The sequence below is a fragment of the Marmota monax genome, unplaced genomic scaffold, assembly GCF_021218885.2.
Source record: "Marmota monax isolate L192 unplaced genomic scaffold, Marmota_monax_Labrador192_F-V1.1 WCK01_AAM20220418_F8-fsc00029, whole genome shotgun sequence".
Taxonomy (NCBI): Eukaryota; Metazoa; Chordata; class Mammalia; order Rodentia; family Sciuridae; genus Marmota; species Marmota monax.
This window is the reverse complement of record NW_026693024.1, coordinates 9,269,790-9,341,878: the sequence shown is the minus strand read 5'-3', so window position 1 is coordinate 9,341,878 and position 72,089 is coordinate 9,269,790. Positions and strand designations below refer to the sequence as shown.

Genomic DNA, 72,089 nt, shown 5'->3' with positions numbered 1-72,089 from the left:
TTTCTTATATTTGATAAAGGGGCTAAAAGCATGCAACGGAGGAAGGATAGCATCTTCAACAAATGGTGCTGGGAAAATTGGAAATCCATATGCAACAAAATGAAACTGAATCCCTTTCTCTCGCCATGCACAAAAGTTAATTCAAAATGGATCAAGGAGCTAGATATCAAATCAGAGACACTGCATCTGATAGAAGAAAAAGTTGGCTACGATCTACATACTGTGGGGTCGGGCTCCAAATTCCTTAATAGGAGGCCCATAGCCCAAGAGTTAATAACAAGAATAAACAAATGGGACTTAACTTAAACTAAAAAGTTTTTTCTCAGCAAGAGAAACAATAAGAGAGGTAAAGAGAGAGCCTACATCCTGGGAACAAATTTTTACCCCTTACACTTCAGATAGAGCCCTAATATCCAGAATATACTAAGAACTCAAAAAATTAAACAATAAGATAACAAATAACCCAATCAACAAATGGGCCAAGGACCTGAACAGACACTTCTCAGAGGAGGACATACAATCAATCAACAAGTACATGAAAAAATGCTCACCATCTCTAGCAGTCAGAGAAATGCAAATCAAAACCACCCTATGATACCATCTCACTCCAGTAAGATTGGCAGCCATTATGAAGTCAAACAACAATAAGTGTTGGCGAGGATGTGGGGAAAAGGGTACACTTGTACACTGCTGGTGGGACTGCAAATTGGTGCAGCCAATTTGGAAAGCAGTATGGAGATTCCTGGGAAAGCTGGGAATGGATCCACCATTTGACCCAGCTATCGCCCTTCTCGGACTATTCCCTAAGGATCTTAAAAGAGCGTACTATAGGGATACTGCCACATCAATGATCATAGCGGCACAATTCACAACAGCTAGACTGTGGAACCAACCTAGATGCCCTTCAATAGATGAATGGATAAAAAAATGTGGCATCTATACACAATGGAGTATTACACAGCACTAAAAAATGACAAATCATAGAATTTGCAGGGAAATGGATGGCATGAGAGCAGATCATGCTAAGCGAAGCTAGCCAATCCTTAAAAAACAAATGCCAAATGTCTTCTTTGATATAAAGAGAGCAACTAAGAACAGAACAGGTAGGAAGAGCATGAGGAAAAGATTAACATTAAACAAAGGCGAGTGGGGGGAGAGAAAGGGAGAGAGAAGGGAAACATATGGAAATGGTAGGAGACCCTCAATGTTACACAAAATTACATATAAGAGGTTTTGAGGGGAAAGGGGGGGAAACAAGGGAGAGAATTGAACAGCAGCAGATGAGGTAGAGAGGGAAGATGGGAGGGGAGGGGAGGGGGGTTAGTAGGGGATAGGAAAGGTAGCAGAATACAACAGTCACTAATATACCATTATGTAAAAATGTGAGTGTGTAACCGATGTGATTCTGCAATTTGTATTTGGGGTAAAAATGGGAGTTCATAACCCCATTGAGTCAAATGTATGAAAGATGATATATCATGAGCTTTGTAATGTTTTGAACAACCAAAAAAAAAGAAAGAAAAGAGACAGGGTCTTGCTGAGTTGCTTAGGGCCTTGCTATGTTGCTGAAGCTGGCTTTGAACTCACAATCCTCCTGCCTCAGCCTCCCAAGCTTCTAGGATACAGGCATGCAGTACCATGCCCAGCATGAATCTTATACTTTAATATAAATTTGGTCTGTCGATGAGTTATACATTTTCATAGTTGAAACATTCCATCAATACTCTTGTTCTTTAAATGATAGTGTTGTAAAAATTAAATTCTATTCCAATTTGTTTAAATAAATTATTATACATTCAAACAAGAAGGAAAACATGACATATCCTTACCATGTGTGCCAATTATCAGTTTATGGCCATTATTCCATATTCATCCTTCAGAACTTGCTCTCTAATAATGCATTGAGTAAATTTATTAGTAAAGAATGCTATGGAAACACTGAAGATACAGAGGCTTCTTTTCTTGGTTCTGATCAGCTGTATTCTGATTTTTCTTGCTCATGTTCTCTTATAACTCTTCAAAAGGTGTCTATAAGAGTAGAGAATACTCATAATATACTCCAACTGGGTGTCTAGAACTTGCAATCTTTTATCAGCCTCTTTGCAATAACCTAGCCCAAGTTGCTACCTTACCATGGGACCTCCCAATGTGAACACCAGATTTGAAAGGCTTCATGCTCATAGTGGTAATCCTATTCCTTCAGTATACACACCCCCACAACTTCATCTCACCAGCATGCCTGAGATTAGTTTCTTACTTGCCTGAAAACTGAACCAGCTCTGGCCTGAGCAACCCAGTGAATTTTTCTGCCATCCAGTAGGCTGTAATGATACTTTCTCCAATAAAATCTAACTCCAGCTTTGGGGAAGTCTCCCTGCTTCCAACTTTGTAATTCCTTGGGTATTGTCTCTCAGCCCTCGATATCCTTTAGGGATCCCTTGACATCTGTACAACTACTAACCTATTGGTGCTTAATAGTTTCTTATAGTATGCTTTCCCAGCTTAACTTACTGTGTGGTTTCCTCTCCTGATTGGACCCTGACTGGTGTACCAAGTGACTGGTGTCCAGCTCCTTTGTGTGTGTGTGTGTGTGTGTGTGTGTGTGTGTGTGTGTGTATGCACATGTGTGGTGCTAGGGATGGAACCCAGGGCCTTACAAGTGCTAGGCAGGCACATTACCTCTGAGCTATATCCCCAGTCCCTTGCTATATTTTTTGAGTTTTATTTAATTGGTAGAAGCTTTTAGCCTAATCTTACTTTTTTAACTTCCTGCCCTACAAATGGACAAACTGATAAGAAAGCACTGGTGCTCTTTCCTTAGGCACTGCAGGAGATATAAACTATTACACTTTCCTTGTTCTCTTTAGTCATTTTCAAACCAGAGTGGGAGGCCTACCTAGGTCTGCCAAACAGCCTTGTTATGTGAGCAATAAGCCTTTTCATACCCTCTTGGTGTGGTGTCATTAATCTTGACATCTGAATCAAATTTTGTGTGAGGAGGAACATTTGTCATTTCAAACTAGCTACAACAGCCTCATAAAGTACTTGTTAATTTTTTTTTATAATTTTTTTCTCTAATATACATATCATATAATTTATATTGATCAATCTTCAAGTAAACCAACTTTTTAAATCATATATGCTGCTACAACTCTTAAAGGATTATGTTTTAATTCAAATATTATATTTTCTGTTCTAGGTGTTCAATTTAGTTCTTTGTCATTATTTCTATTTCTTTCCTAAAATGTGGTATACTTTCATTTTGAGCCTTTTCCTTCACTGTGGACATGGTCTCCTTCACTACCAATGTACAATTCTCTACTCACTTAAGCTGTCATTCAATAATGGAGGAGAAATAAATATTAAATAAAATGGTAGAGTTTATTATCAGAAGCCCTTCAATAAAGGACATTATCAACTATTTATGAGCAGAAAGGAAATTATCCCAGGGGGGTGGGGGCAGCTCTGAAAAAATTATTAGGAAGAAAAACAATTATAATATATGAGAGAAAAAGTTAATAACTGAGGAATATGAAGGAATATTAACTTGTCACTTAGAATGAATTAAATAGAATTAAAATACCTTTTGAAAATAGCATATAATTTCAAAGGACAATGACAAAACTAACATATTCTGAGATACCTACATGATTGAGAACTAGGGGAAAAATACTAACTTTAGGCTTTGTTAAGAATGCATGTTAACACACCTATAATCCCAGTGGCTCAGGAGGCCAAAGCAGGAGGATCCTGTGCTTTAAGCCAGCCTTAGCAAAAGTGAGGTGTTAAGCAACTCAGTGAGACCCTGTCTCTAAATAAAATTCAAAATAGGGATGAAGATGTAATTCAGTGGTCAAGTGCCCCTGAGTTCAATCCCTGGTATCCTGCCCCAGCCAAAAAAAAAAAAAAAAAAAGAATGCATGTTAAGATGACTAGGTTATAAATGGAAAAACAGATAAAGAACACATAATTTCCAGAGAAGCTGAAAAGGAAAAATGGACAAGAATAAACAAATAAATTAATCCAAAAGGAGGTAAGGAGCTGGAGATAACATTTGAAAAGAAGACAACCAATCTAAATGAATTAATAATACAATAAATGTAAATGGACTTCAACATCCAGATCAAGGACAAAGATGGTCAGATAGAATAAAACTCAAAATATAAAAATAAAAGACACACACCTAAAACTTAGGGACATAGAAAACCAGAAAGCATAATAATAGAAAAAAGTTATATCAAGAAAATTGACATAACTATATTAACATCAAACAAAACAGACTGCAGAGCCAAACACATCACCCGAGATAAAGAGGTTGTTACATATTAGTTAGAAGTTCTATTGACCAGAAAGATACAACAAGTCTAAATTTATATGAATCCTAACAATGTAGCCTCCAAATAGTTAAATTGTCAAATCCACAACCACAGTGAAAGAATTTCAAACTATCTCTTGAATAACAAAGATACAGAAGTCATGAATCACTCAACTAATAAGCTTATGCTAATAGATATATGAAATTGCACCCTGGGTCTGGAAAAGACAGTCTCCACAGCCATACATGGGGCTCTGTGCTCTGGAACACTGTGAGCCAGGCCACACAGCTGGCTGCCACAAACTGCAAAGAACTTGATTCATACAGAAACCTTTCTGAAGACAATAAATTATCTTAACATGTAATATGAAAGATAACAAAGGCAGCAACACATGATGAGAAATTGACAATGAAATTATAAAACTAAGATTTGATAATAACAAATGTACTGCAAAATAAAAACTAATGCAATGTTGTCAGTAAAACAGTAATCAGTGTGAATTTATGATGTTAAATACTGTATTATGAAATGACCACAGAATAAATCCAAAGAATGTAGAAAGTGGGTGATTGATGATATAGAAAAAAGTATACTGTAGAGAAGATGAACTACAAAAGGTAAGTTCTTTGAGAAGAGGTCATTTACCACTGACAAGCATAATCATGATAAAAGAGATTTTAAATATCATATTGAGAATTAAAAAGGGGACATAACTTGAAATATTGCATAGATTGAACACATAATAAAATAATATCATGAATAATTTTATGCCAGTAAATGTAAACACATAAAAGGGTAAAATTCTTTAAAATACAGTCTACCAAATCAAATACAAGAGGAAAGAAACTACTAATAGTCATTACCATTAAAGAAATTATCCCACAGGAAAACCAACCAAACAAACAAACAAAAACACCAGGCCCAGATGGCTTTACATGGGTTTCAACCAACTAGTTAGGAAAAGTCACACTCTATGAAAATAAAAAGGAGGACTCTCCTCCAATTGGTTTATGAGTCTAACACAACCTTGATAGTGACACTACACACACACACTAAAACACATGAAAATATTAGGCAATTTTACTCATGAATATTTATATCAAATTCATGAACTAAATATTCAATCACATTCAACAGTAATACATGACAATACTAGGTTCCTAGGACTACCATGAGCACCACAAACAAGGCATCTTGACAGAATTTACTCTCATAGTTCAAGGGAGTCAGAAGTCTGAGATCACGATATTGGCAGGGCATATTCCCTCATAAAGCTAAAAGAGACCATTCTTTTTTGGCTCTTTCTGGTGGCCCAAGGCAACTTGAAATTACAGGTTGATTTATAGTTTGTTTAGAAGGGAGAAATAAATTGTCCTTAGAGATAAATTTAAGAAAATATAAGAATGCCTGTATGGATGGAGCTTTAAAGTTTAACTGAGAGATTAAAGACTCCAAAGTAAATAGATATTTCATGTTTGTTATAGTTTGAATATGGCTTGTCCCCCAAAGCCCATGTGTTAGAAGCTTAGTCCCCAGCTTTGCATTAGTGTTAAATAGTGGAACCTTTAAGAGGTGGGACCTCGTAGGAAGTCCTTAGATCATAGAGGCTTTGCCTCCTAAGGGATTGTGAGAGCCTGGCACCTTCCTATTTTCTCTTTGCTCCCTGGCTCATATGGTGAGCAGTTTAGCTCCCAGACACACTCTCACCTTGATGTGCCCCAAACCAATGGACCCCAAACCAATGATGCCAACCAATCACAGACTGAAACCTTCAAATCTGTGAATAAAAATAAACCTTCCTTCCTTGTAAGTTGATTATCTCTGGTATTTGTTATAGTAACAGTAAGCTGACTACAATAACTTAATAACATAAAGATGCATATTCTCCCAAACATTATTCTATTGAGAGTCCAATCCAAATCCCAACAAGATTTATTGCTGCTGATTTTACTTTTGAAATTTCTAGTTGAATTTTCAGTTTATTTAGAACGACAAATCCCACAAATATTCACCAGGTTGAGGAGTCCCAAGCTAATATATTTGATGACTTTTAAAGCTATATAATTAAAAATTATGGTATAAATATGAGGATAGTAAAAAGAGTCATGGAACAGAATAGAAAGTTCAGAAACAAATCTGTGTAAAAATAGTTTTAAATTACCTATAACAGATCTGAGACTTCAGACCAGTGGAGCAAGAATCAGCTATTGAAAAAGGTGCTGGACATTTTAAGTTATTCCTATGTTACTCAGTTTCCTACATTATCCAAGCACCATGCGTGATACATGATTTTAGTCCACATTTTAGGCCAGCCTCAGAAATTTAGCAGGTCCCTCATCAAGTTAGCAAGACCATGTCTAAAAATAATACATAAAAAGGGATGGGAATGTATTTCGGTGGTAAAATGCCACTGGGTTCAATCATCAGTACCAAAAAGAAAAGAAAAAAAAAGGAAAACCATATTCCTACATTATATCACACACATACCAATAAGAAAAGTTACCAGCTGATTGAAGATGAATGTGAAAGACAAAACTATAAAACTTTAAAAAGATAATATAAGGATATATCTTTATGATGTAGGATTGGAAGTATTTCTTAAACAAGACACAAAAAGTATAGCCTAAAAAGAAAATATTGATAAATTAAGGTACATTAAATTTGAAGATATCTGATATCATAGATTGAAAACTTGAGCTAGAAGAAGATATTTGGTATACCTATAGCTGAAAAAGAGCTTATATCAAGAACATATAAATGTATTAAGGAGAAAAGACAACCCAAATTAAAATAACTTGGATAGGTACTTCTTCATAGAAGAGAAACAAACAGTATGTATATTGGTTCCCCTTATTATTAATGAGAGAAATAAAAATTGTCCATGATACAATATTGTTTTATGCTAAAGTATTAGGAGAAAACATTAAAATTCAGACAACACCCTGTTAGAAAGATGGATGGTAACCAGAACTCCCAGATACCACAGATGATTATATAATTTGATCCAACCACTTTGGAAAACAGTTTAACATTACCATACAAATCTGACTATAAACCTATGCTGTGATTCAGCAATTCCACTAGAAGTTTATACCTGGGGAAACTCCTAGACTTACATACCAGAACATGTATATACATGATGGTGACAACATTGCTCAGCCCTGCAAAACCTTAAATGAGTGCCGCTATCAATCATATTAACAGTACAAAGGAAAAATAATTTGTTATAATTCATACGATGGACTATTATGCAGTGAAAATAAATTGCATCTATTTATATCAACACAGACAAATCTGAAAAATGTAGAGAAAATTTATATTATTTGTTGGCATGATGCAAATAACCATAAATAGGTAAACCTAAATCATATATTATTTGTGCTTGTAGGAAAATTATAAAGAAAAGCAAGGGAACTGTGAACACAAAACCATAATCCTATTACCATAATCCTATTACCTACTACATACAAGTATGTAGTTGGGAATAGAATGAAATCTATTCAAAGAGAGACACAACAGGAATAATATAAGGCAATATTTTAATTCTTGACTTGGGTCATGAATTTGTGATGGCTTTTTTATTATTATTCTTTACGTGGGATATGAAATTTTATGTATTCTTTTGTATGCATAATAAAATTCACAATAAAAATTAAGCAAAAAGGGGTCCCAAACAGAAAACACATTTTGAATAAGGAAGCAACAGTGTATAGATACGTATATGAAAACTCTGGCATTTTCTAATACCTACATTGATTCTTTTCCTATTTATAGTAATGCTACTTTCCCTTCCCTTCTTAATTCAAACCCATATAACACAATACCTGTTTATTATTCATCCATTAAAAGTCTGAATTACTTTATCGAACCAGGCATTAAAACTTGTATAAAATTGTACCACTGAAAATTTGGGGAAGAGGGAAGGAACAGAAAACTAAAGGAATAATACAGTTTAGTGAGGATCAAACAGAACCTAGAAACAGTTCTGCCTACGTGCGGGGACTTGTTATACAATAGAGGCACACTGCAAAGCTCTTTAAAAAATATTCACTAAATGATGCCTGACCAACACATAATAAGAATGGATAATTTTACTCTGAATAACCTATGTGTCTTCCCGCACACCAGGGAGAACCCCATCCTTGCATTCAGGTGGCTGCCTTTCAATGCCTCCTGGGCAGGTCACCTGGCTATTCTGTAATTCACTTCATTCATTACTAAAATGGGGATGATATGATGACAGTACTTGCCTTGCAGGCTTGGTAAGATTTAGTACAGTCAGCACTCTGTATCTAAGTTTCCTCATGTGCATATTCAACCAACTGTGGATGGAAAAAAAATGTATCTGCATTAAACATGTACAGATTTTTCTTGTCATTATTACCTAAACAATACAGTGTAACAACTATTCACATAGCATTTACATTGTATGAGGCATTATAAGTAACCTAGAGAGGATTTAAAGTACACTTTGAGATGTGCAGAGGTTACATGCAAATGCTACATCATTCTAGATAAGGAACATGAGATGAGCATCAATGGATTTTCCTATCTCCAGTGGCAGATTTGGGGGGTGTCTTAGAACCTATACACTGGAGATACTGAAGGATGACCATAATCCATTTAAAGTGTTTAAGCAAGTGCTCACCCTTGAGTGAATTCTCATTATATGGCTAGCTTCTAAACTTATTTACCCACAAGGTTCCCAAGTTAAGGACTTAATATGATACAGGGGGGAAAGTTGTTTTTTTTTTTTTAATCATCATTTGCTACTTTTCCCTCAAGTGATAGAATTTTGACTTTGAACAGCTTGAGAGTAGCAATCATGCTTATTCAACTTCATAAATTCAGTACCTACTACAAAACTTGCTAGTAATGAATGCTTAATGAATAGTGTGTTGCACTGATTTGAATTAAGAAGGGAAGAGACGGCAGTATTACTATATGAAGGGAAAGAGTCCACATGGGTGTTAGAAAATGCCACAGACCTTCTCACTGTGTGGGAAAAAACAAAGCAGTGTTTTAAAGGCCAAATTTAATGGATTCCCAAGGTTATGCTACTGGGAAATTATGCTACTGTGAAACAGGAATTAGAAGCAGCCATTTCAAAATGTAAAATACCATGGAAGATAAAGTCATAAAACATAGTATACATTAAGTGAATAGTCCAATTAGCCAAACACCAGGGAGAACTTAAATCAGAATGTAACTTTATATGAGCAGAACAAGGAGCAACCATTAATACTTAGAAGCAAAAGCAACCAAAAAAAAAAAAAAAAAGTACTGCAGTTATGAGGTAATACATGATCTCATTCAAACCTAATCACCAAAGAAATAGCTATAGTCTAATACATCCACATAATTCCTTTGTGAGACACTTAAATATCTATATCCATAATTTAAATAATCCAAATCAGTAAAAAAACAACAAAAAAGAAATAAAAAAAACTACTGTCCATCTTCAAAGAATAAGATCTATATCAAAATAGCAAGTGTTAAAAGCAGAATAAACTTCAGGATTGCTTAGTTCTATAATATTGTTTGATAGGCATTTGATTTCAAGGTTCATCAAAATGAAATGTCATGGAGGAATATATGAGTTAACTAGTGTCATCACTGCTATATTGCTGAAGAATATTCACTAACCTTGAAATCCACATACTGAACACTGGTTCAGGTGACATTAAAAATTCCCTAATTTGTCACGTTTTAGGAATGTGATATAAATCTATGTAAAATTTATGGCAATTTTTCAAAACAGTTTGTCTTTTTTAAAAACTATACAGCCAAGTGGTTTAAATGTCAGGAGAATTTTGATGGATATTTCTCTATCCTGTAAAAAAGAATATTTTCAATTCCATGACCAAGAAGAGAATCTAAAAAGCTCTGTTCACTTTACTTTTTCATTATCATTCTGTAAACGATCTACTGTAGTATATCAAAACCAGATCTTCCAAGCTATTACATTTCACCATCTGGTTAACCTTATCAGTAAAGCACAAGAAAATAAATACCACACATTAGAATTTCATCCATTCTGCCCAGTTATTCTGACCATAGAGTTGCCTAAAACTGAGATAAATTATTATGGAGACCAGAACTGGGCTACATTAACTGTGCATGATTAGATTCAACTGAAAGACCATAACAAGCTCTAACATGTAACACTGGGGACAGTGGTATAAGCACACACTAGAAAATGCTGGTCCCTCAGCATTTTCAACACACATAAGCATGTTGAAAATACATCAAGGTAGAAATACATTTAGACTTTAAGAGATTTTAAAATTAAGCATGCATCTCAATGTCATATAAGCTTTTTATATTCTTCTCTGGTGCTTCTGGATCAAATCAGAAATGATACCAAACTTATTATGACACTAGAATTGTTACAAAACTAACACCTCTACAAATAAAAATAAGAACTCATGACAATTATGCAACTGAATTTAGAGTTAGGTCAAGAGTACAAAGCACTCCCCAAAGTATAGTCCTAGGATACCCACACTTTAGCCTGAAGAATTTATAAAATAATCACAGAAGATTTCACTGGTATTACTTGAAGATAGCATGCAACATGCTATATCCTTGTCATCTGTGTCTGAATTAAGTCCAGGCAGCAGGTGGCTTTACAAATGAAATCATAGCACAAGAAAATTATTTGTGAATGAAAATATTCTGGAGATAATGAACAAAGAAAGTGCTAATATGCTAAGTAAATATTCACATTTATTAGAGAATGTAATAAGGTTATATTTTTTCTGGTGGTTTAAAACCACCTTCTCCTTTCTCTCTACACATAAAAAAATTAGTTTGGTGTTGCACTCACTGAGTATCCCATGTCAGTATCCCTCCCTATGTTTTTCCCTGCATTCCCAGAGAATGCCAAGAATATCCAAAATGCATTACCATGCAAATGTCTTGGGTGCCTTTACTATACATTTATATTGCAAGGTAATCAATAAATTATTATTTCAATATTTATTGGAATCTCAGAATAAGAAAGAAGATAGATTACACAAATTCATCTTCTGTGATTAATGGATGTTCCAGCAGAAGGCATACACTGATGGAGGAGGTCAGTATGCAGACTATATTACTGAATATTTCAACCCAGGCTGTAAATATAGTATCTGTTTCTCTTAGGGACTGTCACACTGAGTGCAGTATAAAAGGCAATAAATTTCAACAGATTAATTAACTCTTTGGTTACTGGGGCTGTGTGTCACCTATCCTGGCACCTAATAAAAATTCCTTTAATGCCAAGACATAAAGAAGGGCCTCTTTGGAAATGAGTTATTAACAGCATTTCGTGAATAGATGGAGAAATTGTAGCAGAGCCATTTAAGTGTCATAAAGTGCAGAAAAGGCTGCTGGAGGCCTCTGAGGGACGCCAGGCAATACCATAACAATCAAATCTGAGATGGAAGAGGGATTGAGCTGTCCACTCAGAATTTTTATATTGTCAAAGAGCAGCGAGGAAATAATGTGATCAAGAAGTGAATTAACCTTGTGTGTGAAAGAAAGGGGATGATCTGATGGAAAAGGCAGTAAAGTAAAAATCACTCCATAATGCCTACATTGCAGGCAAACCATGAGGGGCCCCTAATGTCTGCAGGCTGTCAGAGAACAGATCCGGACCTCTAAGTACCATAAACCCATTACCTGCATTAGCCTATAATTGGAATACATTTATTCATGCTTTTTTAGTTCTTCAGGGTCTCCACGTTGTATACCCACAGAGTATTAATTCCTATAAATGCTCTATCTTTGCAGACACCTGAAAACTGCAAGTCAGTCTTGGGCGGGAATTAACATTCACTGAGAGGGAAAGAAAGTGCTGCATGAATAGTACAAGATTGCTATCAATTTTCCATTTCATATTATGTTGTTTAATTCAGTACCTTAGTGGCCCCACCCAAATAGTCTCCGGATGCTTTCTGATGAATGTCTAGCTATCACACTTTTTTGTTTTTATTATTTTCAAAAAAAAGTGTTCCAACAAGCAGAAAATAACAAATATTAATTACTAGGAGCTCACTTTTATTATTAATACTTGAATAACTATAAATTGAAATGTAAATTTCATTTTCTATCAAAGTTATACATCAATATATGATACCTTTTTATAAAGTTTTACACATAACGATCCAAAAAAATGTAGAAATAACAATAAGATTTAAATTAATAATTTTTATAAAGACAGCACTCTTAAGTTATTCAAGAGAATCAAACCCCACAATTACTAGCAAGGAGGTGCTTGGCACACAGGACATCCACCATAAACCAGACACTGCTCTGTATGCTTCACATAGATTAACTTAGGTCACTTGGATGACAACCCCATGATGCAGATGCTATTACTGATTGGGAGCTGGGGCACTGAGACAGTAAGTAAATTACCCAAGGCCACACAGCTATTTTCAAATCCCAGTAATTTATCTCTAGGAATCTGGGTGCTTACCTACTTTGCAAAATCACCTTACCAAAAGGTTATTAATACATCCAACATACAACCTTTATCATTCCCACACAATAAGGATTATATTTATACTCTAAAAATTAATTGACCTTAAAATTAGGCACCAATAGGCATAAATGTATATGGCTTTTTCCCAGGGATTTTCCTCCTTCCTCCTGCATTATCAATCACTGTCTTTCCTTCTGACAACGTTGCCATCAGCTCACTGTTGTGCTCAGAGTTTTCTCCCTCACCTCCATTCCTTTGATCCTATGTCCCCTTACAGCTGCTCTCTCCCTCATCCTTGGAAAGCTTCCCTGAGGAGTTAGTTGTACTCAAGGGCTGCCCAGCTCCTCATTCATCCCACTTCCTACCCGGTCATCAGCCTTTTTCACACCACCCCACAGAAAAATGCTACGCTAAATCCAAAGGTCACTTTTATGTCCTCATTTTGTTCAACCTTTGGCAAACAGAACACAGCCACTCCCTCCTTCTTGGAAATCACTCCCCCAGTGTCTTCCCTGCCAACAAGATTTTCTGCCTTTCCCCTGCCTCTAACCTTACTGGGTTTCCCTTTGACAGCTCCTCCTCCTACCCCAGAGTTTAGGTGTTGAAGCTCCGCAGAGCCTGGCTGTGGTCCTCTCTCTGCCAATTCTCATCCACTCCCCCATGACCAACTCATCTACTACATGGATTCACATACCATCGTTTTGCTGATTATGTGTACATTTTTACCTCATCTTTTCATTCCCAATATAAATATCCAACTGCTGTCTGACATCTCCACCTAGATGTCTTATGGATTTCTTGGATACAAAACAGAACTCTTGATTTCACCCCAAAATCCTAGTCTTCCCCTATACATGCACCCATGTACATGCACAATTTAGGGAGGGGAAAAAAAACACTTCTGTCCAGCTACCTGCCATCCAGTTGCTTAAGTCGGAAATCTAGGTTATCCTTGATTCTCCATTTCTTCTCATGCTCTGCATCTAGTCCATCAGCATGTCTTCAAGTCCCTGCTGTCTCCATCTCACTTGCGAAATGTTGCTTGAAAGACAGATATTTTACCAGTTCTGGCCACAAAGAATGAGGGGAAGCCAAGCTCAGTAGCACACACCCATAATCCTAGTGACCTGGGACACTGAAGCAGGAAACTGCAGACTGGAGGTCAACCTCAGTAGCTTGGTAGGACACTGTCTCAAAAAAAAAAATGAGGGAGAGATTTTATTTATATGTAAAAAGACACACAAGAAGCCTCTTTTGTTCAGGAGATGAGTGAAATTGCTAAGAATTATGTGGTTCTGTAAGAAGATATCACCGTCATGATAAGAATGGCCAAGCAGAAAGATGGTATTTGGGGCACAGTCTTGACCTGCACTGAATTTACGCTGCCTCTGTATTTATGATGTGAGACGGTAACACCTCACTGTTTCAAAATACTTTTAGTTGGGTCTTGTGTTTGGGAGACCAAAAGCCATCTAACTGACATATTTCTTTTTCATCAGCTCTCTGTATAAGAAATCACCTCAAAATTTAGTGGCTGCCAACAACAATAAACTTGGTATCTTTCACTGTTCCTGAGGATCATGAATTTAGGAGTGGCTTATCTGTATAGCCTTGTTTGGGGGTCTTTCATGAGGTTATGAATATAACGTCAACCAGAGTTGAAGGCTTAATTGGACAGGTGGTTTTCCTCCCCAAATAATTCACTTACATTGTTCATTTGCATTCAGAACTTGGTATTTGCTTTGGTGAAAGCCTCAGTTCCTTTCCATAAGATTCTTCCCAGGCTTCTAATAGTCCCAAAAAACAAGAGTAAGTCATCTGAGACTGAGTAAGCCAAGGGTAAGCTCTTCTTTGTTATGACTCAACCTCAGAAATCACAAAGAATTGCTTCTGCCACCTTCTATTGATTAAAAGTGAACCATTAACTCAAATCCAGATTTTGAAGGAAGGAATTAGGCTCCAACTCAAGGGAAAAAGTTGAAGACACTTTATAACTACAACATGCACCTTTTCTTTTTGCATCCCAGTCTCAGTGATTTCCTTTCAGTTCCCAGAATTTGCTAATCTCCTATCTACCTTCAAGTTCCTTCACATGTGAATATGCCTGTCTAGAAGATTCTTCCCCTGACTTTCCTGAACACCTTTTTAAAGTGGCTTTCCCTGACCCATTAATCTTCATCATTACCCCTTGTATGTTTCATGAGGGAAGTACTAGCTGTGTCTGGGTTTTCCATTACATCCAAAATTCTTAACACAGTGTCTTATAGACAACAGGCACTCAAAAATAGTTACTGAATGAATGTATAAATAAATGAATAAAAGTATACACATATTCATCCACAAAATGTTTTCAAAGAGCTCCAAAACCATTCAGTTAAACCAATCAGAGGAAAATGTCTAAGATGATAAGGTGCTTAAGAAGTTTAATATGGAAAGTGACATTATAGCTATCTTTTAAATATTTAAAGGACTATCGTTGGGGAAAAGATTAAGTTTATGCTTTATAATTCATGGAGTTGAATTAGAATGAATGGATAAAAATCATGGGAAAACAGAGTTTAGCTGAATAAAAGAAAGAACTTCCTAATGATTAGAGTTATCTAGAAAAGTCAAACCAGACAACTTATAAGAGAAAACTTATCATTTGAAATGTTCGAACATGCTTTAAGACAACCTGTCTGCAATATTGAAGAAATTCAGATAATTGGAAACCAATTAAACTACATGACCCTAGGTTCCCATTTTACATTCTAAGATTATATAAGCTTAACAAAATGTAGATTTAGTATTTTTATGGGACTAAATATAGACCTTAAATGCCATAATAAATTACTTCTTTCTATACTATCATGCTTTTAGAAAATGTTTGTTCTTCTGATTATAAAAGTAGTGTATATGTTTTAAAATGTAAATGCTACATACTTATTTTAAATATTTTAAGTATATCTTGATATAATATAGGCACTGATCTTGGCACTAAAGAAAATTTAATTGAATGGTTCACTATAAAACATATTTGTTAATTTCTTCGGTTTCTGGAAATAATAAAGTATATAAGCTTTAGTTTCTACCTGTGCATTAAATTGGTCTTTTGAAATTGCATAAAGGAAAAATTATTTTTTAAACAGTAACATAAATGTCCTTCAATAGGTGAATAAACAAACTGTGGTATATCTATACTCTAGAATATTATATAAGAATAAAAAGAAATGTACCATCAAGTCACAAAAAGAAATGGAAGAAACTTACATGCATACTGCTAAGTAAAATATGCCAGTCTGGGAAGGCTATATACTGTACAATTCCAACTATGTAACCTTTTAGAAAACATAAAACTATGAAGGCAGTAAAAGATTGGTGGTTTCCCAGTGTTCAGGGGAAAGGAAGGATGACTAAGAGGAGCACTGAGGATTTTTAAAGCAGTGAAATTATTCTGTACAATGCTGCATTGTTGGATACATGTCATTATCGTTTGTCCAAACCCATAATGTGTCAATGCCAAGAATGATAATAATAATGTATCAATACTGGATCATCAATTATAACAAATCTAGCATGGTAAAACAAAATGTTAATGATAAGACTAACTTATTACTCTTATCAGATGGTGTATGGGAACTCTTTGTACTGTCCATTCATTTTTTGTGTAAACCACACAAACTCCATATGCAATGTATGAAATAAGATTGATACTTATGTATAAATTGTATAAATTATTTAAAATAAATATTAAGTTATTTAAATTGAAAAGAAAGAGGCAATAAGGAAATTCAAAAATAGGTTCCAAATTTGAAGGACTGTAGAATTTGTAGAAAAAACAAGTGGAGAAAATGACATAAGGCTAGAGAGGCAAATCAAATGAAAACTCCTTTTGAGTGTACTCCTGTACTAATAATAAGCACTATAATATTCACATAGGACAGCATGTTAGTCAGCTTTCTGTTGCTGTAGCAAAATTCCTGAGGTAATCAACTTAAAAAGAGTTATGGTCTATTCTAGCTCATACATTAGGGGGTTTTGATCCATGTTTAGTTGATACTGCTGCTTTTGGGCCTAAAGCAAGGCACATCGTGGTAAGAGCTTCCCACCTCATGGTGGCAAGGAAGCAAAAAAGAGACAAAAGAGGCCCAGGTCCCAATATCTGATTCAAGAGCACATTCCCACATGATGAGATTTCCAGCGAGGCCCCGCCTCTCAAGGTTCTACCTCCTCCAGCTAGCACCACTGGCTAGGGACCAAGTCTTTAATACATGGGCTTTGGGGGGACTCTTACCCAAACCATAGCAGATAGTGAAGCTACTGGCCTGGACTTTGAGGCATTCAACAAATACATGAGGAAGACACTACGATAGGGTGAAGGCACTTCAAGATGTTTCCAGACATCAGTCCTGCTCTCAGGAAACTTGCTAAGTGGTATGTTTCATTACCCCCTTGCAACCATAAAACTGGGAATTACATGATTTTATAAAATAAATATGGGATCAAAAACTAGTCATGCCTCAGAAAGACTTGCTTGTGCAACTACTCGATATGTATACGCCAAGATGGTGCACTTTATATATACATATATTTTAGTTGTAGTTGGACACAATACCTTTATTTATTTAGTTATTTCTGTGTGGTGCTAAGGATCGAACCCAGCGCCTTGCACGTGCTAGGCAAGTGCTCTACTGTTGATCCACAGCCCCAGGCCCAAGGTGGTGCTCTTAATGGTGAATACATTTTCCCCTGGGTCTGTTTTCTTTGGCACTGAAATAGTGCTATTTATATCTGAAGTGCTTCATACATTTTTATTTTTGTTCTCATTATCCACTGGTACATGAGAAATCCTTAATCATCTCCTTGGCCTACCAGCACGACCTGTTGTTGGCATGGCAATGTTCCTTTCATGGGGAACTGGATGACCAAGAAGGAGCAGTTGTAGACATGCAACAGCGGTAAGGAGTGGCAAGGCCCTGTAAAGGGCACTTGTGTGCAAGAGAGCTTCTGGGGGTTGGGAATCATAAGGGAGTATCTGGTTCATATTTACAGTGCAGGGGCCCATCACATCTTAACAAAACCATCAATCTCATCCTTCAGCTCATGGAATAATGCATTTCATTTTGGAGTCAGGGAAATAATTTTTTCTTAATCTCAGGTTACTCTAGTTCTATCCTTGAGATCCACATAAGTCTAATTCTTATTTAAATAATGGACATTTAATTATTTGAAGACAATAATTGCATACATTTTAGAAAATGATTCTTCATTAGGTTTCCAAATCCTAGAATAGCATAATTCTGTTCAGCATAAAAATTGTTTGGAAGCCTACATTTACACTTGTACAGTGGCTAAAAATCACTTTTCATTTAAAATAATCAATTTCAAAGGAACATTTGATCAGGCTGAACATGCCATGATTACATGTATGATGACCAAATAGACCAAAAACTATACATAATATAAATACATGTGAATAAAATAAAAGGTAAGAATAACAGCTTTTAAGTAAAATATATACATACAGAGATAAACTAAAAATAAGCTGTACATTTTATACAGCCTGAGTCCATTTCAGCTGAATGTAGTTTTTTTCCCCCCAACCATAAAACCTAGAAAATCTCCGCAGATACAACATGAGCTGTAAAAGGTAGACACAACATATGCATTATGCTACCATTTTAAGTTTTGAAAAAGGAAAAATTTATATACGTGTATATTTCTTATGCTGAAAGAAGTAATATTGCTGAAAATATATTAAGCTTCCAGTGATACTGGTTGACTTAGGAGGAGGAAACAAGGTGAATAAAGCCAGAAGTATGTAATCAACCTTTTTTAAAAAAATATTTTTTAATTGTAGATGGACACAATACCTTTATTTTATTTATTTATTTTTTATGTGGTGATGAAGACCAAACCCAGTGCCTCACACGTCAGATGAGTGTGCCACCACGGAGCCACAACCCCAGCCCTGTAATCAAACTTTTACCAGATGTGCTTTGCAACTTTTGTATTTTTAACTGTGTGAATACATTTTATAGTTATAAATAACATTAAAACATAAGGAGACAATAAATAAAAATATAAAAGTAATTAAAGAATTCTAAAAATGCCAGAAAACATGTCTAAAGAATTTTTAGAATTCTTTAATTACTTTTATATTTTAAAAGTAATTAAGATTGCTAATTAAGCACAAGGGAAAATGAGATAATCCAAGAGTTGGATTCAGTTCTCAAATTGCTGACTGTCTTCCAAGGTTCAGATCCAGACAAAGATTAATCTTTATATATGCAGACTCATGGAGAAAGCAGAATAATGGAGGAAGTTCAAATGTGGAAGTCACTTTTCTATATTAAATATTATTATCTTTAATTTTTCAAGCCTATACACATTTTACCCAGAATTAACTTATATATATGTAAGTTGTAGTTGGGGGTTTCAAAATAATGTTAAACTATGATATCATTGCTCATCTGAGCAATGCCATTAACTAAGATGTTCAATGTTATGCTGAGACTAATAATCAGTATAATGGATAGAACTAATAATCAGTATGATTAAATACTTTTTTAAAGGTATGGCAAGTTAACCTTCAGATTATAGAGTTTGCTTCATGAATAATTATTAAAAAAGTCATTTTATTCCATTGTTAAGGTTCAGAATGTGACTAAATAACTACAAAATGATCCAGTAAGTCACAAACCAATGAAATAACATAGCCCAGGTGTCCATGAGAAGCCAATTATGACAAGAATTTGTTTTCTGGTAAAATCCAATGATACATTTAGAAATGAATCTCTCAACTAAATATATTACATGCCAATTATATCTAATACCTACTAAATATCAAGTTATAAGCAGAAACCACCAAGAGTTGTTAAAGATACTCTATTCCAGAGTCCTCACATATAAATCATTTAGCATATAGGCAGTGCATGCCCCTATATGGCAAATACTACATTAGACAGTATGTTACTCAGCTTTCCATCACCCATGACAAATTACCTGAGAAATTACCTCTTATAATTACCTCCTTATAGTTAACTTATAAGAAGGAAACGTTTATTTGGCTCATGTTTTCATAGGTTTCAGTCCATGGACACTGGGCTCTGATGCTTTGGGCCTGTGGGAAGGCAGCACATTGGGGCGGGAGCATATGCTGGACTAGAATGCTCACCTCAGGATGGCCAGGAAGCAAATAGAGAGAGGAAGACCTGCATCCTAATATTCCCTTCAAGGGCATATCCCCAGGGACCTAATTCCTGGCAAGTAGGCCCCACCTCTTAAAGGTTTTACCACCTCCATCGCACCACAGGCTGGGGACCAAACCTTTAACACATGGGTCTCTGAGAAATTGTTATGATCTGAACCATAACAGACCATGAGGAAAAACAAAACATGGTTGATGCCTAGGAGCTCTTAGCCTCCTGAAGAAGATAGAACTACATAAACACTGCAAAATGCCATGATTGCTGCTAGAAAAGGAGAAATAAAAAAACAAAAAGAACCTGGACATAAGAATCATTGTGGTCCTAGGGAGGGAAAAGTTAATCTACTTGGCAAAGAGGGAAATAAGGAGGATAATCTTTAGAGAATGCCAACTTTTCAGCTAATAGTTTGGAAGTGTAAGACTTTTCATTTGAATTCAAATCTCTTGATTTCAATGTAGTATTCATTTTGTTATACTGTTCCATAATAACTTAATCAAAGATCATTTGTACTATAACTAAACTACACATGCTCGTGAGATTTAGTAGTATATTTAAGGAGCATCTAACAATTACCTACTCTGCAGAATAAAGAAAGAATTGTTAACCTCTAACATTGTACCCAAAGCACTTAACACTTCTACACATGCATAGTATGATATACACACGTGTGTATATATTTACACATAGTTTCACACAAAGTTATTAGATAGCTGTATCTAGTAAAAAGTATTATTTTAAAAACAAAAGTCCAATTCAGCTTATTTACAAACACTGATGCCAAAAGTTTATTAACCAAGCAATTAGACTGTGCTGCTGTAAAACTATTATCCCTGAATGATATAGAATGAAACCAAGGATAAATCTTGTCATTATAGTTGTCTTTCTCATTTAAAAAATGCATTTCATATCATGTACAACCACAAAAATGGGAATTTATACTCCATATATATATGACATATCAGAATACATTCTACTGTCATGTTTAACTAAAAAGAACAAATTTTAAAAATAAAAGAATATGTTTCAGAGTGCTTACCTTGATTAATGCAGGTGATTTTATACAAGACCAGGTTGGCTACTTAGGCTGTCAAAATATACTATCTTCCTCAAATGTACACAAAGCAATTAAAACCTCTGATGCTATTTGATAGGTAAGAAGTACAAGAGCACACCAAATGTTTGGTACTGTATAAATAACTCTTACTCTTTCAGATAACTGAACATACTGTGGCAGTCCACTGGCTCTGAAGAAAGAAAAACACTGTACTCATGTCTCAGAGCCAATGGCAATAATGCAAGATAATGTTCAGTGGATAGTGACCTCTAAACACTATCTTCTACATCATGAAATGCAAAAAATGAAATTAACCAAAATGCTACTACTTTTCTCCAAGCCATGCTGGTCCTGAGAGCTTTCTTTTATGGATGATGAATCCAATAGACTGCTAGTGCAAGAAGACACCTGAAGTAATATTTCCCTTTCTGTATTAGCCCTGTCACAGATTCTAAATGCCTAATGTGTGAAAGCTAGTCATTTTATTTCTAAGAGAAAAAATGTTTTACATTATTGCTAAATCACATCAAAATAACTATACACTATAAATAGTAAAACAAAATGTGAGTGTGTTGTGTGTGTGCACACACACACAAAACATACACAAGCTTATTTTGTGAAAGACCATCAGACTAAAGGTAGCTGAACCAGGGTTACATAATACTTACTTATGATTAAAACCAATTTAAAGAACTTCAGAGGTGGAGAAGAGATCTGTTAAGGGTTATTGGAAAAGAGACTTAAGCTATTTGCTTAAAATTCTGTCATGTTAGCAATTTATGGGCCTGATTATGTCTTCAAAATGAGCCATCACCCAGTAACAACTCCAGTAGAAAGACACTAAATTTTTATGATATGGGATAATCAGTTTGGCAACCAGACATATAATATTGACATGATTCAAAGAAGAAACAATTCACAGTAAACCACTAAGCCCATTTTTTTTGTAAAAAAATAAAAAGACAAAATTTTGGTTTTATTAATAATTTCAAAAAGCTGAGAAAACTTTATCACATTTAACTTCATTCTTGCAATTTTTTCTTCCATTCTATAAGAATAAAAAGGATGTGCATAAATATTTTAGGCAGGTATGTATGTAGAAATGCATTGTAAGACTTTTAATAAAATAAAGGAAACTAGGGTACTCAATCATTAGGAACACAAATTACTCTTATGAAAATGTGAGCTAATATTTTTATAGTTAAAATTTATCATTGTAGTTTTGCATTGCTTTTCAGGCTTTGCTTATAATATTTCAGTTTGACTTTAGCTTTTAAGAAGTAGTTATTTCCCTAAGCCTTATATCCATATATCTGAAAAGATTAAAGTAAACAGTCACACTATATACCTCTTCATAATTTATTTAATTGTATTTATTCAATCGTAGAAATATTTCCTCTAGGGTATAGACACAATAGAAATAGGATCCCTATCTTACTATCACAAATCAGTCCAATATTAGTTAAAAACAAAAAATAGAACAAAGTTTTTTCTTTCTTCATTGTTTCTTTTTCTTTGAAATGCAAAAACATAATGCATTCTGAAAGTTGTTTGATGTTAACTATATACATAATGTGTAGTAAATTTTATATATATGTGTATTTATCTATATCTTATATTTTGTATGTCTAATGAATCTATATATTATGCCATTAACCTTTTTATTGGTACAAGGGTTTAAACAATGAGGCACTTACCCACTGAACCACATCCCCAGCTCTTCATATTTATTTAGAGACAGGGCCTCACTAAGTTGCTGAGGCCGGCTTTGAGCTTGTGATTCTCCTACCTCAGCCTCCCAACTTTAATTTCTTTGCAGAGCTTCAGAATGTATTCCACACATTGATTTGAGATTTTTTACATACTTTCTAGTGTTAAATATAGAAAAATTACCTTTAACTATAATTATAATTAAACAAAAATTAGTATGACTTCCACAGACTAAAATTATAAAAAAAAATTTCATTTTGTTAATTACACAAGTCAGTTTAAAAAGATCTAAAATTGCAAACCATAATACATTTTATAGCCAAATGAAATCTTTGATACTAACTGTAAATATTAATTCAAATATGTAAATGAATTGAAACTTGTCATTTCCATAAAAGTATCTTAGGTAAAATTTGTTGACGGACACTTTTAATACTTCTCCTCTTGAAATAAGTCCAAGAATGATTTGTTGAACTCTGGGTTTGGTAAGATGAAACTGTTTTTATTTCAAAGATGCAGAATGGCCATTTAATCTCTGCTGCAGTAGTCTCTGAATTTACCAACATGGAGCCACTAGAAGTGTACAATTATTGTCCTGGCTGAGTTACTATATTAAAGATCAAAAGTCTTTCCTACTGCTGAAAGATCATTTCTATTAATTCATTTGAAAATATTTTTTAAATCACTTTTAGGAATGTAAATTTTACTTTACAAAAAATATATGTCCTTTCATTTGGTGAACAGTCAAAATTTGTGTTTGGGAAATATATGATCAAAAACAACTCTCTACAGGAACAATTTTCATCGTTCATGTGTCCAAAGATGTGGAATACAATCTCCAGGATGGTGCATCTTTATAAAATACTGAAAGAAACATCTATCATCCAGCAATTAAAAAGCCACTGAAAATAGCTTTCAGTGGGAAGGCAAATTAAAGACCTCACAACATATGCAAAAGTTAACTAAAAATGGATCATAGACCTAGATGTTGAACCTAAAATTAGAAAATTTCTAAAGGAAAATGAAAAAAAATCATTGTGACACAGAATTAAGCAAAGTTAGGTATGACACAAAATGAATTTGTTTATTAATTTTATAAATTTATTAATTTATAATTAAGACACACCAAAATTAAGAACTTCTCTACAAAATACTATAAGAATGATAAAATGAGTTTAATCATGAAAGAAAACATTTGCAAGATGCATTTCTGATAAAAAGACTCGCATCTAGAATATATAATTTCAGTATTATCTTTACTCTCAAAATATAAGAAAACAAAAAATTTCTCTCTCCATGTGAAGTGATGGAGATGCTCATTTGCTTGACTGTAGTAATCATTTCAACTATGTATATGCATACTCCATGTATGTTTTACACCTTAAACACAGACAATAAAAAAGAAAAAAATAGAAAATATTTGAAATTAAGAAAAAAATGTAAAGAAAACAAAAAATCTAATTAGAAAAATTGTCAAAACAAATATGTCATGATAGAAAATCACATGTCATAAAGCAGGTGAAAGATACTCATTAAATTAATAAGCACAAGAAAGAAATGATTAATATGATTAATCATTACAGGATTACAAAATGAAACCCTAGTGGGATTCTATTACTATTAAAATGGCTAAAATAACAATGAATGACCATTACTGTCTTCTTAGCAAGGATGTACTTTGGGGAGCAAGTAGAATTCTCATCCACTGCTGGTGGAAAAAATACAATGCTGCTGTGCAATAATACAACTACTTTGCAAAATATTTCAGCCTTATCTTTAAAAAGTAAAATGTATGATGAAATCATTCCACTTCCAGGTATTTACCCAAAAGAAAAAGAACTCAGGTCCTCCCAAAGATGTATGCATGAATGCTCAATAGTGGCTTAGGGCAAAACAGCTAAAACCTTGAAACAACCCAAATGTACATTAGCAAGTGGAATGGATAAACAAAGTGTGTAACAAATGCAAAGGAATATTATTCAACAATAAAAATGAATTCATTTTGATAAACACAACAACATGGATGACTTTCAAAATAATCTGAATAAAAAAATGTTACATGGCAAAAGAATTTTCCTATCATTAAGGTTACTAATCAGTTGATAATGTGCCGCAGTCTGGCTGGGCACAAATCACAAGCCACTGAAGCAGGAACAAACTTTATTTTTGAACTCCACCAGCACACTCCACACACGCTCCCCAGGAACTCTCCCGAACCACGCGGCTCCTCCAGGAACCACACACCGGAAATCCCTCCTCAGGCACTTCCCCAACCAATGCAAACTCTTCAGGAATCCCCGCAAGAGCGCAACCGGAACTCAACGGGAACTCCGCGAGAACTCAAAAGTCATCATCTTAAGGGCTTGCTGGCGTCACCTCTCAACCACTACTTCTGGCAAAAATGCCATGCGTCATCCCGACTCGGCTATGGCACTCAACAATAATGAATGAATCAAAATTATCCTTATAGGTCTGAGTTAATCACATGACCCTTGATATGGGTCTGAAGGTCAGAGACAGAGCAAGTCAGGGCTCTGTCTTCTCCAGAAGCAGATGGCAGCCCACCAGCTGGCAGTCAGCAAGGAAACAGGGGCCTCAGTCCAATAAGTGCAAGGAATTTGATTCTGCTAACAACCTGCATGAAGTTGAAGATAAACACTGAGCTCTAGATAAAATGACAATCCTTGCCAAACCTTGATTTCAGCTTGGTGACACCCTCAGCAGAGAACCCATTCAGTGCATACCCAGGTTTCTGACCTCAAAATTAAAAGGTGTTCAACTGCTGGTTTTCAAGAATATGTTTAGTAGCAATAGAAAACTAATATACACGTCAAATCTGTGAGGACGAAAGTATTATAGAAATGTCAATATTTACCAGGAAGTAATTTGCAGGATGGAGGAGAGTCAGGAGTAGCAGCTCTTTCTGGTCTCTCTTATGTTGTACTCCAGTGTCAGACAAGCCCACTCTGTGATCACAGTGGACCAGGACAAAAACACAAAACTATCCACTAATTGTGTCTGAATGCAGACACAAATAAAAACATTGTCTAAACCACAAAACTCTACTGTCCACAAACATCTCCCTGTCTGGGCTAATACATGTGACAGCTACTTATTGACTACTTGTAACTTTAACTTTCCTTTGTTCTTCTCTCCTTATAGGTCAAGAATTCTGAAGAGACCCAAATTTAGGATTATCTATATTCCTGACAAGACAATCCCAGAGTAAACCCCACTTCAAAACTTTCCTCCGAGTCACTAGACAAGAGACCTAATCCTGTCCTTACTAATGCTCTTACCAACGCGCATCACAATTCCCCCACAGGGCGCTTTCTCTCTCTCACTGCAATGAGTTAATTAAAGAGCATTCATTCCTCAAGCACAGGCAGTGTCCCCAGTTCTATTCCTCCCATGCTCCTGCTCCCTATCCCACTATGAATCAGCCTCCTTACATCAAAGAAAACATTAGGCATTTGGTTTTTTGGAATTGGCTAACTTCACTTTGCATTATCTTCTCTAACTCCATGCATTTACCTGCAAATGCCATGATTCTATTCTCTTTTATTGATGAGTAATATTCCATTGTGTATTTATACCACATTTTTAATCCATTCATGACGAACTCTAGATAGGGCAGAGGGGTTGGAGGGGAAGGGAGGGGGCATGGAGTTATTAGTGATGGTGGAATGTGATGATCATCATTATCCAAAGTACATGTATGAAGACACAAATTGGTGTGAATATACTATGTATACAACCAGAGATGTGAAAAATTGTGCTCTATATGTGTAATAAGAAATGCAATGCATTCCACCATTATATATAAATAAAAAAAATTAAAAACACTTCCTCAGGCTTTGCTTGCTGGCATGAGGAAGGCTGGAAGTGAACGTCTGGGGAAGTTAACAATAATAGGAAAAGCCCTTATCCCTGGAAAGAGAGTTAAAGGATAAATATCCAAGCTTCAAGGGAAGTAACTCATATTTTATACTTTCTCTCAGAGGTTCCAGCAGAATGGAGTCCCGGTTGCCCACAATGGCACCCTCCTCAACAGCACACCCCTTATTAAATTTCCTTCCTTTTACTGACTCACTTGCCTACCTCTTTACTAGTGTTTCCAGGAATCACTTCCCAAACAACCACCTTTCACAACAATAAGCTGCTGGGGAAATATAACCTAATACAGTGGTTGAGGTTGGTATCCAGATATCATCAGGCGGCAACTGTAAAGTTACTGCTGTAGGAAGAAAACTAGCTCCTCAAAGATGCCCACATTCTGAAATGCACTTGAAATATGAACTACACATTGAATTTCTAAGACTTTGTATAAAAAAGTAAGATATTAATAATTTTTATATTGATTACATGTTGAAATAATATTTCTCCTGTACTGGCTTCACAAAAATATACTATTAAAATTGTTTTGTTCTACCTTTTTAATACAGCTAACAGAATTTTTAAAATAGCCCATGTGACATGCATTATGTATGTTTCTATTGGATAGTACTAAGAAATGAATAGATCTTCATGTAAAGAAGAGAAACCCTCCATGGAAGGCAGCTCAAAAAACTCTCCTAAGAAGTTAATCAAATTACTTCTTTAAAAAAAATTGTCTCAAAAGGTAACACCCAAATCAGTTGTTAAATGAGTAAAATATTCCTTTACCTCATTACACTTGCTACTGTTTTTTCTTTGTTCTAACATTCTTTTTTATTAATTTCTTTTATTTATATATGACAGGGGAATGCACTACATTTCATATTGCATACATACACATTTTCATATCTCTGGTTGTATACACAGTGTATTCACACCAATTTGTGTCCTCATACGTGTACTTTGCATAATGATGTCCATCACATTCCACCATCATTTCTAATCCCTTGCCCCCTCCCTTCCCTTCCCACCCCTCTGCCCTAACTAGAGTTCATCTATTCTTCCCATGCTCCCCCTCCCTACCCCACTATCAATCATCCTTTTTATATCAGAGAAAACATTTAGCATCTGTTTTTGGGGGATTGGCTAACTTCATTTAGCATTATCTTCTCTAACTCCATCCATTTACCTGCAAATACCATGATTTTATTCTCTTTTAGTGCTTAGTAATATCCCATTGTGTATATATGCCACATTTTTTTAATCCATTTACCTACTGAAGGGCATCTAGTTTAATTCCACAATTTAGCTATTGTGGATTGTGCTGCTACAAATATTCATGTGGTTGTGTCCCTGTAGTATACTGTTTTTAAGTCCTTTGGGTATAGTTCGAGGAGAGGGATAGCTGGGTCAAATGGTGTTTCCATTCCCAATTTTCCAAGAAATCTCCATACTGCTTTCCTTATTGGCTATCTCAATTTGCAGTCCCACCCACCATACCTTTTCCCCCGACATCCTCGCCAATATTTATTGTTGTTTGTATTCATAATAGCTGCCATTCTGACTGGAGTGAGATGAAATTTCTTGATTTGCATTTCTCTAATTGCTAGTGATGATGAACATTTTTTCATATATTTGTTGATTAATTTTATATCATCTTCTGAGAAGTGTCTGTTCAGGTCCTTGGCCCATTTATTAATTGAGTTATTTATCTTTTTGGTGTTTAAACTTTTTGATTTCTTTATATACCCTAGAGATTAGTGCTCTATCTAATGTGAGAGGGGTAAAAATTTGCTCCCAAGATGTAGGCTCTCTATTCACCTCACAGATTATTTCTTTTGCTGAGAAGAAGCTTTTTAGTTTGAATACATCCCATTTATTGACTCTTGATTTTAATTCTTGTGCTATAGGAGTCTTATTAAGGAAGTCAGGGCCTAATCTGACATGATGGAGATTCATGCCTACTTTTTCTTCTAATAGGTACAGTGTCTCTGATTTAATTTCTAGGTTGATCCACTTTGAGTTGAGTTTTGTGCATGGAGAGAGATAGGGATTAATTTCATTTTGTTGCATATGGATTTCCAGTTTTCCCAACACTATTTGTTGAAGAAGTTATATTTTCTCCAATGTACTAGGCTATTTTATTTTATTTTCTGAGGCTATTGTAAATGGGGTAGTTTACCTTGTTTCCCTTCCTGAGGATTTGTCACTGATATACAGAAATGCATTTTGACTTATGGGTGTTGATTTTATATCCTGCTACGTTGCTGAATTCATTAACTAATGCTAGAATTTTCTGGTGGAACTTTTTTAGGTCTTCTAGGCATAGAGTCATATCATCAGCAAATAGTGCTAATTTGAGTTCTTCTTTTCCTATGTGTATCCCTTTAATTTCTTTAATCTAATTATTCTGAGGAGTGTAAAACTATGTTAAATAGAAGTTGTGAAAGAGGGCATCCCTGTCTTGTTCCAGTTTTTAGAGGGAATACCTTCAATTTTTCTCCATTTAAATGATATTAGCCTTATCTTAGATAGTCTTTACGATGTTGAGATATGTTCCTGTTATCCCTAATTTTTCTAGTTTTTTTAATATGAAGGGGTGCTGTGCTTTATCAGATGCTTTTTCTGTGTCTATTGAGATGATCATATGGTTCTTATCTTTAAGTCTATTGATGTGATGAATTACATTTATTGATTTCTTTATGTTGAACAAACCTTGCATACCCGGGATGAATCCCACTTGATCATGGTGCATGATCTTTTTGATATGTTTTTGTATTAAATTTGCCAGAATTTTATTGATAATTTTTGCATCTATGTTCTTTAGAGATATTGGTCTAAAGTTTTCTTTCTTTGATGTGTCTTTGCCTGGTTTTGGAATCAAGGGGATACTGGCCTCATAGAGTTTGGAAGTGCTGCCTTTTTCTATTTCTTGAAATAAATTGAAGAGTATTGGTATTAGTTTTTCTTTAAAGGTCCTGTAGAATTCATCTATGATTCATCTGGTCCTGGTTTTTTCTTGGTTGGCAGACTTCTGATGGCATCTTGTATTTTGTTGCTTGAAATGAATCTGTTTAAATTGTGTATATTATCCTGATTCAATTTGGGCAAATCATATGACTCTAGAACTTGTTGATGCCTTTGATATTTTCTATTTTATTGAAGTACAAGTTTTCAAAAACAATTTCTAACTATCTTCTGTATTTCTGTAGTGACTATTGTGATATTTCCCTTTTCACCCATATGTTAGTAATTTGAGTTTTCTCTCTCCTTCTCTTCATTATCATGGCTAAGGGTTTGCCAATTTTATTTATTTTTTCAAAGAACCAACTTTGTGTTCTGTCAATTTTTCAGTTATTTGTTTCAATTTCATCTCTAATTTTAATTATTTTCTTTCTTCTACTTTTTTTTTTGATAGATTTGTTCTTCTTTTTCTAGGGCTTTGAGATGTAATGTTAAGTCATTTATTTGTTGACTTTTTCTTCTTTTAAGGAATGAACTCCATGCAATGAACTTTTGTCTTAGAACTGACTTCATAGTGTCCCAGAGATTCTGATAAGTTCTGTGTTCTCATTCACCTCTAAAAACTTTTTCATCTCCTCCTTTATGCCTTCTGTAGCCACTTTTTCATTCAGTAGCATATTATTTACTCTAGAGGTGTTGAAGTAGCTTTTATTTCTTATTTTATTATTCATTTCTAATTTCATTCCATTATGATCTGATATTTTTGCTAAGAATTGTTTTGTGGCATAATATATGGTCTAGTTTAGAGAAGGATCCATGTGCTGCTGAGAAGAATATTTCATCCTTCACTCATTGAAGGATGAAATATTCTATATATGTCAGCTAAGTCTAAGTTATTGATTGTGTTATTAATTCTATGGTTTCTTTGTTCAGCTTTTGTTTGGAAGATCTATCCAGTGGTAAAAGAGGTGTGTTAAAGTCACACAAAATTATTGTGTTGTGGTCTATCTGACCTTTGAACTTGAGAAGAGTTTGTTTGATGAACATAGATGCTTCATTATTTGGGGCATATATATTTATAATTGTTAAGTCTTGTTGGTGCATGTTTCCCTTGAGCAGTATGTAGTGTCCTTCTTTATCCTTTTGATTAACTTTAGCTTGAAGTCTACTGTATTTGATATAAAGATGGAACCCCCTGCTTGCTTCGGCAGTCCATGTGAGGGATATGATTTTTCCCAACCCTTCACCTTTAGTCTGTGGGTGTCTTTTCCTATGAGTTTCTTGGAAACAGCATATTGTTGGGTTTTTTTAATCCAATCTCCTAGTCTATGTCTTTTGATTGATGAGTTTAGGCCATTATCATTCAGGGTTATTATTGAGACATGATTTGTATTCCCAGTCATTTTTGTTTATTTTGGGTATTTAACATGACTTGTTTTCTCAACTGATTAGATTTTCCTTCAGTGTAATACCTCCCTCTGCTGATTATCATCATTGTTTTTCATTTCCTCTTCGTGGAATATTTTGCTGAGGATGTGCAGGCTTTCTAGTTGTAAATTCTTTTAACTTGTGTTTATCATGGAAGGTTTTTATTTCATTATCAAATCTAAAGCTTAGTTTTGCTGGATATAAGATTCTTGGTTGGCATCTATTTTCTTTCAGAGCTTGGTATATGTTGTTCTGTGATCTCCTGGGTTTGAGGGTCTAGGTTGAAAAATCTGCTGAGATACCAAATGGTCTCCCCCTATATGTGATCTGATTCCTCTCTCTTACAGCTTTTAAGATTCTATTCTTATCTGCATGCTAGTCATTTTCATTATAATGTGTCTTGGTATAGATCTATTGTAATTTTGTACATTTGGTGTCCTTTAAGCCTCTTGTATTTGGTTTTCCAATTCGTTCTTCATGCCTGGGAAATTTTCTGGTATTATCTCATTAAAGAGAATGTGCATTCCTTTGGTTTGAAACTCCGTGCCTTCCTCTATCCTAATAACTCTTAGTTTTGGTCTTCGGATGCTGTTCCATAATTCTTGGATGTTCTGTTCATTGTTTCTACCTTCACTGTGTGATCAACTTTATTTTCCAGATTGTATACTTTGTCTTCATTATCTTAAGTTATTTCTTCCAAGTGATCTAGTCTGTTGGTTATGCTTTCTATTGAATTTTTTATTTGGTTTATTGTATCCTTCATTTCAAGGATTTCTGACTTTTTTTTTCCAGAGTCTCTATTATCTCTTTCTTAAAGTAATATCTTGCTACCTTTATTTGCTCTCTTATCTCTCTATTGGAGTGATCAATTTCTGCCTATTATTTGCTCATTTAGGTCATTCTTTAATTAACAAATCATTTTAATTATGAACCTTTTGAACTCCTCCTCTGACATTTCATCAACTTCGCTGTCCATGGGTTCTGTTATTGTAGTAACCTGGTTTGTTTGGAGCACTTTCCCCCAACACATGTTGTCTATGTGTCCTCCTTTCTTGCAGTGTGTATATGAGGTGTTACAGTTTCTACCCTATATTCTTGTAGCACCCATGTAGAATGTCTGTAACTCACCCTGATGTTGGGCTTCCAGACCCTGCTGGTGTCCATCAATGTATACTACTTCAACTAAAGGTGGTGGCGGCAATAGCCAAGGTAACTCGAGATAATACTGGAGGTGCCCACGATGGATGCAATGTCTTACACAGATGGGACTGAACGTGTGGACCTTATACTCTCTTTGGAATGCCTGCTCTGAGATGCAGCTGCTTCTAGGCCCTGTCATCAAAAAGGTAGGGGCTACAGTGTGGGGAAGGCTATGGTTATGACTACAGTGTCCCAAGATGGAAGTGGGTTAGGATTGGGCTCCCAGGTGTTGGGGGGTGGGATGAACTCAGACCTACCCTGGACCTGGGTCCCGCCCACGTTGGTGAGGGCAGATCTGGTCCTGGCCTGACCTCCCACAGTAGTCTGTTGGTAGGAAGGGACAGTCCTGTGCAAGAGGCTGGGCTCTGGCAGGTGTCTGCTGGTGGTGGGGTGGATCGGAACCTACTCTGGGACTGGGTCCTGCACAGGCTGGTGTGGGCAGATCTCACACATGCTACTTCCTTATGTAAAATTTTGTACCACACAAATTATCAATGCTGAGAAAGGAGGCCAGCTGGGGCTTTGTTCCAGTGGCCCAGGAACAAAGTATCCTACTTTGTTTGGGGCACTTTTCCCCCTGGGAGAAGTCGAAAAAAAAAAAATTGTAGCCCTGGAAGTTAACTATCCTACATGGAACTTGAACTTATATTGTGGCCTCCTCAGCATAGCCAGTAGCACTGATAGCAGCCTTTAGTTAATTCCTTTATCACTAACATTAACCACATTGTAGTAACTTGCATAATTATCTCCACCACACAACTATAAGGTTTGTGAGGGCACAGATCTATCTCTGTCTGCTTCATCTATACACAGGAGAATGAAAAAAAAAAAAAAAGCCAAATTAAGGTGGCTTTGACATCAGACTGGTTCATAGCAAATGATTGCCTCAAACATTCTGGAAAGTGTAAATACTTCCCAACATCCTCGCCGGGGGAGATACAGGGTAGGAGCAGTTGTCCATAGACATCCATCTCACCAAAAGATCAATGCCTGAAGGTATTAATTCCCCTAAACCTTCTAAAGGGCAGGTTGTGTGTGTATGTGTGCATTGGGAAGTAGGGCCAATGAGACCCTTTAGGCCTCTGTACAATCAGAAAAACAGAAAGCAAAAAAATAAAATAAAATCAGAATGCAGGCTTCAGGAGAGACACTGTAAGCAAGAAGTGTACAAATGATATTTGAAAGGATACAACCTCCGCAGAGGAGTTAAGACACAAGATTAGTAGGATCAGCTAGAGATCCTGCTGCCACCATTCATCCTGAAGCCATAGCTGATAGTCTGTTTTGATGGTTCCTACTTCCTGGTAGAATTATTCCATGGAGACCAGAACCTCTAACCTAGTAGAGAAATGGGAAGCACAAATTCTGCCTTTGAGTTACTGGGAAGCATTGTGAGAAAGGCCAGTATTATTTCTACTTCTTGGTTTCCAGGCTTGTGTATTCCATCTATGGGGGACGAGGGATAAGACCATATCTATCAGGAGTTGGTTATATGAACATAAGTGTATTGAAAAATGGTACCACAACCTTTTTAGGGTATTTGATCTAAGCAAGAAGTCTTGCTGATGTTCACTAGACCATGTCAATGTTCCATTAGGCATCTACCTATAGATGGCCCAAAGCGCCCAGTGTTCCAACTGCCTTACCATCAGTGCATTCTTTAGTCAGTGGCAATATGTCAGAAAATTACATGTGCATGAGAGAATAGTGCTGACAAAGGCACTGTGATCAAGGAAAACTCTTTTCACAAGAGATGTCAACTCCATAACAATATACTACTTTTCCGCTTTCAATCCTGATGAAATTGTGGCCCCTGACCCAAACAACAATCTCCATAATAAACTCTAGTATTGCCTTTCTTCTTTGTCTCCCTCTCCTTTTTATCTACCATTTTATCTGAGATGATTTTCCAAACACCATCTGAACACAGGTTCTTGCCTCAAATTCTTGTTGGATGAAAAATAAAATAAGGGATATTATAGATTCTCTCAAAATTAGATGCCCCCAAATTTGGCAGACTGATTCATTGCAGGTTTTATCTCCCACTGTGTCACACATGTATCTTCCTATGTTGTAGTACTTACCTCTTGTTCTCTAGATCCAACATATATGTCAAGATCATAGAGGACAAATAAAGTAATCTGCAACATTTCATGACAATCAAGGTTCTTGCGAAACTAAATCATAATAGAGAATAGGAGTTATCCCAACCCTAGAAAAAGCCAGTGAATGAATATTGCTGCTATTTTATAAAGAAGCCAACAGTTGTTGCTATGATTTACTGACAAGAACATTATCCAGATCAATAATCATATAACAGAGACCTTGCTTTTATTCTAGTAAAAATCCCACAGCTTGCACAGTACCTGCCACTGGGCTGTCATGTGGCTAAGTTACAATAGTCCAGATTGGGCGATGTATTGGGGAACCCCTACTTAAGATACCTGTGGTGGCATTCAGGGTTCTTCCTTCAAAGGATCTGTTTCGCCCTCAATTGATGAACCTGGGTGTAAGACAATTTTTACTGAAGCAGCTGATGTTAGCCTTTTGCTCACCAGTTCTGTTTGTTTCCTGATTAGGCAAGGTAAGTGACATGCTTAGGCTATCCGTTTCCCCTTTAAGTAACCTGGTTGCCACTCTGCCTTTGCTGCTTTCCATAGTAATTATATCCTCTTGCTTCTGTTGGCTAAAATCTTCTACTGGGTTCCTGCCATTCTGTAATCCTATCACCCTTAATGCCCCTACTAAAATTAGGTAGCCCACAGAAGCATTTCCTTATGTTTCATCTTCATCCTCAATCCACCACAGGTAACAGTCTTAGTAACTGTGATGTCACAGCACACCAGGAGCTATCACCACCTTATTTGCCACCAACAGAGTTCAAGTAACCTAGTTACAGAGTTCTGAGGGTCTGTTATTATCAGTATCATCTTACATAAACTTTTTAGCTAGGTATTCCCCAGAAGCATAACCTAAGAAAACCTACTTGAATGAAAACAGGTTATTTTGCAGATAATCCTAGTAAGAAACAATGAAAGAATAGGGAGAAGGGTACAAACTGTGATAAAAGACTGTGTTCTTGAAGTTGCTGTTATGGGCAACCAGAACTTAGTTTCATTACAACTACCTGAGATAGTCACAGAATAGCCTACCAAATTGTTTTGCTGAAGGATATAAAAAATTACCCCAGATGAGTTAAGTAACCAACACTTCAAAGCTGTGCATAGCACACACTGAGAGAGCTACTGATGGTATCTACAAAGTCAGAAGAACCTTGGGACAGAAAACATTGGTCTGGTAAACTTGAGAGAAATTACTGGGAGAAATGCATGGAAGCTAGCAGGATGCTGTTTCCCCCCAACCCAACCAAGGCAGAAATCAGAGGTGATGGTGAAAATATGTGAATTGGGGCACTAAAGGAAGAAAAGGAGGAAACAAGACCTGAGGTTGTACCTGAGAGGGCCATGTTCCGTGCAGAAGGAACAGTAGATAACAAAGCACTGATGCTTGGTGTGCTTGGAGAGGGTTAGATGGGCTCTTGGAGAGGGTTAGATGGATGAGTAGCTTGGACATGACCCACCAAAAACAAGTGATAAGCCAAGGTAAGGGGCTGTGAACTTGGAGTAAAATTGTTAGTCATCAAAGGGTTCCGAGTAGAGTAGCATATCCTATATCAGATTCTAAAAAGATCACTCCAGCTGTTGAGTGGAACTAAGCTGTAAAGAAATAAAGGGGACACATAAGACTCTTGTTTGATGGCTACTGTGATGTTATCTCTTATACTGTAAGTTTTATAGAACCATTACGTTCTCACATGTATCCCATAACTCCTTTGGGGCAGAGAGCTCATAGTTACAATTTACGGATTATGTATATAACCTAGATGTATGCCCACTGAGAAATAATTATTGTATAAGTAGCTGACAGTAATATTAAACCTACATTATTTAATTACAGTATATCACTGAAAGTCTTTGTCTTTTACAATCTCTTTAGAAAATGTAAGTTTTCTAGAGTATTTGTTTCAACATTTGTAAAATGCTGATAACTCTGGCCTACTAAGATTAGTAAGTACTAACCTGAAAATGCCTAATCAGACCTTTTCTTTCTCACCATAGCTGAGAGTAACAATTATCTGCCTTGTTGTAATACGATCCCTCGCTTTCAACACAAAACATAAACTCTGCTGTTACTGCAAACTTCCTGAAAAATTTTAAAAGTTTACACAACTGATTGCATTCTGACATTTATATTAATCCAATCCATCCCTTTCTTGGCACCTGATGCAAGGTCTCAAACAGGGACCCTCTTCCTTAGGGTCATTTTTTTTCTTTTTACATCACTGTTAATATAAAAACCACTCATCATCAATCCCATCTTTTTACTTCAGTGCACCTCGGGGAGTACAGACATGGCCTTAAGTTTTCAGGGTTAAGAAGCAATCAAAACAGTGGCGAGTTTGACAGGTCCCAGGAAACTCGGGGGCTGTAGCTACAAGCTGAATCACAAGATCAGAAACCAAGTTTCCTTCCACCCACCCCATTGAAAAGGCAGGTGCGTCTAGTGCGTTGCACGGCCGCATCACCTCCCTGAGCCCGGGTGCGGGGAGGAGAACCCAGGGATCTTTAAATCCGGGTCCAACATCCTCCACGTGGCCGCCTTCTCAAAATTCAGTCCACGGCCGCCTACGCGGAAGTCGCCTCCCCAGAGGGCACCCAGAGGCCTGAGCACACCGGCGATAGCGGGGCCCCGAGGCCGGAAACACGCGGGACACTGATAGTGTTCTCAGTGGACCTGCTACAGCGCTGTCCTCTCACGGCCCGGCCCTCCACGGCTGAGCGCGTCCCACACTGCGAAACACACAGAGCAAGCGCTGGAGGCCACGGCGAGCGCGTCGACGTCGGCCCCGGGCCTGGAAGGGGCGGGGTCGCACTCCTGCGCACGCGCGCAGAGACACATAAGCGGAAGTGGCGCATGGGTGCCGGTGATGAGAGCGCCTTCCGGGGAGGCGGCAGCGGCTGTGGAAAGTCCAGAAGTAGGAGAGGAAGCGGAGGAAGAGGAGGTGATGGCGACCGACTTGGGGAGGGGGCGACGTTTCGTCTGGCCGAGGCGCCGTCCGGGCTAAGGTCACCCAGGTGACGAGCCGGTTTTGGGGTGGGCGTGCCCCCGGCGCCCTTCTGGTGTTTGGGACCCAGAATCACTATCCCTTAAAGACCTTAGACATTGCGGGTGTCCCCCTCGCTGAAGGAGCTTTCTAGGAGCGGATGAGGTCGGGATGGCAGGAGCGGGTGACTTCCTCTTTAAAAAGGAGCCCACACCTCCGGGCACGGTTTCCTGGGAGGAGCACCTGTTTCTCCCAAACCCGTTACCCTCTTGGGGCTGGTGGGAACGCCTTCAGGCCACCGTGGACTCCCTGGGAGGAGGCCAGCCCCAGGGCTCTCTGGGCTGTGCACCTGTGGGCCTCTGCAGGACTGTCAGGCTCCTGCTTTTCCCTAGGACCATTTGCACTTAAGAATCACTTCCGGGTTCCATGTTTTGAGGGGACTCCACGGTTCTCTGATGCCCATTTCCCTTGCCCTGGAAGGTGACTGACTGTTCTTGCCTTGCTATTGAGTTTATGTTACTAGAAGTTCTGCAAGTTCCTCCAGTCTTTGCAACTGATTTGCTACCTCTGTCTGTTTTTCTTTCAAAGGAATGTTGAAAGCAGAAGGGGGAATCATTTGGTGCACCCACAGAATTTTTTTAAGATATCGGGCATCTGCATTTCTTATGCAGTAGGTTTCCCTGTATCTAGAAAATCCAACGGATTTTGAAAAACAATGGTTGTGACAGTTTGAAACTTGGAAGAGGATGCAATTACCATTTGAATATAATTTAGGTAGTATTATTTGTACTTAATTAACACATAAAATCCTAATTTTAGCATTTTCCCTTGGGGGGAAAAAGTAACAAATTGGCACCGTTTCTCGAACTTTGTATAATGAAGTGTGTAAAAAGAAATGAGACAGAATCTTATTTTGTTTTTTTGGTACTCCATAGGCCGTGGTTGATATACAGTGCAGTTAATCAAGGGAAAATTACACTTTTATTTCTAACATTAAGTGTGGCAAAATACGGAGTCATGTTTCTCAGGTTACTTGCATAGTAATGACAGATTTTTCCTTACGTGCTACCCCACCCCACCCCCCTTTTTTTTTGTAGTGGGAGTCTTTCAGATTAGAAAAGAGAGATTAAGAAATAACTAATTTTTATTTCCTTAGGTCATTATAAGTCATCACTATCACTTTATAATTTTGAAATATCCAATATGTACTAGAGATGCTACCTTTTAATTCCATTTTAGCTGTTATTTGTACCTTCAAGGAACTAAAGGTAGGTATCTATTTTGAGTTTAGAAAGAGAACTCAGGCAGTGATTCACACTTGTGGTTTTCTTTTCTATTTTAGTTTCATGGGTTATTGTGAAGTTCTAAGGCAAAGCCAAATATTGTTTGTTTAATTTGAAAACTATTTTTAATTCCTGTTTCACAAAGACAGGCTCAATTTCTTTAGATGTTAGTTTATATCAGTCCTTAATGTTTTAAATGGAAGGGAAATGGCAAACCTTGGGCATCATTACATGTATATAAATCATGCTGAAAGAGGCCTTCATCGGTCATGCATTCTGATCAGCGGTGTGCAGATTAATAACACAAAACTACATTCTAAAGGCAAAGCATTTAAAGGGTAGGTTTGGTGGTACTGATGCATCAAGCAAGAAAGGGAAAGAAACTTATTTTCATGTTCATTTCAGGTGCTTTGTGGAAAATTCAGGAGAGATGTTGGTATTTTTGTTCATGCTTAGAAAGGATAGTGCTGGAGGAATTTAACTGCATATGTGGCCGAGATCTGCAGTTCTGAGGTTGTAAAGAAATATATTGGGAGAGCTAAAATGATGGAATGGAGCAGAATACTGTTGATTCAATGATGGTTACTAAAGTGCAAGAGAGTCCTTCATTTAATATCTGATATTTTTGTTATATGCTTGAACAGCCTGTGAAAGCAATGTCATCTCTTAAGGAACTTATATTTTTGGAGGAAAAGCACACACAAAAGTCATGCCATTATGATTTAGACATTTGTAAATTATGTTTACCTATTACATGTACATAAACCATGCTGTAAAGATCTAGAACAGCAATTAGTTTTTAATGTACAAGGTCTTAATCAAAGTTGCAGCATGGCCAAATTTCGTGTTCATCAGTGTGAAAGATGAGGAGATTATACACAATCTAATCTGGAGAAAATGGCTATTTGATGGTAACGTCAAATATTTTAGATATACTTGTGGATGTAGAGTCAATAGGAATCTTTGCAGGGTGTAAATGTGAGGAATAGGAAAGAATCTTAAGGTAACTCCTGGACTTTGAGTTTATGTTTCATGCTAAGTAACATTACATGATATTGGGAATATAGGAAGAAGAAAAGATTTGTTTTCAGGGGAAAATAAGTTCATATTAGGTCATGTTTCATATATGGTGACAGTAGAATTTCACTGAGATATCAAAGAAGCATTTGGAGAGAGGTCTGGGTAAGAAATACAGATCCATATTTCCAGTTGCACTTCAAAGAGTGAATCAGCTTCAGCACAAGAGACCACACCAATGGTATTTCTAAGTAGTTGAATAATTATCACTGTTTTAGTCGGCCTTTTTGCTGCTGTGACTAAAAGAACCCAACCAGAACAATTGTAGAGGAGAAAAGGTTTGTTTAGGGATCCTGGTTTCAGAGCTCTTCATCCATAGTATTCTGGCTGGCTCCATTCCTGGAGCTCAAGGTGAGGAGAACATCATGGTGGAAGTGTATGGCAGAGGGAAACAGTTGACATCAGGAAGCTGAGAGAGATTCCACTCTCCAGAACAAAATATATACCCCATAGCTTTGCCCCCAAGAAACCACTTGGTCCAGCCACACCCCACCTGCCTCCAGTTAATGTTCAGTTAATTCCATCATGGATTAATCATCTGATTAGATTAAGATGATTCGATCATTTCTCCTCCAAACTTCACATTGTCTCGTGAACTATTGGGGGATACCACATCTAAACCACAACAATCACTAACATACATGTACTGTCATACCATGTACTGAAGACTTTTACATTTATTTCATATGGTCATGGCAAAAATCCTATGGTAACCATATTTTTAACACTTTTCCCGCCCTATTCCCTTCTTAGAGGTACAGAACTTAAAGCTCAGAAAGGTTAAATAATTTGCCCAAGACTCCCTAGCTAATACATAGCAAAACCCAATCTTGAATTCAGATCTGTCTAAATTAAAGCACAATGCTATACTGCTTTCTGAGAAGTATTAGTTAGAATTTTATTCATGTGCTTGGCATTTTGCTGAATTACATACATCACAGAAGAAGGTGACTTTGAGAGAAGTTTACCTTCTGGAGAAGTAGTTTGATATGAACAAAAGCAGGAATGAGATTTTATATAAGCTTTATTCTATACATGTGTTTCTCCAAATTCTGTAAGATTTTTGCTTACAGAATAAAGCTTGCCAACACCATAGCCCATTTCAAACAGAGGGTGACGATTACAAACTGAAGTTTGAGAGTATCGAGAGGAAGGACCAGTTTATTTGCTTTATCCAATTATTGGATGCAGAGACTACAAGAGTATAAATCTTCTCTTTCATCTGCCTCTTCCCAACTGGGGGAGTTAGGGAGGGTGTCACAAAGGAGACATTAAAGCTGAACTTCAAAACCTGACCCAGAGAAAGGAGACCAGGTAAAAGGACATCATGACCAGAGGGCAAGATTATTTGAAAGTCCATGATGTTTTTCAAGAATGAAATATTGGTTTAGGCTTTATTGAAAGAAGTGAGAGAAAGGGAGCTTAGAAGCCTATGTTCTGCCAGATATTTTTAACTGGTGCTCTTTGCCCATGCTTATACATAGCAAATAGTTGTTAAAATTTTTTGTTCTTTATTCAAGCATAGGTTTGATGAAATGTTTAATGAAGATAACTTATTTGTATTATGTTTTTATTAGTACATTATAATTATACATAACAATGGGGTTCACTGTGATATATTTATATTTGCACATTAAAAAATCTTGCTGCATTTCATTTCCCAGTACTTCCCACTTCCCTTCCTTCCCCAATCCCTTTCTTTATTCTACTGGTCTTTCTTTTATGTGTTTACTTTTTTACTTTTTTACTTGGTGCATTATAATTACATATAAAAGCAGGATTCATTAGAGAAAATAATTTAAAGCAGTTTATAAAGACAATCACATCTCAAGGTTATCCTACAAGACAGTGTAAAAAGTCTTAATTGAGAGAGAGCAATGATTGAAACATAACTGAGAAAAAGAACAAAGTAAAGGAAGAAAAAAATAAAGAAAAAGAAACAAAGCAAAACTTTGTAAAACTGCACATTCTCTGTTTAAAAACATAGCACAGACGGTATAAAATAAAGTGTTTTGGTGACTGAAGTGTTCTTAGCTACAAGTTATATTCAGAGCCTCAGCCCTCATTTGAATTAGGGCCTAGTTCATCTTTGTGAATCAGTAAACTGGGAATGATCATAGAGGCAACACTAATTCTTACTATTTTAAACCAACAGTTTCTATTAAAAGATTTCCAAGTGAAGCTCACTGTCAAAATTATACTTATCTCTTCAGCCCTTGGTGTATAATTATTTTCATTCTCACTGGAATCATAATAGTCTTTTCTAGAAAAAAAGGTATTTCCTCATAAATGTGCTCTAATCTTTAATTGTCATTAAATCTTGAGTCTCTTCAACCTTTACATGGAATTTAAATTTCAGTTTATTGAAATCCAAAGAGAAATTGACAGTCTTCCATGATGCCTCATACTTTTTTCCCCCAAAGACTGACAAAAGATGACATATTTTCCAGCCTTTTACACCCCGGAGACTTTTAAAATTAAAATGATCTCCAAAAGAAAAAAATATATATTTTATTTTAGCCTAAGAAATGTTATTACTAAAACATATTATTCATTCTACAGTCTCTGGTAAATTAGCTTTTTAAGCAACTTACAGTTGGGCGACTTTTAAAATGTTACTGGCAAATAGATTTTACAGTTGTTCTAGTATTTAAAGGAACACCACTTATTCTTTACTGTTCTCCAAGTAAAGATTAACTTTAATGTTGAGAATGTTATGCTTACACTATTGTAGATTCTGAAAGTTATCTACTTACTAGATATGAAACCGTAATCTCCTGCTTAATTCTTTAACAAAACAGATTAGCTTTTGGTTTGTTGCTATGGAATGAGTGTGGTCTATATCCAATTTAGTGATGCAGTTGCTCTCTCAAGTTTATACTTGATAAATTGGCAGTTAGGTGTGGTGTTTTTGGTTAAGAGGCTGTAATTGAGAAGTTAAGATAGTACACCCACAGAATTAGCCTCATCTACACAGTTTTATAGTTTACATTAGTATTTGGAGCAATACTTTATGATATAAATGTTTTACTTTAATTGCATATTTCCTTCTCTAGGACTTGGCACAGCAAACAGAAGAATTAAACGAAATACAGCAAACCAACAGAGATAACTCTGGAAGCCCTGAATGCAGCAAAATAAGAACAATGGACCTCAAGTTTAACAACTCCAGAAAATACATCTCTATCACTGTGCCATCCAAAACCCAAACAATGTCACCACACATTAAGTCAATTGATGACATTATAGTACTTGGCATAAATCTCAGCAAATTTAACAAACTTACTCAGTTTTTCATATGTGTTGCTGGAGTTTTTGTTTTTTACCTAATTTATGGATATTTGCAGGTAAATAGTTATTTGTTTGTAATATGTTAATCATTTATAGCAGTTAATTTCAGTATTAGCACTTACTAAAAATTTTGTCTGTGATATTTTTACTAAGAGTTTACCAGTTGATTTATAAATTTGAATTTTTCATAGAGTAATACAAACGGACTTCTTGAAAGGGTTAGTGAAAACAGAGTTTCAGAGTAAATTATTTTAAGTGGGGAGGGAAGATGATAATCTTTAAAAATGTAAATTATGAAAATATGTTTTTAAGTATTCAACAAAATGTAGATATTTGCAGCCGTGTGTTAGTTTTTAAAAAGAAGAAAATTTCAAATATATGTGATACCTGGGAACATAATTTTCCAATAAAATTATAGCACAATTCTCAATTCTTTGAGCTCAACGATAAAAGTCCTTTTTACAAAAATAGATCACGATATTTTAATTCATCTATAATAGACAAGTCCTTTTAATCTTTTAATAGTCAAATACTTCTCATTTTAACTTGTATTTTCTCTAATTCCACTTTGCCAGAATCTTATCTGTGATTTTTGTTTATACAGAACACTTCTAACTAACATTGCAATAGTTTGTTTTGTATTTGCATTGTATTTTAGGATAGTTCTATACATTTGGCCTGCAGCAAATCTCTAACTTTCAAAAACATGGGCTGGATGAGTGAGGTTCCTAGCTAGTAAAAATGTTATAGTGGGAATCAGTGTTATTAATGGCCATTTAATTAATGAATGTTTTTATCCTTTAGTGATTTAGATTTTTAATACAACTCCATAAAGTGAGAGAAGCTTTGTAATTCAAGAAAAGGAATGAGGTTTTCTGAAAACAGTATTTCTGGCATACATTAATACTAATAAATAAAGAGTGATTTCAAAAATATTACTTTTTCATTGTTTTATATAGATGAATTATAAAGATAAATGTAAATAAAGAAGGTAGAATTTTGACTTATTTAGCTAGCTAAGAGACTGCCATGAAGAATATTAATGTAAACCAAAACATGAACTAAAAATATTAATATTTACAATTGATTTCCTATTAGAAGATGATATAACTTAAGACATCATTATGAATAAGAGTTAAAAATAGAGATTGGAATTTCTCGTTGAAATTTTTTTATCCTTCAGTCTTCCACTGTTAACAAATAGCTTGGCACCAAAGGTACCTATAGCAAAGGAAAATGAATTAGAAGTTCACCTTACAATTTCATTAGATGCATTTTTCATATTTGATTAATGATTAAATGTTTTCGTTAATAACCAGTGGGTGCAGAGTTTTAAATTGGAAAAACCACTGCAAATTCCATTTGTAGTTTTACCTCTTTTACTTTGTGAAATTGACATTGTTCTTAGCTCTTGTGTATAATCAGGCATTGAAATAGTTCAAGGAAAATGGTTGAGGTTTGCTAATGTGACATATACATACATGCACACCTGCACATAAAGTAGGCAGTTTGATTTATTCATTTAAAATTAAGCCAGATAATTTCAGTAAAGTAACTCTTAATGACTTGTTAAAATGACTTTCTAATAAATGATGTAAATGTGATTTTATGATATAATACTGTGTTTAGGGAAAAGTTGTACATAATCTAGGGCACAAAAGTTTTGAAAAATTATATTATTGATTTGAACTATGTTTCTGTAGAATAGCCCTAAGATGATAGACTTCTAGTGAAATCTGTTCTTTATACGTTCTTGAGTCAGTCACCTCTTTCATTGTTTTGGGCAACTTTTAATTGTGGTGTGTATTTGCTTAAATAAAGAAGCACATCATGTTGCTTTGTATTTTCTGCTGATTTTCATACTTGGGTATGTAGGTTCAATTCTTGGCGAGAACTAATTTCTGACTTCTCTGAGGTACTATGGGGTAGGGGACTATGGCTTGATTTCTTTTAAAATGTTGTTTTTATGAGAATTTAACAAGAGTAAGTTGGTCTATCCACTTGAACTTAACAGTATCCATATGTCTTTTGACAGGAATTAATATTTTCAGTGGAGGGTTTTAAGTCCTATGGCTGGTACCTTACTTTAGTGCAATTTGCATTTTACTCCATATTTGGCCTAATAGAACTTCAGCTTATTCAGGATAAAAGGAGAAGGTATGTAGCTTGGTTTTTTGTTAGTTAAGTTCACTAGTATTAGTTGAATCTTCTTTTAGAAAAAAATTAGTTTGTTAAATATGCATGAAATGTATATTTCCTATTAATGTTATAATCAGCTTAATATAATTTTCTTTATACACTGATGCTCAACTTATGGTAAAATATATCTTTTTGAACAGAAATATGTATATTTTTATAAAGTTCACTAAAATAAGTATAATTACAGGAAGGTTTAGGGTGCAGCTGACATGGAAGTAATGAAGTGAAATATCTGTTTTTGTAGAGATTTTTTAAATGTGAAATTAATGTTTTGTGGGATATATCCAACTAAAATGGCCATGGAACATCCAGTAGCTAAGATTTTCACTCTTAAACATTAGAAAAACATACTTCATTACTTTTTGTTAAAATCTAAGTGGCTGGTTTGATAATATTTTTCAAATTAACAAATATCTAGAATTGAAAAATTTATGGCATATTTAACAACATGCATGGAAACAGTCTCTGATGATGAATAGAAGGTGGTTAGGAATTTGTGAAATTTTGATAAATGCAAGAAGAGTGGTCATTCCTTTATTATCACACCCTAATATTGATTTCACATATCTGTTGTGCAGTTCAAATACAATAAAGACTATAATATGGGCATTCTGTTTTCTTTCATGTAAATGTTTAATCCTTCAGTAAAGTGAAAATTTTTTTTAATTGAAAAAGTTTTCATAGCTTTGTTTTTTTTTTAAAAAAAATGATTTTGTGTGATGGTAACTGTACAATTTTAAGTATTTAATTCTGTGACATAAGATTCTTCCTGGAAGAATCTGTGACACGAGTTTCTTCACATATCCAGTTTTCCTGCCAAACTCTTTACTGCCAATAAACTGTTATAGTAAAATAAAAATATGTGAGTCTGAGAATATCATCTTCCTTATTTTCATGCTCTGAAATCATAACATATAGCCATAAATGATAGAATAAAAAGCAATGAAATATATCTATCAAGACTAATATGTAAGGAAACCTGAAGATTTGTTACCGATTGCAAACTCTTGGGCTTCCAGTTGCTTCTAAGGTAAAAAAGACAATAATGCCATATTTGTTAAGTGAAAAGTTACACAAAGATGATGTATCTCCTGTCAGATATCAGAAGGAAACATCTCCCGTTAGCTACCTAGATGAGATGGTAGTGGGCCATGTTTATCTCAACCTTTAAGCCATATGACCATAATGTGTTTTTAAAAGATAATTTGATTTAAACATAAGTGAAATAATCTGGGAGAAGAATTTACAGACTTAAATGTAATTTTGAATTGAAACTTTTTCCTTCCAAGGCATTGTAAATTTTAAAAACTGTCATTAAAGAAGATACAATGAAAATATGCCCAATCATGTATGACTTAATATACTTAATATTATAGTAGTATGTTTTTTAAACCTTTAATTAGCTAAACTGCTGCTTAGGGTTATATTCCCCCCCCCTATATTTATGTAAATAGCTGTGTATAGGAAAGAGAACAGGATTTGAAGTTAGAAAACATGGGTTTGAGTCATTTTGGTGCTGCTGCTTATTAGCTCTGGCAAAACCTCAGGGAAGTCACTGAAATTCTCAATTTTATTGGGAATCAAATGTGATAATGTGTGCTAACACTAATCATAAACTGTAGCACCCTATATATGCTACTTATTATTTTTCACCAAAGATTAATTCCATTTTAATTACTTTGATTTTTTTTTAACAAAGGAGATCTGTCAAATCAGATTTGAGAGGTTTTTGTTGTTGTTTTTGTTATAGTTTTGACACTACTTCTAAAGTAATTGAGGTATTAAATAAAATACAATGAGAATTCTAGAGGCAAAAAGCCAACTTTTTGGTAAAAAGCCAACTTCCTTATTTTATGTATGAGAAAACAAAGACCTACAGACTTGCTGAGATTTTCAGGTCTCCTGGGTTTCAGGCTCTTTTTCTTTCTACCTGTGCTATACTGCTTTTCTAATCTTGTAAATTTTTTGACTTGAACTTCAATTTTCTGGCCACCACCACTGTTTTTGTGATGTGTCTGAGGAAATTTGATTTGTATCATTACCAGGGAAACTTTCACTATATATCTTCACTGATTAGGACAATGAAGTTTACGGACAGTGTGAAAATGTTTTGGGGTACTCTATTGTATATGAGCATATCACGTTATTTCCAGTGGATTTAAATATTGATTACTGTATTAGTACTTACCTGGGAAAGGTCTCAAAATTGAAATGTTTAGATGTGATAAATTGTAATTAAGTTTTCCTAGTTAATTATTTTACCTTATGTCTGACCATATAAAAGATATGAGGGATTGTTGTTGCTTTTGTTTAAACATAATCACAAATTTCAAAAGGGAAATTACACTTAAGTATGTAGCATCATCAAATTATGTGAATAGTGACTCATTGTGTTTCTAACACCAGTGTACAACATTATTATTTTAGACCATTAAATATCTAGTCAGTGTGAGCATAGGGTCACAATAATGACTTGAAATTCTAAAGATGCTAATAAGGAATCTCCTTTAGGAAATTTATATAGAGCCGAAAATTAAAAGATTTTGAGATCAGAGAGATTGTTGTGACATTTTATAGAACACAGAGAGTTGATTTATAAGATAGTATAATAAAAATCATGTCTAGAATTTTAAAGCTCATGCACTTTTTTTCCTAAGAAATTCTGCTTAGGTTTATGCTAGCAGAACGGATAGATAATTTTTTCCTAATGCTAGATGGAAACATTAGGAAACAACAGAACAACAGTTTAGAAGTTAAATTTTTGTTGAAATTATTTTAGGTGCCTTTTACATTATAGAGGCTAATATTTTTTAAAGCAATTTCTTTTTCTAAATTTAGTCAATATTGTTTTTAACTGTAGCTAGAAATACTGTTTAAAACCCTTTGATCAATGTTTATACCTTTAGTAAGAATCTCAGTAACTTTTTACATAGTTGAGAGTCCTCATTTATGATTAGTTATAATAAAAGCAAATTGTTATTTTATCAGTGTTCTTTTATATAAGTGTTTCAACTTTAAGAGTAGTGATATTTTTACTCATATTTACAGAAATATTAACCAGAAATTCAAAAAGCAAAGTAGTATGAATTGGGTCCCCAAAATGAAGGTTTTAAAAATTGTCTTTTACAGAATACCAGGAAAAACCTACATGATAATAGCTTTTCTAACAGTGGGTACTATGGGGTTATCAAACACTTCCTTGGGCTACCTGAATTATCCCACCCAAGTCATCTTCAAGTGCTGCAAATTGATTCCTGTTATGCTAGGAGGAGTTTTTATTCAAGGTATAGTAATGATATATTTTCATACTATTTGAAACCAGTAGGACATGTTATGGCATCTAGCATTAGGAAAACACTAAGCATCTATCATATTTTAGTGAGTATCTAGGTATCCTAGCAGTTATAAGGGTATCTTACAAAAGTAAGGTATTATAAAAACATAGATACTTCTCTGATATACCTCATCTGGAATCAATAATTTGGACTTGAGAGAAAAGAATTTTACTTTGAAATGTAGGCATTTCTAGCAATACTGTATTCACATATTGAAGATTTAGCTCAGAAGTACCTGGAAAGTTCCTTTTCTCAATTCTTTTATTCTACTCTTCAGAGCCCACACTCAACCATTGTACAGTGGGTAATTGTCATATTAAAATAAGGCTTAGTCTGAGTGGGTTACTAACCCTGCTAACTTACTGATGTCTTGGAGCCCCAGCTAAGTTTAAAAAACATGAAAATATGAGAAGAGGATCCACAGCAACTAGCAGTATATCAAGTTGTTCTACCTGTTAGCTGTCATGAGGAATATTCATGTTTCAAGTGTTTCTGTATCACTAAATGTCTTATATAGCAACATTTTTATTTTATTCCTTCAACGCCTTCCCAATAAGCCTTATACAATGAAAGTGTGTTTTATAGCAACTTGACATATCATCATAGGGCAGTGGTTCGTGTGGGAAAAATTTACTTCAATCCATATTAAAAAATCACACTTTGGCAATCCCTGTTGGGTCCCCTCCCACCCTTCTGGAGTTGTCTCTTTTTTTCTCATATGAATAAATTCAACTCTATGCTTAAAAAAAAATCAAATCACACTTAACCTGATGAGGCACATATAATATTACTTATAATCCTTAAAAAATTATACTACGTTTCATTTTATTAAATGTGAATATCTCGTGGTATTTATAAACAAGGAAATCTTGCCTTTTAATATAAATCCATTAAAAACACTCATTTCTACAAAAAAATTTTAATACTTTCAAATGCACATTATTCTTGTCAGTGTTCACCAATATACAGTCATGTTCTACATTAGATGTTTCGGTCAACAGTGTACCACATAGGAAGGTGGTCACATATGATAGTATTGCCCAGGGAAATCATAACTGTTGTAGTCTGTGTAAGTATACTCTATGATATTTGCACAGCAATGTAATTACCTAAAGATGGGTTTCTCAGAACATATCCTCGCCATTAAGCAAATATGACCATGTGTATTTTATTCACTATCATAACAGATGATGTAGGATTCCATTTCTAACTTAAAGACATGCTGTGCCCATTGATCATTTAATCATCAGAAGCCCTTCTGTGACTGTCTCATCCCTGGATCTAAGTGTTCTTTATATTTTTGGCATTGGATATTAAAAAACAGATCCCAGTTCTATTGGGTTAAGCACATAGGTCTAACATTAGGCTTGATGAATATTCTCATAATGAGGTGGGCTTACCTTTGTTTTGTATAGGAAAGCGTTATAATGTTGCAGATGTCTCTGCTGCCTTATGCATGAGCCTAGGCCTCATCTGGTTTACCCTTGCTGACAGCACAGTTGCACCTAACTTCAATCTGACAGGTAAGGAATTTATAATTCTAGATTTTATAGGCATTTTGGTTTAGAGTAAGAACTTCTAAAATTTCACAAGGATTTTAAATGATGGTATAACATCTGTGATTCACGTATCTAACATAAGGCCTTTAGACGTTTATAGGCTATAGTAAAAATATCACAACTCTGGAAATGTAAGTTTTTGTAGTACCTTTTATTTCAACATAATGAGGCTGCCCAGTCAAAATCTTTGATGATCAAATGTAGGTTAGATTAATTTTTTACCTGCTGAATTATAACTGTGCACATGAGTAATAGGGGAAATACAGTAGTCATTGTTTCTACTCTCATTAAAAAACAAAAAACTGAGGACTGAAGATGTAGCTCAGGTTGTGGAGCACTTAGCATACAAGAAGTCATGGGTTCAATCTCCAGCACCATCAAACAAACACCAAAAAAAAAAAAACTTTGAAACTTGTGCATTTATTGTCAACGTTTGTGCTAAAGGGGAAAGATATGCTGTACTTTAATATTAAACTATGTAATGTATATATGAGTATTATCTGAAAGTGCTTAAATTTTCTACCAAAAAGTTTTCTCTTTAGTGTGCTATGTAAAATTTTACAAATTAAAGTTAGATTTGTCAAAAGGAGAAAAATTTTTATAGGATGTGCAAAAATATGAACAAAAATAAGTGTGGGCATCCTGTTCTTATTCTAGTTTACCTTTCAGATAAATTATTTTGTGGTATTATTGGGGTTTATTATATATACAGTGCTGCACTAAAATTATTGAAATAATTTTACTAATAATACTAATTTAGTATCATCTCCTAACTTGACAGACTTTTAAAGTATCTAGGTCTTCAAAGAAGCTCAGAGAAGAGCAAAAAAGTAATAATATCACCAAGTATAAAGTGTAATTGTTTCTGAGAAAAAATAATAAACTTTCACATAATGAAAAAAATATGTATTTTCCTAAGAATCAAGACATATTACCAGTTGTCAAGTTTTCCTCAATACCCTGGCTGGCCAGGCTAAGTGAATGGATTTCAATGTAAACAGTTCTGCCTCTCAAAACACCCACAAGAGTCTGGTAGGACCTACTCCATCTGCTCTTTAAACTTGATTATAAGCACTCACTGCTCATTTAAGAGAATGCTGTGAATTACAGCTGTTCTTGTTATAGTCTATATTTTTCAAGGAATGCTTAATTTTCACAAATCAGAAACTCTAAAGATTGTGAAATCAGCAGGAATTGATTTTTTTATTATTTAGGAAAAGGCAGTGTTGAAAAAGGTACATAATTTGTAATGAGAGTTGTAGATTCAAATTCTCTTTGAATTATTAAAAAATAAACAACCATGAGTAAATTACCACACCTCTTTAAGCTTCACCCATAGAACAAGATAATGATAAGTTGCCTCACACAGAGCTAGTGGGAAGGGGTATTAAGATGAGGGAGTAATGGGTGTGAAGCCACATGCAGTGAAGGAGTGGGAGGTGGGGCTCCTGTGGCACCATAACTTCTCATTGTACCTCTGGTGCTAGCCCCTCCTAAGTTTCAGCTGCATATTTTTGAAGAGAATTAGAACCCAGCCATACTTCATGAAGAATAATTGATGAGCGTTTATCCCTTCTCTGATCTTTGTAGAGTGTATTACCTAAAGAAGATGTGATAAAGTGGCCATTAAAGAAAAAACTTTGAAAGGAATAGTATAAACATCCAGACTTGCTCAAATAAAAATTTTCTTTAAATTATTCCCCTTAGAATACAATTGAAGTGTTTTCATGTTATTGCCATTATTTGGAATATTTTGGGGATTATCTTTGAATAGCCTTTCAGGAGGTAGGAAATTTCTTTGAAGATCCTCAAAAACCCATGTCTTTCAATATTTGAAACCAGTAAAAGAGCATTCAGCATCAAGTTTGGTACATAAAAATGTATGATTAGGCAGTAAATAATAAAGCTAGAACTTCTTCCTTAATACAGTAAGTTTTTTCAAACATATAATCTACAGTGAGAGTGAAACTCTTATTTAATGTTGAAATGCAATAATAACAGCATTAGTGTGACTTTTGTTTGTTTTAATATTTTCACCTATGTGCTTATTGCATCTGATTGTGGATAAGAATATTTAGCTTTACAGAGCAGGTGTGATTGAAAACCTGCCTTTGCTTTTTAGTCTATTTAACGTCTGCTAGAACTTGATTATGGTCCATGTGTTTAAGTAAGGAGACTGTTTCTTTTACCTTCTTGAAGGTGTCATGCTTATTTCCCTGGCACTGTGTGCAGATGCTGTCATTGGAAATGTTCAAGAGAAAGCTATGAAACTGCACAATGCTTCTAATTCTGAAATGGTAAATACTCAAGTGCTTTTTCCTTCGTGTCAGATTAAAAAATGGTAATGTGCTTATTTTTATGAAATAGAATATCAAGGACTTGCCTTGCATTTTTAAACTAATTTATTATTGTTTTCCTAAAGTAATCAGTCAGGCATTATAGGAAGGTAAAAAGAAAAACTACCACTACCACTACTAACAGCTGCCTGTATATTTAATCATTTTTTTCTCATTGATTTATAGTTTTTTTATCCATTTATAGAACCCTTTGTCATGTCATTTTATTCCCTGCTTTGTATTTAGTGTTATTTTCCATGTAAAGGTTTATAATTTTTATGTGGTCCAATTTATCTTTGACTTCTGGCTGGGAATTTTCCTAACTTTAAGATTTTTAAATATTTTACCATATTGTCTGGTATTATGATTTCCTTTTTTTTGTTAAATCCTAATTCAGTCCAAGACTCTAAAAATATTTTTCTTTCATGACTACTCTTTGTTCCAGTTACATTTATCAAATAAGGCCACTTTTCAGCTTATTTTAAATGCCTTCTTTATAATGTCATATTCTAATGTACAATAGATTTCACTTGAATTTATTTCTGCATCAGTACATATAACAACAGCAGCTTTACCATACCTTTGCCATCTGTTAGGACTAGCCAGCATTGTTCCTTTTCTTTTTCAGAACATTACTACCAGTAGTAATTCTTGGGTGTCCATACTCCCCCCTAAAAAAACTAGAAATCCCATTGGTATTGTGATTGGTATGGCATTGAATTATAAATTAATTTAGGGAGAATGGCATCTGTACACTTGATTCTTTCAGTCCAAGAATAAGGTATGACTTTCTTTTATTCAAGTGTTGTTGTTTTTTTAATGTCTATTAAAACTTAACATTTCTATCATAAATATCCAACACAGTTCTTATTAAAGTTATTGTTAGGTGTTTCTTTTGCTGTTGTTATTGTAAATACTTTCTTTTCTTTCAGTGTATCTTCTAACTGGTTTTATATCTAGGGGGGGAGAGAGAGAGAGAGTGAGAGCGAGAGCAAAGCACATTAATCTTATAACCAACAACCTTCATAGACAGAATGCATCGCATTAAGGATATAGAGGAGTATTCTTTGCTGTTACTTTCTCAGCACAGACTGGTGCATCTTTAAGTACATCCTAGTAATATAGTAACTTTATTCTTGATCAGTAATTTTCTTGATCATTATCACTACTTTTTCTAAGTAAGAAAAAGATGTCCTAAGAGGGAATTATGGAACTGTAGGTGGTTAGAAAGTTAATAAAATGTAGTGGTTAAGATGTTAAACTCTGATAGCCTTAGTTCATATCCTAACTTTACTACCTCATATTTGGGAAAATACATCTCTAAGTTTTAATAACTTCATTTGCAAATTACTGAGGAACAATAGACTAAGAACCTGTTGCATCCAGGCACGATGGACACACCTGTAATCCCAATGGCTTGGGAGGCTGAGACAGAAGGATTGTGAGTTCAAAGCCAGCCTCAGCAACTTAGCAAGACTGTGTGTTTAATAAAATATAAAAAAGGCCTGGGGATGTGGTTCAGTGGTTAAGCATCCCTAGGTTCAATCCCCAGTACCAAAAAAAAAAAAAAAAAAACCACTTATAGCATATGTTGGTTGTGAGAAATCTGTGAAGGAATTCATTTGGAGCAGTACCTGAGACTATTTATGAGGACTGTAATAAACAGAGATAAAATGGTTAGTAGGGAAATTAAGCAATAGATTATGCCTTCTACTGCTTATTTTCAATATATATTAATATCTCTTGTAAACTTAATGTTTGGGGTTCTTTTCGTGTTCTATAAGTAACTTTAATGGTTTCATTTTGATTGTATATATTTTTACAATGCTAACATTAAATCTGGTTTGTATTTAGTAATTAAACAAGGCAAGGCAAAAAAAGAAATAATTATGCACATGTGTAAGAAAGGATTTGTAGTGCTGTTATTTGGTACATAAGATAACTTGTAGTGTACTTATAATCCATTAGGATCAACCATCATTTCCAGAGAGTTGGGCCAAATGGGAATGATACTGCTACAAAGGTTTTGTTTTCCAAACTTAAATAAATTAACTGAACTCTACTTAAAACCCTCAATTTTCTATTTTGATTTGATAGTGCTCTTTCCCACTTTATCTATTCTAGGTTTTATATTCATATTCAATTGGTTTTGTGTACATATTATTGGGATTGACATGCACTAGTGGATTAAGCCCTGCAGTAACATTTTGTTCAAAGGTAAATACTAATTTCATTTTTTTAAATAAAATTTTTTTCTATAATCTTAATTCTCCTAATTTAAAAAGGCTATTGTTGGTATAATTTGATAACTCCTCTAATATTGTAGATAAGAAATGAAATGATAGATATTAGAATTTATTTATCCTTGCTATACCCTATTAGTTAATTTTTAAGCAGTTCATAATGTAGAAGTTGAGAAATTTAATTTCATCATTATTTTTCCATTAAATCAAAACTAAATAATGTTTGCTTGACTGCATTGTTGAGTGGCTTATTATTGCTTAAGAAGTTAATTAAAATCTGTGGTTTTAGTTCATTTGTAATATGTCAGGTTTTGTATTTTTTTAACAGGCTTTTTTATTTGTTGCAGAATCCAATTCAGACCTATGGTTATGCATTCCTTTTTTCCCTCACTGGATACTTTGGAATTTCTTTTGTTCTGGCTTTGATTAAAATTTTTGGTGCACTTGTTGCTGTAACAGGTAGGAGGGATTTATTTGCTTAGATAATGAAGTAAGCATTTATGTTTTCTCTGATGCTGTTTCCAAAAGACAAAAAAGTTGTTCTGTTGCACCAGTTTATTATTTGACTTAATAATTTCTTAAAATTATTATTCTAAAGCAATTGATATTTCAATTTAATTTCTTGTTTTCAAATTTAAAACATTTTTTTTTTTCTTTTTTGTGGTGCTGGGGATCAAACCCATGGTCTTACCTGCTGGGCAAGCACTCTTACCATTAAGCTACACCCCAGGCCCTAAAGGCTAAATTTTAAAGAAAAATGTGTGCACTTATCCAAATAGTAACTTTTAAATGCATTAAAAGAATTTGCTGTAAAAAATATAATGGGACGAATACCTTCAAAGAAAATATTACCTTTATACACTTTTAACTTATTACTGAAATTCCAGTTTCCTTGCCTTTCAAATATGATAGGTTCAATTTAAACCAAGCTTTTAAACCTTTCACTTGTATCTTTTCTAGTACAACAAGGTCTTTCTTTCTTCACTGATAATACTTATGCACCTGCTCAGTGCCAGGACTTTGCATGGCAATCTAGAGGAAGGAAGCTTGTATTTCTTGTTTTAGAGGAATGTCTAGTCATGTGAGGGGAGTCAGTAACTGGATATGCTTGTCATTTGCCAGAACTGAAATGCAGCCCTTATCTTAACAGTGTAGGCAGTTTTGTTTTGTTTTTTTCCTGTTCTGTGAAATCCAGAGGTGGTCATAAATAATACCTACTGCACACATAGCCCTTATTATATTGAGAAACCATTCTAGATATCTTATGTCTATTAATTATTTTAATTTTTGCAACAGTCCTAAAAAAGTAGGCTCTATTATTGTTCCATTTTATGGAACATAAAATGGGCAAACTGAGGCACAGGAAAGTTGACTTGTCTGATACTCATCTAGAGACAAGGTTCCAACCAAGGCCATCTGGTTCCATGCCAGTGCTCTTGACCATATTCTGCACTGCCTCCCAAGCACATGTAGTAACTCCATGGTTATCCATAATGCAGTCTCCATCTATCTTCTGGGCCATCTTCATTCTCCCTCCAGGCAGTGGGATGGAGTAAGGGAAGATGAAAGCTACACCTATCTCTTTATGGAAATTTCTTTCAAAAATTGTATTTCTAAAAACATTACTTCTGTTCAAGTTTAACTAGCCACAGCCTAATCACATGACCACACTGACATGAAGGAGAGACTAGAATTATACGAGCTAAAAACAGGTTCTTTTACCAAAAATAGATCCTGGAAATAAAGCCCTGGCACATGTTGCCGTAAGTTTCTTCATTTGGTGTTCATTCAGTCATGCCTTCAATATTGAGTACCAGCAGACTGTGGAATGTGGGGATCCAAGCATGAGGAAGGGGAGAAACTACAGCACATGGGCTGACAGCAGCTGACTCTGCGACATGGAGGAAAGGCTGTAATGCAGATGTGTGCAGTGCCTACCTCTGCCTGAGACGAGGGAGAAAGGTTTCAGCCTTATGGCACACTTCCAGCTGTAACCCCTAGAAGGACAGGGAAAAGTTAATACAGACATGTAAAGAGGATTGTAAAAATTATTCCGTCTTATCCAGAGATCACCATTTTTAAAATCATTTTATGTCCTTTTCTGTTTTTAACAAAGAAGCCCACTGTACCTAATCACATCCTCCTTAGGAGAGAAAGCCGTTCTATTCTTCTGAACTGTCTTTAAGGGATGGTGTGGCTCCACAGTACCATAGTGTCCACTGCACACTTCCTACAGCTGTCCTTTAAGCATTTCACTGTATTAAATATTCATGCTTCCCCACAAAGCCATAAACACAGTAGCAGGAACAGGGCCTGGTTGTTTGGTTTTTGCTTTGCATTGTTCCTGGCACCTCACATAGATTCTGGCATGTAGCTGGCTATAAATATTTGTTGAATACAGATGACTTCCAAAATGTTACCATGCTAAGAGGCACTTTCTAATCAATTTTTTACTCCTACAGTGACAACAGGAAGAAAAGCAATGACCATTGTACTTTCCTTTATATTCTTTGCTAAACCATTCACATTTCAGTAAGTACTTTTTAATTGCAACAAATTTCTCTATTTTTAGATATCATTTCACATTTCTTCTTAAATATCCTTATTTTCAACTTTTTTGCAGAAAATATATTGATTTTGTTTCGCTCTAAAGGTTTTATTTTATTTTTTAATTAATTAATTTATTTTAATTAGGTATATATGACAGCAGAATGCGTTTTGATTCATTGTACACAATTGTGGCACAACTTTTTATTTCTCTGGTTGTATACGATGTAGCATCACACCATATGTGCAGTCATACATGTACTTACGGTAATTCCACCATGTTTCCTGCCCCTATACCCCCTCCCCATTTCTTTCTCCCCTTTGCCCAATCAAAGTTCCTCTATTTTTCCCATGCCCCTCTCACCAGTGTGGATCGGCATCCACTTATCAGAGAGAACATTAGGCCTTTGATTTTTTGGGATTGGCTTACTTCACTAAGCATGATATTCTCCAACTCCATCCATTTAACTGCAAATTAAAAGAGAATAATTTTATTCTCTTTTAATATTGAGTAATATTCTATTGTGTAGAACAGTTTCTTTATCATTCATCTATTGAAAAGCATCTAGTTTGGTTCCACAGTTTAGCTATTGTGAATTGAGACTGCTGTAAACATTGATATGGCTATGTTACTATAATATTGCTGATTTTAAGTCCTTTGAGTATAGACCGAGGAGTGAGATAGCTGGGTCAAGTGGTAGTTCCATTCCAAGTTTTCTAAGGAATCTCCATACTGCTTTCCATATTGGTAGCACCAGTTTGCAGTCCCACCAATAATGTATGAGTATCCCCTTTCCCCCACATCCTCTCTAACACTTATTGTCTGTATTCTTGATAACTGCCATTCTGACTGGTGTAAGATGAAATCTTATAGTAGTTTTGATTTGCATTTTTTTAACTACTAGAGATGTTGAACATTTTTTTTTTTTCGTATGTTTGTTAATTAAATGTATGTCTTCTTATAAGAAGTGTCTGGTCAGCTTCTTAGCCCATTTATTGAATGGGTTGGAATTTTTTTTTTTTTCTTTTGGTGGTGGTTTTTGCAGTAAATTAATGTGGGATTTTTTTCCTGTTATGCTCTATAAGGAATTGTTTTCATTTTGACCTCTTATTGATGTCTTTTTCTGTTTTAGAAAGGTTTATAATTTGTTATTTCACATTTGTCATTTCGTATATTTAAATTGCCAAAACAGAGCCCAGTGCAAATGTGACCCTATTTCCTATATGAATGTGTACACTGTTGACATTAAGGGATTACCTAATGCCCTGGTACAAATTAATAAATACATATTTACAGTATGTGCTTTTAAAAAACTACTTGTTTATTTATGGCCTTTTTCACAAAGGATTTAAATTAGAGAAGTACTCTGTAAGTTGTGTCCTAGTGACTTAGTTTGTGGCTTTTTGTGAAATTGCTTACTGTTTTCTTTTTTGAGTGATATTTGTTTGAAAATAGCATCATGAATACTTGATACAGAACTTTAAAGGTAACCCTAAAATAAGTTTCCATCAGTGTTTAATAGATTATTAAATTGATAATAAATTGGTTTTCCTTTCTGCATGGGCTAGGTATACATTATAGTAATTAAATTATGCTTACATGTCCCTTTTTATCCTTTTGTATTCTGTACAACTGGAATAGGTGGTTGTACTGTGGAGTTGAATTCCCAAGATGGCTTTTAGTAGATTTATATACTCAATATTTTAAGCATAGTCTTAATACTTTGGTGACAGTAGTACTATATGCTATTATCCACAAAGTTCAGATGAACCTCATTGCATATGATACTTGGTATTTTTTATATCATAAAAGATATGGAATTCAAGCTAATCAGATATAAGAATACTATGTATTTTCATGCTGTTATCACAGGCCTCTAATACCAAAAAATTTATTTCATTGAAGAAATATTGTAGACTGATTATCAAATTCTTCTGTTAACAAAAATTATTACCTTGTGAAGTTTAATATTCTTTTTTTCTTATTTCTTTCATTTAGGTATGTATGGTCTGGTTTATTAGTTGTCCTTGGCATATTTCTCAATGTTTACAGCAAAAATATGGATAAAATAAGACTACCCTCACCGTATGATCTGATAAACAAGTCAGTGATTGTAAGAAAGTCAAGGACGTTAGCACAAACTGTGTAGGTACTGATTTGTCCTGTTTAGAATTTTAAGGGAACAATCAATCAACTTTCCAAAAGGACTGTGATAAAAACAACCAAAGGATCTGAAGGCATGCTTTGCATTTCTGGATGGATTGCATATGAATAGTGTTGTGGTATCAGCTGTTCTTCAGAGCACCTGTTTGACTGACTTCTGATGCAATCAAGAACCACATCTAGCACACCTTGCAATAAAATGTCTACATGAAGGACTGACTACTCCCTAGCAGTTTCTTGAGAAGTTCACTGGAAATGGACCATGATACAAGACTTTTTGGATATCATTATGAATACCAAACACTGATATGTAATAGCACATTGTTTTGTCTTCATTCCATTTTGGTGGTATTTAAATTGATTCTCTGTTATAAGAGTAACTTATGATTTAAAGTTTGGAGAGAATAACATTCATTATAAATAAAATAATCTTATGATTTTTTTAAAGGAATATGTTAATAGAATTTTGTTATAAAGACAGAAGTGAAAGTTGTAATAAGATTTAACATGAGCTTTAAAACCTTGGTCGGTCTCTTATGAGAATATTCTTCCGAGAAAACATGCCTTAAGTTTTATGTAGGATATAGGTAAGATAGTAAAAGCAGTCATCATCCTGTGTCATGTAAGTTTGCATCACATAAATAATTTGCTACTCTTTATAAAAGAAGTACAGAATGAATGATTAATTGAAAGGAAAGAAATGTCTTAAGTTATTATAAAATAATGAAATTTTCTAGTTTATCTCGTAAAAGTAAGATGTAATTTGGAAATTCAAAGATGAAGTAGGATAAATTTAAGAACTACAAGTAGATTTAGCAAACTTGGGCAATATTTTCTCTCAGTCCATTCAGGCTACTAAAAAGATACCATAAAATACCATATACCAGATAACTTATAAACACCCAGAATTTCTCACAATTCTAGATTCTGGGCAGCCTAAGAGCAAGATACTAGCAGATTTGGTATATGATGAGGGCTGCTTCCTGATCCTTCAATGGTGCCTTCTTGCTGTGTCCTCATATGGTAGGTGCTAATCCCTTCACCAGTGCTTTCTGCCCTCATGACTAAATCACCTCCCAGAGTCCACCTCCTCATCCTATCACATTACAAGGTAGGATTTTAACACATGAATTTGGGGTGACATAAACTTTCTTATGATAGCAATGTTGTTCACTTAGTTTTTAAACTCCTAAAGATTTTGACCCTTTTATACATTAATTTTTGGAATTGCTTCCACAATTAAAAATTCTAGCCAGGCATGGTGATGCACACCTGTAACACCAGCAGGTGGGGAGGCTGAGGCAGGAGGAACATGAGTTCAAAGCCAGCCTCAGTAAAAGCAAGGTGCTAAGCAACTCAGTAAGACCCTGTCTCTAAATAAAATGCAAAATAGGATTGGGGATATGGCCCAGTGGTTGAGTGTCCATGAGTTTAATCCCTGGTATCCTTCGCCCCCCAAAATTATATTTACCTTCATTTTCAGTATAGTCTGTGGTGATGGAAGTATCTAGCACAAGGAATTCTGCTTTGGTTTTTATGTGTCCCATTTGTTAAATATTGTGGGAATCATTTTTTTAAGTTTTCATATCTTAAATGGAACCAGTCAATTCCTGTGGGTTCAGATTTGACCTAGAGATAAACTGGCCTAGCCATAATTCTCATTAAAACCATGTTGTACAATGAGGGATTTGACTGGGCAAATTATCCCTTGTTCCTGGGAGACAACCTCTAAATCCTTGGAATTCCTCAAGTGATGAAGGTGTTAGTATTCATGATCATCCCCTAGGGAGTTTCAGGGCTGAAGCTGGCCATGCTAGAAAGACCATAGAATTGGATCTTTGAGCCACATGCTATCAGTCCAGCCTCTAAGGAAAGGAGGTAAGCAATTTAGGAATTGATTTGAACATCTGGGAACTGATTTTTTTCATATGTTCTGAAAAAGTTTGTTAATGTATATCTTAATTGCAAAGAATATTTTTTGAGGGGCTGGGGTTGTGGCTCAGTGGTCAAGTGCTTGCCTAGCACATGCAAGGTGCTGGGTTTGATCCTCAGCACCACATAAAAATGAAGAAATAAAATAAAGGTATAAAAAATATTTTTGAATCTGTAGCCAGAAAATATTTATAAAAGCAAGTAACCTTTACTGTCTAAAAGCCACAAGGAATTATTGCTGGATTTAGAAAAATAATAGAAACAAATGTTTGCAGTGGCATCATTGACACAAGGTCAGGGGACTAGTGAGAATAGTAAGTCACAGACATACACTGAAATTCTACACGTTAATCTTCCTTACGTTAAATTATTTTGTTAACTTATTTCTTAGCAGTGTGCAAATTCTTACAGAAGTGAAACACAGGTAGTATTTTGTGTGCCTGTTTGTAATTCTGAGGACTTGTTGCTTTACAAAGTTTCAAGAACATTTAATTAACTATTCCCTTTCTTTCCCCATTCCTCTACATGTTGCTGATTCTACTTTTATCTGTATATTTCTGAGCTGCCCTGTCATGGTTTCCATTTCTGCTGTCTTGCTACTTCTGGGAAGTCTCTCATTCCTGTCTTTAGTTGCACTGCTCTCTTCTGCATCTGTTCACCCTGCCTCATTCCATTCATTGTGATGGTATTTTTGATATTTCAATTACATATTTATACCTAGTATTTCCACTTGAATTTTTTTTTTTTTGACTTCTTGGCTTTATTTAAGGATGCCAGTATTTTTCCTTGTCTTTACCATGGTTCTTGTAAATCATGGGCCCCCTGTCCTAATCATTCTGTTTCCAATGGCAGATACTTTTTCAGTTGTGTTTTGCAGTTATCAGACACCCCAGCATAACTATTGGTAGTTTCCCTCCAGCTGCCTTCTGCATTTGTGCTCTCCTCTGCTTTCAATCCAAAGTTAGGACAGCCTCAGTCTCCCCCAAACCTCGATTTTGGTATTGTTTTTTCCTAGAATCCACCTGTCTGTCTGTTCATCTAAATCAATCAACCCCACCTCCCATTTTACCAAGGTTGGTTTTGGAAAGGAAACTTCTTCCAACTCTTTGTCATAATGGTTTATACTACTGATTCACAGATTTACCAGTCAGTTACATATAAATGTTGCTTGTAGGCTGCAACATTCTGATTCAATTTTATTTTAGAATTTTTTTTTCATTTACCAATTTAAATTGGTAGAATTCAAACTTAAGCAGTAAGATTTGTAATGGCTTACAATTTAAATACAGATTTCAAATCTGACAAAAATGAAATGATGGAAATATAAAATATTCAGTTCTAGCAATAAACTTGTTTCATATTATGTCTAATTAGGTGAGATCATTTTTAATCCATATGTATAATCATTTAAGATTACAAAACTTTACTTTAAAACTTTGATTATTTGAGATGACGCCAGTTCATATGGCTTGTAGGAGTTCCTAGTTCTGTCATCTGGTATATATATCATTAATAAAAATAAAACGAGGTAGGCAGGAAAGAAATAATTTGTGTCTCACAGACATAAAAATAGGCTTCAGGAAGATCAATGATGTACCTAAGATTGACATGTAGCAAGTGGCAGAATGGGCCTGAGTCAGTGTCTTTGAACCTGGACCCTAATGCCTCTCTGATGACCCACTATTCCAGAACCCATTCCCTTTCCAGCCCACCACACCAGAAGGTTAGAATTGACATCCTGCAACTGTTTGCCCTCTGAAAGGACATAACATTGATTACTTGCCTTCTCTGTCACACTTAAACTGGACAAGACTTTCCAAGGACTTTTGTAGACCATCCTGCTGGTGTACCTAACAACCCACCAAAGGGGACTCTTCTCCAACCAGGATTTGGGAGGATGGACATACAGTAGTATAGTGAAAAAGTATTCTCTGCCTGTTATTCTTGATCAGCCAGATGCACCTGTGCATGAGGGAGGTGGCTGTTTAGAGGTAAACACCTCAAGTAATCCTACCTGCAAGGGATGGGCTCAACAACAGAGAGGTGCTTAGGGTCAACTTGGAGAGGGGGATAGAATGAAAGGACCAACCCAAATCCAAGTTTCAGTTGAAGTGGGTCCTGAGCAAGAAGCCAGACAAATGTAGTCAAGACAAGCTGGAAACAAAATATCAGGCAGAAGCTTAGTCATGAGAAAAGGTAGAGAAGGTGTGATCCAAAGTCATGAGGAAAACAAAGGGAATCTGACTCCTGGAGCTTTGAACTCCAATGACCTCTTGTCCTCCCTGTAAGAGATCAAGATGGGACTAAACCTAACAGCAAGGGGGCAGGGATTGAAGGTCATTAGCAATGGAAATTTTTTTTTTTTTTTTTTTTTTTATAATTTCTACATGCTAGGTTGACTTCTGGCCATATGTTCTTTTTTTTTTTTTTTTTTTTTTTTTTTAATTTTTTATTGTGGGTTGTTCAAAACATTACAAATTTCTTGACATATCATATTCCACACTTTGATTCTAGCGGGTTATGAACTCCCACCTTCACCCCATACACAGATTGCAGATTCACATCACTTACACATCCATTGATTTACAAATTGCCATACTAGTGTCTGTTGTGCTCCGCTGCCTTTCCCATCATCCACCCTCCCCCCTCCCCACCTCTCCCCTCCCCTCCCCTCCTCTCTCTCTACCCCCTCCACTGTATAACCCTGAGGGTCTCCTTCTATTACCGTGCAATTTCCCTTCTCTCTCCCTTTCCCTCCCACCTCTCATCCCTGTTAAATGTTAATCTTCTTCTCCTGTTCTTCGTCCCTACTCTGTTCTTAGTTACTTTCCTTATATCAAAGAAGACATTTGGCATTTGTTTTTTAGGGATTGGCTAGCTTCACTTAGCATAATCTGCTCTAATGCCATCCATTTCCCTGTAAATTCTATGATTTTGTCATTTTTTAATGCAGAGTAATACTCCATTGTGTATAAATGCCACATTTTTTTTTATCCATTCGTCTATTGAAGGGCATCTAGGTTGGTTCCACAGTCTTGCTATTGTGAACTGTGCTGCTATGAACATCGATGTAGCAGTGTCCCTGTAGCATGCTCTTTTTAGGTCTTTAGGGAATAGACCAAGAAGGGGAATAGCTGGGTCAAATGGTGGCTCCATTCCCAGCTTTCCAAGAAATCTCCATACTGCTTTCCAAATTGGCTGCACCAATCTGCAGTCCCACCAGCAATGTACAAGTGTACCCTTTTCCCCACATCCTCGCCAGCACTTGTTGTTGTTTGACTTCCTAATGGCTGCCAATCTTACTGGAGTGAGATGGTATCTTAGGGTGGTTTTGATTTGCATTTCTCTGACAGCTAGAGATGTTGAGCATTTTTTCATGTACTTGTTGATTGACTGTATGTCCTCCTCTGTGAAGTGTCTGTTCAGGTCCTTGGCCCATTTGTTGATTGGGTTGTTTGTTCTCTTATTGTCTAATTTTTTGAGTTCTTTGTATACTCTGGATATTAGGGCTCTATCTGAAGTGTGAGGAGTAAAGATTTGTTCCCAGGATGTAGGCTCCCTATTTACCTCTCTTATTGTTTCTTTTGCTGAGAAAAAACTTCTTAGTTTGAGTAAGTCCCATTTGTTGATTCTAGTTATTAACTTTTGTGCTATGGGTGTCCTATTGAGGAATTTGGAGCCCGACCCCACCGACTGTAGATCGTAGCCAACTTTTTCTTCTATCAGACGGCGCGTCTCTGATTTGATATCAAGTTCCTTGATCCATTTTGAATTCACTTTTGTGCATGGCGAGAGAAAGGGATTCAGTTTCATTTTGTTGCATATGGATTTCCAGTTTTCCCAGCACCATTTGTTGAAGATGCTATCCTTCCTCCATTGCATGCTTTTAGCCCCTTTATCAAATATAAGATAGTTGTAGTTTTGTGGATTGGTTTCTGTGTCCTCTATTCTGTACCATTGGTCCACACGCCTGTTTTGGTACCAGTACCATGCTGTTTTTGTTACTATTGCTCTGTAGTATAGTTTGAAGTCTGGTATCGCTATACCGCCTGATTCATACTTCTTGCTTAGCATTGTTTTTGCTATTCTGGGTCTTTTATTTTTCCATATGAATTTCATGATTGCTTTCTCTATTTCTACAAGAAATGCCATTGGGATTTTGATTGGCATTGCATTAAACCTATAGAGAACTTTTGGTAATATCGCCATTTTGATGATGTTAGTTCTGCCTATCCATGAACAGGGTATATTTTTCCATCTTCTAAGATCTTCTTCTATTTCTCTCTTTAGGGTTCTGTAGTTTTCATTGTATAAGTCTTTCACCTCTTTTGTTAGGTTGATTCCCAAGTATTTTATTTTTTTTGAAGATATTTTGAATGGAGTGGTTGTCCTCATTTCCATTTCAGAGGATTTGTCGCTGATATACAGGAATGCCTTTGATTTATGCGTGTTGATTTTAAATCCTGCCACTTTGCTGAATTCATTTATTAGCTCTAATAGTTTCTTTGTAGAGCCTTTTGGGTCTGCTAGATATAGAATCATATCATCTGCAAATAGTGATAATTTAATTTCTTCTTTTCCTATTTTTATGCCTTTAATTTCTTTCGTCTGTCTAATTGCTCTGGCCAGTGTTTCGAGAACTATGTTGAAGAGAAGTGGAGAGAGAGGGCATCCCTGTCTTGTTCCAGATTTTAGAGGGAATGCCTTCAGTTTTTCTCCATTCAGAATAATGCTAGCCTGAGGCTTAGCATAGATTGCTTTTACAATATTGAGGTATGTTCCTGTTATCCCTAGTTTTTCTAGAGTTTTGAACATAAAGGGATGCTGTACTTTGTCAAATGCTTTTTCCGCATCTATCGAGATGATCATATGGTTCTTATTTTTAAGTCTATTGATGTGGTGAATAACATTTATTGATTTCCGTATATTGAACCAGCCTTGCATCCCAGGGATGAATCCTACTTGATCATGGTGTACAATTTTTTTGATATGTTTTTGTATCCGATTCGCCAGAATTTTATTGAGGATTTTTGCATCTAGGTTCATTAGAGATATTGGTCTGTAGTTTTCTTTCTTTGAAGTGTCTTTGTCTGGTTTAGGTATCAGGGTGATGTTGGCCTCATAGAATGAATTTGGAAGTTCTCCCTCCTTTTCTATTTCCTGAAGTAGCTTGAAAAGTATTGGTATTAGTTCTTCTTTAAAGGTTTTGTAAAATTCTGCTGTATACCCATCGGGACCTGGGCTTTTCTTAGTTGGTAGTCTTTTGATGGTTTCTTCTATCTCCTCAATTGATATTGGTCTGTTTAGGTTTTCTATATCCTCCTGACTCAATCTGGGCAGATCATATGACTTAAGAAATTTATCTATGCCTTCACTATCTTCTAATTTATTGGAGTATAAGGATTCAAAATAGTTTTTGATTATCTTCTGTATTTCTGAAGTGTCTGTTGTGATATTGCCTTTTTCATCCCGTATGCTAGTAATTTGAGTTCTCTCTCTTCTTCTCTTCACTAGCATCGCTAAGGGTCTGTCGATTTTGTTTATTTTTTCAAAGAACCAACTTTTAGTTTTGTCAATTTTTTCAATTGTTTCTTTTGTTTCGATTTCATTAATTTCAGCTCTGATTTTAATTATTTCTTGCCTTCTACTTCTTTTGCTGTTGTTTTGCTCTTCTTTTTCAAGGATTTTGAGATGAAGTATGAGATCATTTATTTGTTGGTTTTTTCTTTTTTTAAGGAATGAACTCCAAGCAATGAATTTTCCTCTTAGAACTGCTTTCAATGTGTCCCATAGATTCCGATATGTTGTGTCTGTGTTTTCATTTATCTCTAAGAATTTTTTAATTTCCTCCTTGATGTCTTCTATAACCCATTGATCATTCAGTAACCTATTGTTCATTCTCCAATTGATGTATGCTTTTTCCTTCCTTCTTTTATCGTTGATTTTCAGTTTCATTCCATTATGATCAGATAAGATGCATGGTAATATCTCTACTCCTTTATATTGTCTAAGAGTTGCCCTGTGACATAATATATGATCTATTTTTGAGAAGGATCCATGTGCTGCTGAGAAAAAAGTGTAACTGCTTGATGTTGGGTGGTATACTCTATATATGTCAATTAGGTCTAGGTTATTAATAGTGTTATTGAGTTCTATAGTTTCCTTATTCAACTTTTGTTTGGAAGATCTGTCCAGTGGCGAGAGAGGTGTGTTGAAGTCTCCCATGATTATGGTGTGGTGGTCTATTAGACTCTTGAACTTGAGAAGAGTTTGTTTGACGAACATAGCTGCACCATTGTTTGGGGCATAAATATTTATGATTGTTATGTCTTGTTGGTGTATGGTTCCCTTAAGCAGTATGTAGTGTCCCTCTTTATCTCTTTTGATTAACTTTGGCTTGAAATCTATTTTATTTGATATGAGTATGGACACGCCTGCTTGTTTCCGAAGTCCATATGAGTGATATGATTTTTCCCAACCTTTCACCTTCAGCCTATGTATGTCTTTTCCTATCAAATGCGTCTCCTGTAGGCAGCATATTGTTGGGTCTTGTTTTGTGATCCATTCTACTAGCCTGTGTCTCTTAATTGGTGAGTTTAAGCCATTAACATTTAGGGTTATTATTGAGATATGGGTTGTTCTTCCAGCCATATTTGTTTATTTCTGTTACTAAACATTGTTTGTTTTCCTCTTTGATTGTTTCCCCCCCCCTTTACTGTCCTACCTCCCACTGTTGGTTTTCATTGTTATTTTCCATTTCCTCTTCCTGTAATACTTTGGCTAGGATGTTTTGAAGAGATGGTTTTCTAGCTGCGAATTCTTTAAACTTTTGTTTATCGTGGAAGGTTTTAATTTCATTCTCCATCCTGAAGCTTAATTTCGCTGGATACACAATTCTTGGTTGGAACCCATTATCTTTCAGTGTTTGAAATATGTTATTCCAGGATCTTCTAGCTTTCAGAGTCTGTGTTGAAAGATCAGCTGTTATCCTGATTGGCTTGCCCCTAAATGTAATCTGCTTCCTTTCTCTTGTAGCTTTTAAAATTCTCTCCTTATTCTGTATGTTGGGCATCTTCATTATAATGTGTCTAGGTGTGGATCTCTTATGATTTTGCACATTCGGCGTCCTGTAGGCTTCTAGGATTTGGGATTCTGTCTCATTCTTCAAGTCTGGGAAGTTTTCTTGTATTATTTCATTGAATAGACTGCTCATTCCTTTGGTTTGGAGCTCTGTACCTTCCTGTATCCCAATGACTCTTAAGTTTGGTCTCTTAATGTTATCCCATATTTCTTGGATGTTCTGCTCATGGTTTCTTAACAGTCTTGCTGAGCTGTCTATGTTCTTTTCCAGTTGAAATACTTTGTCTTCATTGTCTGATGTTCTATCTTCTAAGTGTTCTACTCTGTTGGTAGTATTCTCCATTGAGTTTTTAAGTTGGTTTATTGCTTCCTGCATTTCTAGGATTTCTGATTGCTTGTTTTTTATAACCTCTATCTCCCTGTATAGTTGATCCTTTGCTTCCTGGATTTGTTTGCGTAATTCGTTGTCGAAGTGATCTTTCATTGTCTGATTTTGCTGTTTAATGTCTTCCTTGATACTCCAGATCATCTGAAGCATGTATATCCTGAATTCTTTATCTGACATTCCATCTGCTGCAGCTGTTACCTCTTCTAAAGTTGCGTTGACCTGCATTGCTTGTGGTCCTTTCTTTCCTTGTCTTTTCATACTGCTTGCGTATCTTTCCTGCAGGTGCGGGCGGCGGCTCTGCTCTCTCCTTATTCCAATTGGGGTGTCGTGGCTACCACGCCGGCAGGTCACTGGGCCTGTTCTGGGAGCTGGTGGCGGCTCTGTTCTGCCCCTACTCCAATTGGGGTGACGTGTCTGTCGTACCAGCAGGCCACTGGGCCTGTCCTGCTGGTCGGTCGCAGATCTGCCCACCTTTCGGGCACGAGTGGAGGCTCTGCTTTGCCCCTACTCCAATTGGGGTGTCGTGACTACCCCGCCTGCAGGATGCTGGGTCTGTTCCTGGCAAGGGAGGCGACTCTGCTCTGTCACTACTCCAATTAGGGTGGTGTTTGTACCCCGCCGGCAGGCTCCTGGGCCTGATCCGCCGGTCTGTTGTAGGTCTGCCTACCTTGAAGGCGCGGGCGGCGGATCTGCCCTGCCCCTCCTACCACGCCTGCGGACCCCTGGGCCTGATCTGCAGGTTGATCACTGGTCTGCTCACCCTGCGGGCACGGGTGGCGGTTCCGCTCCACCCCCACTCCAATTGGGGTCACGTGACCACCACACCGGCAGGGCCTGATCCGGGCGTGGGATAAGGATCTGCTCTGCCCCTACTCGAGTTGGGGTGACGTGTGTACCACACTGGCAGGCCACTGGGCCTGACCCGCCAGGCTGTCACAGGTCTGTTTACCTTGCAAGCGCGAAGGGCGGCTCTGCCCTGCCCCTCCTACCACGCCCATGTACTACTGGGTCGTGGGTCTGCCCACCTGGCGGGTGTGGGTGGCGGCTCCGCTCCGCCCCCTCTCCAATTGGGGTCACGCGGTCACCACGCTGGCGAGCCGCTGGGCCTGCTCCGGGGGCTGGCGGCGGCCCGGCTCCTTCCCTCTGGCTCGAGGACAAATTGAGGAGACTCGGGTGACTGAGCCTCACCCCCCTTACCAGGAGACCAACTGCTTATGTCACCGCTGGTATTGATGAAGATCTCTCCTCCACCGCTTTCTGCTGACATCAGATCTCTGCCATGTTGGTATCCTATGCGAATGGCAGCATTTCGTTCCCCTTGCCAGGCAACCCAAGCAATGGGTGAGTCCTGACCTGTCCTCAGCAGGACCCGGACCGAGACACAGTTTCCGCGGGCTCCTAGCCCCGGTCCAGGGAAGTTCCGGGAGCCGGAACTCGGCCGCTCCGTGCTCGGTGTAAGCTCCTATAAGTGTAGGCTCCAAGAAGCAGCCCCCGCGGGCTCAGTTCCGGGAGCCGGAATTCGGCCGCTTAGTGTTTGGTGTATGCTCTGATAGTAGCAGGGTCCAAGAAGCAGCCTCCGCGGGCTCCGCAGCCCTGAGCCAGGGCGGTTCCGGGACGGTTCCGGGAGCCGGAACTCGGCCGCTCTGTGCTCGGTGTAAGCTCCTATAAGTGTAAGCTCCAAGAAGCAGTCCCCGCGGGCTCAGTTCCGGGAGCTGGAATTCGGCTTCTTGGTGTTTCGTGTTTGCTCTGATATTAGCAGGGTCCAAGAAGCAGCCTCCGCAGGCTCCGCAGCCCGGAGCCAGGGCGGTTCCGGGACGGTTCCGGGAGCCGGGACTCGGCCGCCCCGCGCTCCGTGTTCACTCCGATAAGATCAGATTTTAAGAAGCCCCCAGGCGCTGAACCCTAGCAATCTGTCTGCAAGCCGCAGGCGAATTGCAGCCTGAAATTACCTGTTCTATGGCTGAATGAGCTGCGGTCAGTCAAAAACAGGTGTGGTGACGTCAGTTTACCAACATGGTGGCTGCTGGCCTCCTCTGTGGTCTGACCGGTGTGGAGAACCGAGATGGACCGCTTCCTTCCCCGTCTCGAACCCAGAATTCAGCCCTGAGTGCGGTGCTTGCGCGTCTGGCAGAAACTGCAGCGCTGTAACCCTGCGTCTCTATCCCAGCGCGCCTTGCAGACTCTAGCCGCGGGGCGATTTGCTGAATAAGCAGTGTTACCCTCCGTGCGACAAACCTCTCGCGTTTGAGTCCCCGTAGCCGATCCTCATACGATGGAAATCCTTCCTCCAGGTTCCGGCGCACCCCACTATTGCTGGAAATTCCTAACAAGATATCCTTTAGCCGTCCTGACTTGTCATACTCCCACACAGTGAAGCAGCACACGGGGGTAATGCACTCCCCTCGCCGCCATCTTCCCTCTCTCCATATGTAGCAATGGAAATTTTTAAGAGATGGAATATAGGAACCAGATAAGGAGTTTTGCTTAATGATTTTATACAACTCTACTGGTAGCTGGAATCATTGTTACCACAACAAGTAAGGGGAGAATCTAGCATTACAAATCAGCACTTCTGAATGATTGTCAGTAATGAGAGCTGGCATAAATTGCTTGATTTTCCTATGCTTCTTCCACCACATGAAAAAGAGGTGATGAAAACCACCTCTCCGTTACTGGATTCTCTTACTTAGGATAGCTCTGTTGTAAGTGGTATGTAATTTGAAATTATTCTATTTAGAACTCAAACATACAACTTAAATGATATGATTTGTCTATTATCTTCCAATTAGGTGTGACTATTGAAATGAAGTGGTTATAATGACCAGCCTTTGCTATAGCCACATGAACAGAAACTTTTCCTGACCAGCAGAGCATTATCGTAAGTGGTTCATTTCTGATTTTCTAAAAGACATTGACACAAATGTACCCAATTAATAGTGCCATCTCAACTGTCTTTTCAGAGAGGTGAATAATAGCATGGAACCACATGGCCCACCACACAAGTATGGATTATCAGCAACTGTGACAACACTGAGAAAAATAGTAAGCTTTTTTTCTTTTTCCTAGTGACATCCATTGGCCAAATATGTATTAGATAATTTGTAGGGCTCTTAAGAGATACATACAAGTGCCATTGCTCCTATACTCAGTTATCTCTCAGTTTAGTGAGGGGAAAGAAACAGGCAGGAAGTTATGGTATAATAATTTCTATACTGTGAATATGTATGAAATATAATAGTATTACTCAAAAAGACTTTCTCTAGAACATAGCATTTAAGCAAATTGTGACAAGAAATTATGAGGATCTAAGTAAGGACTCAGGTATTAGGGCTGAAGAGGGTGG

At 36.1% G+C, this 72,089-nt stretch overlaps 1 protein-coding gene across 5 annotated transcripts; it reads left to right on the top strand.

Annotated features, from left to right (window-relative positions):
- Positions 1–37,135: 37,135 nt before the first annotated feature.
- Slc35b3 (solute carrier family 35 member B3) lies at positions 37,136–59,797 on the top strand. Of its 5 annotated transcripts, none has more exons than XM_046453436.2 (11): positions 37,172–37,270; positions 37,901–38,086; positions 42,729–43,019; positions 44,999–45,120; positions 48,292–48,446; positions 49,913–50,020; positions 52,256–52,353; positions 54,517–54,609; positions 54,983–55,094; positions 57,098–57,167; positions 59,182–59,797. In XM_046453436.2, exons 3-11 carry the CDS (start codon positions 42,819–42,821, stop codon positions 59,330–59,332), a joined length of 1,110 nt encoding a protein of 369 aa, XP_046309392.1. In that variant the 5' UTR covers positions 37,172–37,270; positions 37,901–38,086; positions 42,729–42,818; the 3' UTR covers positions 59,333–59,797. The 5 variants fall into 5 exon arrangements, with proteins under 5 accessions (XP_046309388.1, XP_046309392.1, XP_046309390.1 ...); XM_046453435.2 differs by having other exon boundaries at positions 37,191–37,343; XM_046453432.2 differs by lacking the exon at positions 37,901–38,086 and having other exon boundaries at positions 37,136–37,270.
- Positions 59,798–72,089: the final 12,292 nt, after the last annotated feature.

Excerpts from the sequence above, each read along its gene's own strand:
- Slc35b3 (XM_046453432.2), top strand. The coding sequence starts at position 37,196 with ATGAGAGCGCCTTCCGGGGAGGCGGCAGCGGCTGTGGAAAGTCCAGAA. Across the intron at positions 43,020-44,998 it reads TAATTTATGGATATTTGCAG|GAATTAATATTTTCAGTGGA; the intron begins GTAAATAGTTAT and ends GTCTTTTGACAG. Across the intron at positions 50,021-52,255 it reads ACCTAACTTCAATCTGACAG|GTGTCATGCTTATTTCCCTG; the intron begins GTAAGGAATTTA and ends ACCTTCTTGAAG.